Below are 72,089 nucleotides of genomic sequence, written 5' to 3'. Positions count from 1 at the left end.
GCTGCAATGCATCCTGTGAAAATACTTTCTTTTTGTTTACCCAAAATAGTTGTCATCAATTATTTACAAAAATTATATGTACAATACAAATCAATGCAAACAAGCCCACCACCATAATACAAAGTCAAACAAATGTTCTTAAATACTAAATAAACTATTATACAACTACATCACCATCTTTATTAAGGATGCATTCCACCCCTAGAGCCTGGGTAACGTTACCTCCAGGTTCAAGAACATCCTTCTCCCAATAAATCATCAGGCTCATGAACAACCATGCATAGCCCTAACTACAAGCTTATCTCAGAACCGAACCTATTACGATTCTGCCCTATTCTGGTTGGATGGTTTTTGTACTCCCATGATCCAGTTTAGTTAGAATAACTGATAATATATTGTATATTTATTTATTGTTGTTGTGACATCTAATGTCCCTGTAAAACTGCACAAAGCAAAACCTTCATTGTTCTGCTTCAATTTGCCGGGATAGCATGCATAGAGTCATAGACACAGAAACAGGCCCTTCAGCCCAACACGTCCATGCTGACAAAGATGCACCATCTAATCTAATCCCATTTGCCCCTGTTTGGCCCATATCACTCTGAACCTTTCAGTGCATATCATTTACAAATACTCTTAAATTAATTAATCTATCCATTTCAAACCAATGCATTTTAAATTATATTTTGATGTGGTGAATCCTGTATTTATAGATTCTGGAAGTTATTCTTTAATCCAGTTCAGGACATTTATTGCCCAGTGTTGAGTGAGCTTGGGAACCTGGTGATGATGGACTACTTTCATCAATCTCTGTGCTCCTTCTATTGAATGTTGTTCCACAGGGCTGTTGGATGAGAGGTTCCAGTATTTAGAATCAATATCGGTCAGGACAGAACGAGTGTACAGGTGATCGTTGAATAGCGTGGACTCGGTGGGCCGAAGGACCTGTTTCCACACTGTATCTCTAAACTAAACTAAACTAAACTAAACTAAAAAAAGTTAAACTATGCAATGGGCTTGTTTGCTCTAATGCTGTTGTGTTGCTTGTGTGTGTTTTGGACTTATCCTCACTTAGGTGGTAGATATTTCATCACACTCTTGACTTGTGCTTCAAGGGTGTTCATTGCTTAAAAGTGGTATCAACGTTTTTTTCAGCAATGTGAATTAGAAGCACATCTCTGGCCCGGATCCTACCAATGTTATCACTGGTTCATGCTTTAAGGCTCCATATATGATTTAAAGGGTCGTTAGGTACTTGCATTTTATACCCTACAGAAGCCCATCACAGAAACCTGCCTTATGGTTCATTCAAAAGCCTGACATTCGTACCGCAGCAGAGATGGCACTATGATTTACCTCTGTTGAGATGGTCCCTTTATCTGCCCAGCTCAACGCAAGTGTACGGTGGTGTGATGAGAAGGTGGGATTTTGAGATCAGATTGAAATAATCGCTAATTAGATCCTAAGTTCTTCCTGTCCGAAGGTGACGTGATCGAGGACTTTGATTAACTGCCAACAACATTTGTAAGTTAGTTGGGCACCCTTCTAGGAATGCAAGGGTTTGGAAAACAAAACTAAAGCCGGGCAAAATGATGACTTGTTAAAGGACAGTTTGGCGACTGAGTGGGTGATCCACCAGGGATGTGCGCCTGTGCCCAGCCTCGCTTTGCAGTCAGTGCAGACCACTCAGTGGCATAGCTGGTAGAGCTGCTGCCTCACAGTCCCGGGTTCGATCCCGACCTCTGATGCTGTCTGTGTGGAGTTTGGCAAATTCTCCCCATGACCGCCTGGGCTACCTCCGGGTGCTCCGGTTTCCCCTCACATCCCAAAGACATGTGGGTTTGTGGGTTAATTGGCCTCTGTAAATTATCCCGAATGTGTAGGGAGTGGATCGCTAGGGTGATAACATAGAACTTTGAAAGACATTTGGTCAGGCGCATTACAGGAAAGGTTTAGAGGGATGATGCGACAAACACAGGCAGGTGGGATTAGTGTAGATGGGACATTTTGGTTGGTGTGACCAAGTTGGGTTGAAGGAACTGTTTCCACACTGTATGACTATGACTCTATAACAGCTTCTTCCCCTCTGTTATCAGGCTTCTGAACGCTCCTTCCATAAGTGGGGGTACTGTCCGATTCACCTCTACCCCATTGTGTAGTCTGTATCTTCCCCCTTTGCTCCATCCAATGTACTTGTTGTCTGGTATACTGTATCATGATTCTATCGGTTAGCATGCACAACAAAGCTTTTCGCTGTACCTCAATACAATAATAAACACAAACCTGGAGAGGAAAGGGTTAAAGGCAGGCAGGTGGGACTAATGTTGATGGGGCATCTTTGTCAGTGTGGGCAAGTTGGGCTGGAGGGCCTGTTTCCATGCTGTGTCTCTACGACTCTAACTGGTGTGAACGGGTGATCGACGGTCGGCATGGACTCGGTGGGCCGAGCGGCCTGTTTGCGCACTGTATCTCTGAACTAAGCTAAAGATAAACGAAACATTGCTGTATAATGTTAGCGCAGCTGTGTTTTATCATCCAAACTTTAAAAATGTCAAGCAGAGCATGCTGTGGTCACAAAACATTCCGCATTTCTGATTAATATTGGTGGCATGCTGCTGTGTACTTCACAGCTGTTGTAGTGAGAATGAGTGATCTTGCGTGGTCTGTGTAGTATGATGTTGTTTCTCTCTTTCAATGCAGGCTTCAATGCTCCCTTTTCTCTTATCAGCAGCTGAATCGGTGAGACCAGAAAACCGCAACTTTACAGTTGCTCATGGAGGTACAACTAGGAAATAATGCTCTCTTTAAAAAAAAAAACAATTTACATTTTTGTTTGTTGCCATAAGCTGAAAGCTGTAACAAGAAAAAGTGCAAACGTTCAAGTGGGATGTTTGATTACATCTTAAAGATAAAAACCCCCCTTATGCCCTCATCATGGGGGTAGATCAGCCATGATTGAATGGCGGAGTGGACCTGATGGGCTGAATGGCCTAATTCTGCTCCTATAACGTATGAACTTATCATTCTTTTTGAGTTTAGTTTAGTTTAGTTTAGTTTAGAGATATATTGCGGAGATAGGTCTTTTAGCCCACTGAGTCCGTACCAACCAGCGATTCCTAACACTAACACTATCCTACTGACGAAAGGGGTGATTTACTAATCCATATAACAATTACAGCACAGAAACAGGCCATCTGGGCCCTTCTAGTCCGTGCCGAACACTTACTCTCACCTAGTCCAATTAGCCTACAAGCCTGAACGTCTTTGGAGTGTGAGAGGAAACTGGAGATCCCGGTGAAAATCCCACGCAGGTCACGGGGAGAAGGTACAAACTCCATACAGACAGCACCCGTGGTCAGAATCGAACCCGGGTCTCTGGGACTGTAAAAGGCAGCAACTCTGCTGCTGCGCCACCGTGCCGCCCATAAGTTTGTCTTTCGCATCCCAGGATTTTGCTGCCCATTTCCAATACCGCTGTTTAGTAAGGTAAATGCTATTACCGTTATTTAGTAAAGTAATGCTACGACTTATCCTTCCCTGGTCATTCCTTCTTCTCCCTGCTCCATTCCAGCAGAAGGTACAGAAGCTCTAATGCCCGCAACGATAGACTCAGGGATAAGTCCCTGCCCTCTGTCATCAGGCAAACCAATCTTGCTGCAATAGATTACCACGGTAGTTTCAATTCTGGGACACCGTCAGTCCTGATGGATAATTGAGAGAAAAGGGACACAAAGTGCTGGAGTAACTCGGCAGGTCAGGCAGCACCTCTGGTGAACATGGGTAGGTGACATTTTGGGTGGCTGATTCACTGAGTTACTCCAGCACTGTGGGCCATTTTTTGTAAACCGGCATCTGCAGTTTCTTATATCCACACTTGATACCTGAGAGTGTAGGGATAGTATGAGTCAACCCCGCAGAGCCCCACACTCCAAAGACGTGCAGGTTGTAATTGACATTGGCTTCTGTACATTGTAAATTGTCTCCCGTGTGTAGGATAGTGCTAGTGGTCTCGATGGGCCGAAGGGCCTGTTTCCACGCTGTATCTCTAAAGTCCAAAGAAAAGTCTAACTTTGTGTCTTTCTTTTTCTAAACCAGCATCTGCAGTTCCTTTTGCCTACAATTGGTTTATGTTGTTGATGACCCTGGAGCAGTCAATACGCAGTGTAAAGCCCCATTGATTTTTATGCAGTGCAAGCAACGCTGTCATCTGCCTGTCCATTTCCTCCACAGATGCTGCCTGACCCGCTAGGTTGCTCCAGCACTTTGTGTTTTGTTCATGACTCCCAAATCTGCTGTTTCTGTGTGTCTCCAGACCTGGCGCTGGTTTAAGGTTGAAACCCGCAATTTACGAACGCAGAAGCTGGAACGCCATAACAATGCAACACGCAAATCCCTGGGTTTACTCATTTGGATACAAGAAGATTAAGTCGCCAAGTGGACGTGAAGACAGAGTAAAAGCAGTTATTCCTCTGGTTATACAAGTACCAGAGTGGTACTTGTTCAATTGAAGACAATTGACGTTAAAAGGAAATGGGTTAATAGTGCAAAATAACATCCGCGGAGAGGATAATGCTGGGGGAATCAAGTGCCACAGCGGCCTGTTGGTTACATTCCTTGGACGTTAATTAAGCGCTTTAGACTAGTGATCCAGTGACATATATACAATTACCTATCTAGACTGCCGAGGAGTTTAATTAATTAGACTGAAATTACTGGTGTGAAAAATGAACTGACTTGTTAATTTTCTCAAGTAGAAGAAATTAAACATTCAGGTCTTCAATCTGAAATGATAACTTCTCTCTCCATAAATGCTGCCCGAACCTGAGGAATATCACCAGCATTTGCTTCTTTCATTTCTGATTTACAGCATCTGTCTTTGAGCTGAAACATTTACTCTGTTTCAATGGACAATAGGTGCAGGAGTAGGCCATTCGGCCCCTCGAGCCAGCACCGTCAATGCAGCAGTCAGTGCCCCCTCCACAGATCCTGCCTGCCCTGCTGAGTGTTTCCAGCAGTTTCATTTTTTTAATTTCAGCATCTACAATTTTTTTTTATTTACAGGGCAGCACAATGGCGTAGCTGGTAGAGCCACGGCCTCACTGAGCCAGAGACCCGGGTTCAATCCAGACCTCGACTGTGTTCTGACTGTGTGGAGTTTGCAAGTTCTCCCTGTGACCACGTGGGTTTCCTTTGGGAAGCACTGGATTTCCCCCCAACATCCCAAATGCATGCGGGTTTGTAGGTTAATTATCGAACAGGGCAGAACACCAACCCATAATGTCTGTACTAAACCTGATGGTTCAATGGTTACTTTATCGTGACATGTACCGAGGTACAGTGCAATTCCTTTGCTGCACACAGTTCAGTACAAGCATTATGGGGCTGTCCCACTGTACGAGTTAATTCAAGAGTTCTCCCGAGTTTCCTCTGATTCGAACTCGGAGAATTACGGTAATAGCCGCTCGTAGGTATTCAGGGCTCTCGTGGACATTTTACAACATGTTGAAAAGTCTTCCCGAGCTTACCGCGTTTCCCAAGTACCTGCCGTTAGCGTTACAAGCCGCTAAGAGACGCCCCGAGCTCCGACATACCTGCTACGTACATTCTAAGTGCCTGCCACGAGTTTGATTTTTTTTTAAACTCGGGAGAGCACTTGGGTGAACTCGTACAGTGGGACAGGCCCATTACTATACATAAGCACAATCTTAGTTAAGTAAAAGTGTACAGGAATAATCCACTGAGACAGTACACAAGAGTGGCCATGATGCCTGGTTAAACATGTGAGAGGGATCGGACAGAGGAGAGAAAGGCCACCAAAGGCATCGGACACCCTGGAAGTAGAATTGTCCACACCCAACATGGAGATATCTTTTCCATGGGCCCAGTTTGTGGGCCCTAATCTCCAGCCGGAAGGTCGTTCCATTGTTGCTTAATTTGTTTCGTTGTGACAAACAGCAAATTTCCAGAGATCGCTAGCGCAGTTTGTGACATAGGTAGAAACCATTGTTCGTCTACATCTCCACTCTCTAACAGTCCCATGCACAATGTTGGTGGTTTACCACAAGCAGGTGTGCAGTGCGTTATTCACCCTTGCTATCAGACTGCCACATTGTCCATATGCAGGGTTAACAATGGAAGCCAAGTGATCATTCTGGTCAGACGGGACAGACTGCAGATGCTGGAATCAAGAGCTAAAGACAAAGTCCTGGAAGAACTCAATGGGTCAGGCAGCATCTGTGGAGGGAAATGGACAGACGACATTTTGGGTTGGGACCCTCCCTCACACTATACATTGCCAGTACCATGAAGCCACGTAAATGAATTTAATTCATCGATGCCTGTCAAGAAAGTTACTTTGCCCCTTCATCCATAATATCTGAAGAAAGGTTGGGTCCCGACCTGAAACGTCATCTGTCCATTCTCGCCACAGATCTCCACAGGGCTTAGCTGTTGGAGCTGCTGCCTCACAGTACCAGAGAACCAGGTTCGATCCTGACAGTGGTCGCAGCCTGTGCGGAATTTACACGTTCACCCTGTGCCCGTGTGGGATTCCTCCGGGTGCTCCGGTTTCCTCCCACATCCCAAAGACATGCGGGTTTGTAGGTGAATTGCCCTCTGTAAAATTGCACCTAATGTGTAGGGACTGGATGAGAAAGTGAGATAACAGAGAACTGGTGTCAATGGGCGATCGATGGTCAGCATGGACTCGATAAAGGTCAAAGGTCCTATTTCTGCACTGTATCTCTAGAACTAAAACTAAATGCTGCCTGACCCATTGAGTCCCTCCAGCACTTTGGCCTTCGGTCATTCTGCCTGCTCCCAGGGACGAGAGAATGGTTCTCATCAATGGCTTTTACTCCATCAGCAAGACCACTAACACTATAACCAATTAACACAAGTTTCGTTAGCAAACACACTTGCACCAAGGAGAGCACCATTTACAGTCCCAAGTACCATCACCAAGAAGCAGCACGATCAGCCTTGGGGCACAGCTTGGCTGTTATATGGCCAATGAAGAACATTCCACTGCCACCCAGAATAAGGGGTAGGCCATTTAGGACTGAGATGAGGAAAAACTGTGGAATTCTCTGCAACAGAAGGCAGTGGATGCCAATTCGCTGGATGTGTACAGGAGAGAGTTAGATATAGCTCTTAGGGCTAACGGAATCAAGGGATATGGGGAGAAAGCAGGAACGGGGTACTGATTTTAGATGATCAGCCATGATCATATTGAATGGCGGTGCTTGTTCGGAGGGCCGAATGGCCTACTCCTGCACCTATATTTCTATGTTTCTATGACATCCACCACCATCATTAGTCAAGAGGGTCAAGTGTGTTTAATTGTCTCATGTACCAACAATGGAATTACTTGCACGAGGATAACAGGCCTGTAAATGCAATAAACACAGATAGATATATAAAGGGCCTGTCCCACTTAGGCGATTTTTCAGCAGACTGCCGGCGACTGTCAAGTTCCCGGCAGTCGCCTGAAAAACGGGGAACTGAAAAGGCGACTGAACACACAAACACATCGCAAAGGCGGGGGCCAGGGAAAGCGGGGGGAACGCTGACTGAAATTCACACGGTGCAAAGCCAAGATGATACAGACACACACTGCGATGAACAGGAAGGGTAAGACGGCTAGCATAGTGTACGGTAAGTCCTAACAGAGGGGGGAGGGGGGGAGAAAAGGGGAGAAAATGGGACAAGGGGGGACAAGGGGGGACAAGGGTGGAGAAGGAATGGAGACACCATTAAGAAGCCAGACCATTTTTAATAAGTCAGAGATACACAGCTGTGAAGTTCGGCAGGCATTTAACATTACCGATCGGTTATCCTTGGTTTTGAAAATTCGTGCTTACATTTTTTTCCCCAATGAGCCAAGGAAAATGGCCGGTCAGCAAAGGTGATGAACTAAAACTACCAACAGCTACCTCGACTACCTATAACTACCTATAACTACATAACACGTTGAAAAATTTGCGGCGACCTTTCTGAGGCTACGACTAGTTCCCAGAATGCGGGAACTCCTCGCGACCATGAAAGAGACTCACCAGAGACCACCAGCGAACATGTGGTGACCATGTGGCGATCATGTGGCGAGCGCAGAGTCTCCTGCACTCACCTAAAAAATCGTCTAAGTGGGACAGGCCCTTTACAAGCAAAGACATTTTAATAAATAAATAAACAAAGTACTAATACAAAAAAAACTTAATTCTTAGTGCGACTTATGACAGTCCATTGATGTTCGTAGTTGAGTTTAGCGTTGTGTAGTTTTCAAGAGCCTGATGGTTGTTGGGAAGAAGCTGTTCTTGAACCCGATGGTCACGTCTCTCAGGCTCCTGCACTTTCTTCCTGATGAAAGGAGTGAAATGAGAGCATGGCCAAGGTGGTGTGGGTCTTTTGTTGATGTTGGCTTCCTCTAGCTCGCTTCGATGGTGGGGAGATGAGTCAACTATGTTGGACTGGGTCGTGTCTGCCAGTCACTGTAACCTCCATTGTTCCTGGATGTTTGAGTTGCCAAAACCAGTCACTATGCACTCTACTACACAACTGAACAAGTTCAAGATCCGTTGGCGTACAAAATCTCATCAATTTTCTCAGGAATTAAAGGTGTTGATGGGCTTTCTTTGTGTTTGCAACAATGGCCTGGGCCCAGGACAGATCTTTGGAGATGGTGTACGCCAAGGAACTTGAATTTGTTAACTCTCTCCACCCCCGACCCGTCGACAAAGACAGGTTCACGGGTCTCTGGCTTTCCTTTTCTCAAGTCAACAATCAGGCTGATGTGGAGATCGGGCAAGATCATCTCTGATCCCTCTCATCCTGGCCACAAACTCTTTCAATCACTTTCCTCTGGAAGGCGACTCCGGACTGTCATAGCTGCCACAGCCAGACATAAAAACAGTTTTTTATCCACGAGTAGTTGCTCTACTCAACAACCAAAAATCTGTAGCCTCCCTTTGATCTGGTATTTTGTTGGTTCACATGCTTGATCAATGGTGTTTTATCGTTAATGTTTTATTATTATTAATGTTTAGTGTTTTCTGAGTCATTCGTAACCGTCACTGTATGTCATGTTGTTACTTGTGGGTGGAGCACCAAGGCAAATTCCTTGTATGTGAATACTTGGCCAATAAACTTACTTACTTACTTACTTACTTACTTACTTGCTGATGTGGCGATCAAGATTGTCATTCCGGCATCACTCCAATCAGACTTTCAACCTCCTGCTCTACTCGGACTCTTCACTACCTATAATTCGCTCAACGACAGTGAAAATTCGTGCTAACATTTTTTTCCCCAATGAGCCAAGGAAAATGGCCGGTCAGCAAAGGTGATGAACTAAAACTACCTACAGCTACCTCGACTACCTATAACTACCTATAACTACATAACACGTTGAAAAATTTGCGGCGACCTTTCTGAGGCTACGACTAGTTCCCAGAATGCGGGAACTCCTCGCGACCATGAAAGAGACTCACCAGAGACCACCAGCGAACATGTGGTGACCATGCGGCGATAATGTGGCGAGCGCAGAGTCTCCTGCACTCACCTAAAAAATCGCCTAAGTGGGACAGGCCCTTTGCAAGCAAAGAAATTTTGTTAAATAAATAAACAAAGTACTAATACAAAAAAAACGTAATTCTTAGTGCGACTTATGACAGTCCATTGATGTTCGTAGTTGAGTTTAGCGTTGTGTAGTTTTCAAGAGCCTGATGGTTGTTGGGAAGAAGCTGTTCTTGGAACAGAATGCGGGAACTCCTCGCGACCATGAAAGAGACTCACCAGAGACCACCAGCGAACATGTGGTGACCATCAGCAAATGTAGCGGCAGCGTTGGAACTGTGACTGGCAACACAGTCATGGGTGCAGAAAGAGCAGAGCAGGGAGCCGAGGTGTCCCACTGCTGATGGTCACAAGGTCCTCACCAAAGATCCTATAGGTCCACACACTCCACCAGCTTACTGCACCAGAGGTTTAACCACAAATAACAAACGGCCAATCGAAACTACAGCCAAGGTGGAGAATGGGTTAAGTCCAGAGTTAGACTGAATGCAGCCAATTACAGCTAATTAATGCAATTCCAATTACACCACAATATGACAATCTGCTCCGAATTAATAGGTTTGGCATAATCGGTATTATAAAAGATGGGAATGAAAGAACTGAATATAAAGGAAACTGCTCAGCTATCCAGCTGGGAATTGTTTCACCCTAGGCCAACCATGGATCTGGCGGAGTGGGCCTCGTGATTGTGACAATGCCACCCAGGAGACTGCCTCCCATGTTCTTTCCGATCTGTCTCTGCTTTCCTTCGGGGAATGCTGCCGACTGGCCCACTCCAGACTGCAGGAGTACGTGCTGAGGGATGCGCTGAAGCTCGGTGCAGCCAACGCCAAGGCTCTGTGGGGGAGGACCACAGTCTAGGGACCTTCCGCTGCTGGACATTGGGAGGGGTATGGTGCGGTGGGGTTACCCCTCAAACAAAGGGAGGGATATCACTCCAAGGGGTCACATAAATGGCAAGGGTGATAGGTATAATATTTCTGTGAACACTAAGACACTAATTAATGTACATATAGCCTTTGAGAATGTCAGAAGAATTTTTCCAGAGTTCTTGTTTTGTATATATTTTTTATTCTGAATAAAGTTTATTTTGATTTTTTAAAATATTCCACTGCTGTAAGGGACAGCCGACTCTATTCTGATCCATAACGTCATCAAGTAATTGACGCAGCACCTCATGTCCCACATGGTTGGCTCACAGCACAACGGTCTGACCATTGAACTCTCCAATTTCAGGTAGACAAAAATGCTGAAGAAATTCAGCGGATGAGGCAGCATCTATGGAGCGAAGGACATAAGCAACGTTTCGGGTCGAGACCCTTCTTCAGACTGATGTGAGGGTGGGGGAGGGAGGGGCGGGAAGAAGAAAGGAAGAGGCGGAGACAGTGGGCTGAGGAGAGCTGAGAAGTGGAGGAGAAACCAGCGACTACCTGAAATTACAGGTCAATGTTCATATCGCTGGGGTGGAAACTGCCCAGAAATATGAGGTGCTGCTCCTCAAATTTACGGTGGTCCTCACTCTGGCAATGGAGGAGGCCCAGGACAGAAAGGTCAGATTCGGAATGGGAGGGGGAGTTGAACTGCTGAGCCACCGGGTGATCAGGTAGGTTAATGCGAACCGAGCGGACGTGTTGGGCGAAGCGATCGCCAAGCCCATTGGTCTCACCGATGTAGAGCAGCTGACACCTAGAGCAGCGGATGTAATAGATGAGGTTGGAGGAGGTGCAGGTGAACCTCTGCCGCACCTGGAAAGACTGCTTGGGTCCTTGAATGGAGTCAATGGGGGAGGTAAAGCGACAAGTGTAGCATTTCCAGCGGTTGCAAGGGAACGTGCCAGGAGAGGGGGTGGATTGGGTGGGAAGGGAAGAATTGACCAGGGAGTTACGGAGGGAGCGGTCTCTGCGGAAAGCCAGGAGAGGGGGGTGGTTTGGGTGGGAAGGGACGATTTGACCAGGGAGTATGCAGGGAGAGGGGTATTTTACATGGTAACCTGTAACAAGAAGTATCCCGATCCGAAATGACACTTATCCATGCCCTCCCGACCTGCTGAGTTACTCCAGCACCTTGTGTTTTGCTCAAGATTCCAGCAACTGCAGTCTCTTGCATCTCCAAACAGAGTCAACATTTCAGGAATAATAATAATAATGGATGGGATTTATATAGCGCCTTTCTAATACTCAAGGCGCTTTACATCGCATTATTCATTCACTCCTCAGTCACACTCGGTGGTGGTAAGCTACTTCTGTAGCCACAGCTGCCCTGGGGCAGACTGACGGAAGCGTGGCTGCCAATCTGCGCCTACGGCCCCTCCGACCACCACCAATCACTCACACACATTCACACACATTCACACACAGGCAAAGGTGGGTGAAGTGTCTTGCCCAAGGACACAACGACAGTATGCACTCCAAGCGGGATTCGAACCGGCTACCTTCCGGTTGCCAGCCGAACACTTAGCCCATTGTGCCATCTGTCGTCCCATGGTGGAGTAACTCAGTGGGTCAGGCAGCATCTGTGGAGGACATGGATAGGCGTACTGTCAGGACGGGAGCCTTCAGCGGACTGATTGACTGTGGACGCCTGAAGAAATGTCCAACACAAAACTTATCCATGTCCTCCACAGATGCTGCCTGAGCCGCTGAGTTACTCCAGCACCGTGTTTGTTGCTCAAGATTCCAGCAAATGCAGTCTCTCATGTCTCCAAAAAAGAGTTGATGCTTCAGGTAGATAAAAATGCTGGAGAAACTCAGCGGGTGAGGCAGCATCTATGGAGCGAAGGAATAGGTGACGTTTCGGGTCGAGACCCTTCTTGAGACCAACCTTGGTGCTGACACCTTGAAAAGTATTTCACTGTACCTTGGTACATGTAATAATAAAGAAACCATTGAACCATTGAGGTCATGAGTTCTGATGAGCGATCTGTTTCTCCTTCCACAGATGCTGCCTGACCTGATGAATCCTTCTCCTTCCACAGATGCTGCCTGACCTGATGAACCCTTCTCCTTCCACAGATGCTGCCTGACCTGACCAGCATTTTCTGTTTTTATCTCAAATTTCCAGCATCTTCATTTTTAATTTCCAGCTCATTCATTTTACAGCCAGGATAAGAAAATGTTTAAAACTGTGGCTATAAAATTGTGTCCCGTTTGTAAAATACATTACATTCGTGTCCAAGAACTAGTCCTGTGGACATGTTTTGGTTCCATCAAGAGCAATTTAGTTAATATACCTCTAGCCGCTGGCACCAACACCAACTGTTGGAGTTCCTGAAAGGAATGAAAGGCTGAGGCATAATCTAGCTCTCCATTTCGCTCCAGCGATTACTCTGAGTGTAATGATTTAATTATCTGTTTCGAGACTTCAGCTATGTTAGTTATTATCTCGGCAACTGGCCAAGCCCCACACATATCCAGAGAGTACACAAATACAGCCTCCTCAATGTATCTTCATGACCGAGGCTTGTACCAGTCAAACAAATGTAATCGTGTTCGAAGTCCTGACAAGGAGGAGGAAGGACTAACATTCTTTGATATTTAACTCTGCTAAATATCTGGCCCCTTGCTAAAATTAGCAATGCTATTAGACTTTAGAATTAACTTTAGAGGTTCCGCCTGGAAACAGGCCCTACCAGTGATCACCCCGTACGCTAGTACTACCCTACACACTAGAGACAATTTATAATTTTACCAAATCCAATTAGCCTACAAACCTGTATGTCTTAGGAGTGTGGGAGGAATCCGGAGTACCCGTAATTGTAAACTTTTATCATGGCGGATGGTCATGAGGTGAATGCATAGTCTTTGTACGTGGGGGGGGGGATGAGTATGTCAAACAAGCTGCCAGATGTGGTAGTTGAGGCAGAAGCAATAACAACATTGAAAAGACTCTTGGATAGTTGGATGGATAGGAATGTTTTAGAGGGACATAGGCCAAGCTGGGGCAAATGGGATTATTTTAAAAGCGGCATCCTGGTCGGCATGGATGTTGGGCCGAATGGCCTGTTTCCATGCTGTCTGACTCTATGACTGGTTTTACAAGAGTGCAATGATATACCAACACAGTTTTATTGGGGTCTAGACCAGTGGGACCCGTTGGGGCCCGTTTCCCAACGCGGGGGGGGGGGGGGGGGGGGGGCACGTGAGATCACAGGGAAGGGCTGGTTCCCGAACGCAATATTCCACCACTCACCCATAGGTCCCCATACTCACCACTCCCTAGAGAGGGAGGGGTGTAGAGAGGGAGGGGGGGGGGGTAGAGAGGGGGGGGGGGGGGCGTAGAGCGAGGTGAGAGAGAGGGAGGGTGGTGTAGGGAGGGAGGAGTGGTAGAGAGGGAAGGAGGGTAGAGAGGGAAGGAGGGTAGAGAGGGAGGGGGATAGAGAGGGAGGGGGGTGGTAGAGGGGGAGAGTGAGGGAGGGTTGTAGAGAGGGAGGAGGAGGGATAGAGAGGGAGAGGGAGGTGGAGGGGGGTAGAGAGGGAGGGACAGTGAGGTGAGTAGAGGGAGGATAGAGGGAGGGTGTGGGGGGTAGAGAGGGAGAGGGGCAGAGAGGGAGGGGGTAGAGATCCCAACATTCCCCGCCCAGGACCTACCCAGGTCATAGAGCAGCGCCAGGGCCTGGACAGCTTGAGAGCCCATTGTGATTGGTGCACTGTGAGAGGCATTGTGACATCATCACTGGACGCTCTCTGAGAAAGCGGTTTTGGCTTTTTTTAAATCTTTAAATCATGAATAACTTCGGAAATTTAGGTCGGAATACGACGGGAAGATGTTTATCGCTTCGACGGGGAAAATGTGAGTAGAATATGTGAAATTGGGAAGTATGTGGCCTAGCGTTTGGAAGAAGATAGGAAAAAGCAGAGCAGTCTGACACATTGCCCGCACAAACAAAGAGCTTTAGTAATATAGATGACTCGTGCCATGCAAGCAAACACTTGGTCCAGGAAACACAGACAAACACCACGGTTCCTTTTGGCAGCAGGTGAAAAAAGCTACAAAAGTTGATTTTAACTGGAGAGACCAGAGACTGCAGATGCTGAAATCTGGAGGAAAAATACCAACTGCTGGAGGAGCTCAGCGGGTTAGGTAGTATCCGTGAAGGCTTGAGGAATAGTCAACGTTGAGACCCTGCTTTAGGATTGAGGGTGCAGAGCCAAGATGGCCAGTATAAAGAGGTGACGATAGTCCCTCTCAACGATCCAGTGGGCATTTCTTTCAGACTTTGACATGGAATGCAGAACAGTGGAGCACAGGAACAGACGCTTTGGCCCACAATGTCCATGCCCAACATGATGCCAACCTAGACTAATCTCCTCTGCCTGCACATGATCCATATCCCTACTTCTTTAGAAGGCTTAGGAAGTTTGGCATGTCGCCTTCAACTCTCACCAACTTCTACAGATGCACCATAGAATGCATTTTATCGGGATGCATCGCAGCTTGGTTTGGGAACAGCTCCATCCAAGACCACAAGAAATCGCAGCAAATTGTGGACGTAGCCCAGGCCATCAGACAAGCCAACCTCCCTTCTATTAACTCCGTTTATACCTCACGCTGCCTCGGCAAGGCCAGCAGCATAATCAAGGACAAGTTGCACATTGGCCACACCCTCTTCTCCCCTCTCCCATCGGGGAAAAGGTATAGAAGTGTGAAAACACACACCTCGAGATTCAGGGACAGTTTCTTCCCAGCTGTTATCAGGCAACTGAATCATCCTACCACAACCAGAGAGCAGTGCTGAACTACTATCTACATGTATGGTGACCCTCAGACTATCCTTGATCGGACTTTGCTGGCTTTACCTTGCACTAAATGCTATTCCCTTATCAGGTATCTATGCACTGTAAATGGATCGATTGTAATCATGTATTGTCTTTCTGTTGAATGGTTAGCACACAACAAAAGCTTTTCACTGTACCTAAATTGAACCATTCCCTGCATATCTACATGCTTATCTAAAGGCCTCTTAAACACCACTATTGCATCTGTGGTGTGGATATCTCAATGTTTTGTCCAGTATATGGGATAACTGGCCTTTTGCCTCCAGATATGTTTAACTGATAACCGTAAAATGTTAATGAATCTTACTGACAGATTTCTAAGGAATTATAGAGGAGATATTCCAGAGTGCTATGAGAATCCCCCAAGCAACTAGGAAGCATGCCAATTTCAAATGAAGTTAATCGAGCTCACATACTGAAGGTGAGTTTTGCCAAGATTGCCTGAGGACAGGGATAAAAGGCACGCATTAAGAAAAAAACAGAAATCCTCATGGAAACTCCAGTGCAAATCTGAATGTACTTATTTGGATAGATGGTACTAACAGTGGTGATTTGCTTGTTTCACCTGGAGTAGATTACACCAGAGAGAGGCACAACGTGCTGGAGTAACTCAGCGGCTCAGGCAGCATTCTGGAGAATGCTCATAGCATTCTGGAGAACATGGATTGGTGATGTTTCTAGGTTGGAACCCTTCTTCAGGCTGTTTAGTGGGAGGAGGGGTGCTAATCTCATGGAGATGTGTAAGAAGGAACTGCAGATGCTGGTTTAAACCGAAGATAGACACAAAAAGCTGGAGTATCTCGGGAGAGAAGGAATGGGTGACTTTTCGGGTCGAGACCCTTCTTCAGAGAGATGTTCAGTGATACAACATGAAGACTATGGGTGCTGTCTGTATGGAGTTGGTACGTTCTCCCCGTGACTTGCGTGGGTTTTCTCCACGAACTTCGGTTTCCTCCCCCACGCTCCAAAGACGTGCAGGTTTGTAGGTTAATTGGCGTGGTATAAGTGTAAAATTGTCCCTGGTGTGCGGAGAATGATGTTAATGTGCGGACTCGGTGGGCCGAAGGGCCTGTTTTTGTGCTGTATCTCTAAACTAAACTATTTGTGAATGGAGAATTGTGAAATGCGGAAAAGGTAGAGAAAAGCTACTCCAGCGGCATCGCCTCTATTACCTGAGAGTTGGCCTTCCGTGAGCTGGGATTCCTTCCATAATATCGGAAGTGGCGTTAACCTCCGCTGACGAACCCAAGCTCACCGATTAGCTTCATCTCAAAAGTGCTGAAGGAACACAACGGGTCAGGCAGCATCTGCGGAGGGAATGGACTGATGACATTTCAGGTCGAGACCCTTCTTCAGTCTGATTGAAGTGTGAGTGTGAAAGCTGGGAAAGAGAGACAGGGTTGGGACTTTAACATTTTTACAGTCAAGATTTTCACTGAATCCCCCTACACGTGCCAATACCAATTCCAATACAAACCACTGGGTTGATATTGAGCACAAAGGAAAGTGCTCGGGGAACTTGATGGGTCAGGCAGCATCTGTGGAGGGAATAGAGAGACGATGTTCCAGGTCACTACGAAGAAGGGTCCCGACCCGAAATGTCATCTGTCCATTCCCTCCACAGATGCTGCCTGACCCGCTGAGTTCCTCCAGCACTTTGTGTTTTTTTCCCAACATCTGCGGTTCCTTGTGTCTCCTCACCGTCAAGCAGAGACAGTTAGATACGGCTCTCAGGGCTAACGGAAACAAGGGATATGGGGAGAAAGTAGGAACGGGGAAACTGATTTTGGATGTTCAGCCACGTTTATGGCGGTGCTGGCTCGAAGGGCTGAATGGCCTACTCCTGCACCTATTTTCAATGTTTCTATGTTTCTAAGCCACGTGCGTTAGATTCAATAACTGCAGCAGCAGTTTAGTTCAACCGCAGAGAAAGATTAATGAGCGGGCCAGTGGGTGTAACAAAGGGCATTCTGTGGAGAATTGATGCAATTTTGGTTGTAGCTAGCACCCAAGTGAAGTAGCCTGAGGTCAGGTAATCTCAGTTTGTTTCCCAGATCCCATTACTGTGTACCAATTGTTTTGTATTTTTAATTTGAGGAGGGAGTGTTGCCAATTCATCCATTAGAACAGACATTAATGGTCTAAATTGAATTTCATCGGCCACTCAGCAGATAATACTGTTTTATCCCTCGTTACATCACGACGAGAGTCCTGGAAACTAATTCACTGTTCTTTTGATTATCCATTTGAAATTTGACCTCGGCTTTACTTCTAAGCAAAATACGACCAAATCTTCATCTCGAGGCAAAATGAAAGATATCGTAAAATTGGCGGTAATACTCAACGAATCAGCAGCAACCGCAGAGAAACAGCTGACATTCCAGGGCAAAAGAGGAGGGGGATAGATAGGATAAAGGGAGTATCTCTGATAGCACAAGACCACGTGAGCTAATGTGGCAATAGGAAGCACTAAACCTGTGGACCTAGCAGAGCGAGATGTCCATCGGGGAATGTGGCCGACTGGTCCGCTGCAGACTGCAGGAGTACGTGCTGAGGGACGCACTGAAGCTCAGTGCAGCTAACGCCAATGCTCTGAGGAGAAGCACCACAGTCTAGGGTCCTTCCACTGCTGGACATTGAGGGGGATGTAGGGTGTGGTGGAGACCCCCCCCCCCCCTCCCCCCAAATGAGGGAAGGGATATCACCTCAGGGGGCCACAAGGGTGCCGGGTATAATGATATTTCTGTGAACACTACACTTCGGCGCTAATTAATATCTATATCGCCCCCGTGAATGTTGGATGAATCTCTTTAGTTTAGTTTAGAGTTACAGCACAGAAGCAGGCCCTTCGTCCCCTTGAGTCCGCGCCTACCAGTGATCCCGCACACTAACACTATCCTACACACACCAGGGACAATTTATAATTTTACCAAAGCCAATTAACCGACAAACCTGTACGTCTTTGGAGTGTGGGAGGAAACCAGGGCTCCTGGAGAAAACGCAGGGCGGTCACCGGGAGAGCTTACAAACTCTGAAGGTGTAAGGCAGCAACTCTACCGATGCGTGACTATGTTGCCCTTGTTTTGGATATATTTTTTGTTCTGAATAAAGTTTTTTTTTTTAATTTTATTACACTCTTTGTCTGTTTCACCGTTGTGAACAGCAAGGCGGTGGGACATGTTTACAGGCCACACCGTACCGACAGAGGAAGAAATAACTGTAACGAAATCACAGGAGAGTAACTGACAGAACTAAGCAAGTAAAGGGCCTGTCCCACTTACGCGATTATTAAAGCGACTTGCTGGCACCCGTCATAGTCGCAGCTGGTCTCCGAAAATCTTCAACATGTTGAAAATCCAGCGGCGACCAGAACAAGGTACGACTCTTTGGGCGACTACTCACGACCATACAGGCTTCACCCCGCGACGTGTCGCCAGGGTGTCGCCTGTATGGTCGTGAGTAGTCTCCTCAGTTACCCAAAGAGTCGTAGCATCTTTCTGGTCGCCACTGAATTTTCAACGTGTTGAACATTTTCAGCGACCTATGACGGGTGCCGACAGTCGCCATAAAAGTCGCGTAAGTGGGACAGGCCCATTAGTCTAATACACGTCATTAAGATGGAAAGAGTGCAGAGAAGATTTATGTTGCCAGGACATGAGGCCCTGAGAGCAGGTGGGACTAAGGGAAAATAATTGTTCGGCACGGACTTGTAGGGCCGAGATGGCCTGTTTCCGTGCTGTAATTGTTATATGGTTATATGGTTATATCGGGAGAATTGGGCGGTCTAGGACTTTATTCCTTGGAGTGCAGGAAGCTGAGTTGTGATCTTATAGAGATGTATAAAATCATGAGGGGAATAGAGAGGATGAATACACAAAGTCATTTACACAGATTAGGGTTTCCTCCCACATCCCAAAGATGTCCGAGTTTGTAGGTTAATGTAAATTGCCCCTGGTGTGCAGGGAGCGGTTGAGAAAGTGGGATAATATAGAACAAGCGTGAATGAGCGATCGATTGTAGGCGTGGACTTGGTGGGCCGATGGACCTGTTTCCATGCTGTATCCTTTCACTAAATTAAACAATGATGAAAATTTGAAACTGTTTCCAAATCAGGATGTTGTATAACATGGAGGGTAGAAAGGTTTCCAAGTAAGTGTTGCCCCAGATAGACATCTTCCTAAATCTTTCTTGCCATTGCTAACTCAGCCCGTACTGTTAAATTTTGATGAGGGTAAACCCTCAGGATAAATTGTGTACATAGTCCCACTAATAAATTCTAAACATATAAAAATGATTTGCTGAGATTACTAATCAAACGATCTTGAGTTCCATCTCCAGGCTCAATTTGCCTAATTAACAATAAAACCTGATTTTTACTTTATTAATAATAAAAACAATTTTTCACTGAGGCCCACCATCTGCAGATTGATTATCAAATGATGTAAAATTTCAGCTGTACTCAAAGCTTATCTACTTAAAATTTTCATGATTATTCTGAATGGGTCAATCCATCTTACACCCAATATATGTCGCTCAAATTTATTGAAAGGTGTTATATTCAAAACGTCTGTACCTAAGAACAAAGTAATCAAAAGTGACAATACAAGGAACTGCAGATGCTGGAATCTCGAGCAAAAACACCAAGTGCTGGAGTAACTCAGAGGGTCAGGCAGCATCTGTGGCCCCAGGTAGTCAAGATGGGAGGGAATACATCGAAGTCCCTCACCCTGAGTACAGGATCGCCCCAGGGTTGCGTCCTCAGCCCCCTATTGTACTCCCTGTACACACATGACTGTGTGGCTAGGTTCAGCTCCAACTCATTAATTAAGTTTGCTGATGACACTGTGGTGGTGGGCCTGATCTCAGACAACGACGAGAAGGCCTACCGGGAGGAGGTGGCTGGTCTAGCACTCTGGTGCCAGGATAACAGCCTCCTCTTGAACATCAAAAAAACGAAGGAACTGATCATGGACTTTAGGAGGGCACATCATCCGAGGACGTACACTCCATTGAGGATAAATGGGGATCCTGTGGATAGGGTGAACTGTTTTAAATATCTGGGAGTCCACATCTCCGAGGATATGACATAGGCATCACACGCCTCAGCACGCCTCGTGAGTAAGGCAAGGCAGCGCCTTTACCACCTCAGGCAATTGAGGAAATTCAGAGTGTCTCCGAGGATCCTCCAGTGCTTCTACGCAGCGGCGGTGGAAAGCATCTTGTCCGGGAACATTACCATCTGGTTTGGGAATTGCTCTGCCAAGGACAAGAAGGCTCTGCAGAGAGTAGTGCGTTCGGCCGAACACACTATGGGAACTTCACTTGCCCCCCTGCAGGAACTATACATCAGGAGGTGCAACTCCAGAGCCAACAATATCATGAGAGACCCCTTCCACCCCTGCAACGGACTGTTCCAGCTGCTACGGTCAGGCAAACGCCTCCGTTGCCATGCGGTGAGAACGGAGAGGTTGAGAAGGAGTTTCTTCCCAGAGGCCATTCGGACTGTAAACGCCTATCTCACCAGGGACTAACTCTACTGAACGTTTTTCCTTCCATTATTTATTATGTAAAAGAATATGTGTGTTATGATTGTGTTTATAGTTTGTTTGGTTGTTTGGTTGTTTGTCTTTTGCACAAAAGTCCGCGAGCATTGCCACTTTCATTTCACTGCACATCCCGTATGTGTATGTGACAAATAAACGACTTGACTTGACTTGACTTGGAGGAAATGGACAGAGGACATGAAGAAGGATCCCGATGAAAAACGTTGCCTGCCCATTCCCTCCACATTCGTTTTAGTTTTAGAGATACAGCATGGACACAGGCCCTTCGGCCTACCAAGCCCACACTGACCATTGATTACCTGTTCACACTAGTTCTATGTTATCCCACTTTCTCATTCACTCCCTGTAATTTTACAGAAGCCAATTGCAAACCCGCAGACCTTTGGGATGTGGGAGCAAACCGGAGCACCTGGAGGAAACCCACGCGGTCACAGGGAGAACATGCTATATTCTGCATGGACGGAACCCGAGGTCAGGGTTGAACCCGTGTCCCAAGCGTAGTAAGGCAGCTGTGCCACTGTGCCGCCATGATGCTGCCTGACCCACTGAGTTACTCCAGCACTTTGCGTTTTAATCGAAAGTGAAATAAACCTGCCATTGTGTAAAGCCCACTAGGAGCCGGTGCAGATAGCACAGTGCTGTGAATCTGTGCCATCATGAAGTGAGTTCACGGCTGTCCCCAAATGCCCTCGACCCCCCCTTTTGTGCAAAGGTCTCTCTAGACAGACTCAAATCCTTTAATCCCTTTCCTTTTTATTTCGACCATCCCATTTGTTTTTACTTTCTTTAAAAGAGTCAAAAGCAGAACACATGCGACACACCTTCTGAAAATACACATATACTGAAATTCTGAGAGCCGTCAATTTATTTACCACTTCAATGAACTCCCGTAAATTTATGAGGCGTAACTTATTGCTTCTAAAACCATGCTAGCTTCCTCGTGGCTTTTATGTTCTAATGACAAACATTCATAGCACCTTGTAAAGACTGTCCAAACATTTTCCAACTACAAATGCCAAACTATCAGGGCTATAATTAGAAGATTCATGAGTCAGTCCTTTTGTGAATAACAAGGCACCCTGGACAATTTTCCAGTCATCGTGTATAAACCCTGTATTTATAGAATTGGAGGTATTATGCAAAGTCCTATCAATTTAATCGTTCTCCTCTGGAAAGGCAGAGTAACATCTGGTGCAGGTGGGTCACACATACACACCATTAGGGGCTCCTCCGCAACAAAACAAAATTATCTTTCACATTTGTGTTTCAGAATCATGCACCTCATAGGGCAATGTGGCTTTTGAGAAATGATCGGTGTGATTATAGTTTCGAACAAAGGGGACAATCTGTTGCTGAACTTGCTTTTACTGTTTCTTCCTGACTCAGGGAATCAAGTCTTGTTATATTTTTTCCCAGCCTCTTTGGCGGTTCGGTGGCACAGCGGATAGAGCTGCTGCCTCACCGCGCCAGAGACCCGGGTTCGATCCTGACCTCTGCCAGTGTGTGGAGTTTACATTTTCTCCCTGTGATGGCATATGTTTCATAAGTTCATAAGTTCTAGGAGCAGAATTAGGCCATTCGGCCCTTCAAGTCTACTCCACCATTCAATCGAGGGTCTCGACCCGAAACATCAACCTGCAGCAGCACAGAGCAGCGGAACAGTGATGGAGGATATCGACACGTCGCCTGGCCAGGATAGAACCCACAATTCTGACCCAGTGCTGGCACCAGGACAATGAGCTTTTATGGCCAAGTTAAGTCTCCAACACCTTTCAAAAACATTGGACTTAAAAGGTACAATATCACCCCTGAAACAAGTCAAGTCCTGAATCAAACATGGCAGGGCTAACTCAGTGTGGTCTACTGTCTTAAGGGCCTGTCCCACTTACGTGTCCTTGGCATGCAAATTACGTGACCTCATGGTCGCGTTGAGGCACACGGGCATCGTATGGCCGTGCGGGGCCTGTCCCACAGAGAAGCGTGGAGGGGTATGGAGTTGTGCGCGACATCGCGCGGGGCTCCGAAATGTTTGTAGTGAATGAAATCTTCGCGCGCCAACAGCCTGTCGCGGAACTGACGGCCAAAGTGGGACAGGCCCAAGACCCTGGCGCGACGCAACGTCTCACCTCTAACAGCAGCAGAAGCAGGCAAACGATCGCCGAGCTCGGCCTGGGGCTCACGGCCGTTGCGGTCCGGATCCGCCCCCACTTCTACTCCCAAAGCGGGGCCAAGAAAATTGAAGATAGACACAAAATGCTGGAGTAACTCAGCGGGACCGGCAGCATCTCTGGAGAGAAGCAATGGGTGATGTTTCGGGTGAAGACCCATCTTTCAGACTGAAGAAGTGTCTCGACACGAAACATCACCCATTGCTTTTCTCCAGAGATGCTGCCGGTCCCGCTGAGCTACTTCTGCATTTTGTGTCTATCTTCAAATTACCTCACGCGCTCCAGACAACTGTGCGGTCGAATGAAGTCGCGCGCGACCTTCGCGAGACCGTTGCGGCTCAACGCGACCACGAGGTCGCGTAAGTTGTGTGCCAAGGACACGTAAGTGGGACAGGCCCTTTACACTCTTGTGATGGACCGGGCTACATCCACAACTCTACGTCCTCAACATTCTTGTGGACTTGGGCAGAGCTGTAGCCAAAGCAAGCGGTGGTGCATCCTGATAGAATGCTTTCTGTGGGTGGCATTTGTAAAAATTGGTGAGCGTCATTGGAGAATTGCCAAATTTCCTTAGCCTTCTGAGTAAGTGCTCTATGGAACTTAAAAACATCTTTGATTTCTAACTTCTAGTTCTGATAAATCATCCTGAATTGTTTGTTCTACAAACCCTTTACTCCCCACAGGCGCTGCCTGACATTTTGAGAAATTTACAAAGCAAGGAATGCTGATGTCAGCACCTATCAAATCAAAGGCTTTCAAATTCTCTGATAAATTAGGTACTGATCTGACAAATCTTTTCTCACAGCAATATTTCAATAGCCAATGATTCATCCAACACTAGGCCTTGTCAGTAAAGTATCTGTTGAAAAGAAAACGCCCTAAATTAATTCATTAATCAAATAGTGGGGAAAATTGAGACATTGATGACAGAAATGTTGGTCACTGGATATCTCCTATGAGTTTTCAGTGAGACAAGCAGAGAAAAATAAAGGAATAGCCAAGAGGTGATGGAGCAAAAGAGTATGTAAAGCTGAGATTTATTGAGTGAAAATTCTTAACAAATGTGTGCAAATTAACAAATTAGTATTAGCTGTAAGGAGAGGTTGGGCAAACTTGAACTGTTTTCTCTGGAACATCAGTGGTTGAGGGGAGACCTGATAGAAGTATATAAAGTTATGAGAGGCATGGATAGGGAAGAGAGTCAGAACCTTTCTTCCCCAGGGTGAAAATGTGAAAGACTAAGGGGCCAGTCCCACTTGTATGCGATTGCGTGCGTTTGCAGCGACCAACTGGAAGCGGAGATCGCGCTAAGTTCACGTTAAGTTCACACTAAGTTCGCGCGTGACGTCATTTACTTCATGCTTACAAATCAGCTGAGCAGGAGGACTGAATTTGGGCATCGCACGGCGTCGGGCGGTGACGTCATCACGCAACGCCACGCGCTAGGCGTACGCCGTCAAGACGCTGCGTACGACATCAAGACGCTGCGTACGACATCACGCACTGCAATGGGCCTGTGTGCGTATGCGGGCCGACAGGCCGTTGGTGCGCGAAGATTTCGGTCACTGCAAGAATTTCAGAGCCCCGCGCGACGTCGGGACCAGCCCCGCACAACTCCATACCCCTCCGCGCTTCTAAGTGGGACCGGCCCCGCGCAGCCATACGGTGCACGTACGCCTGAAGCGGCCACGAGGTCGCGTAGTTTGCGAGCCAAGGTCGCGTAAGTGGGACAGGCCCTTAAGGGGCATAGCTCTAAGGTGAGAGGAGCAACGTTTAAAGGAGATATCGAGGGCAAGTATTTTACAGAGTGGATGGTCGGTGCCTGTTGTGGTAGTGGAGGCAGATGCAATAGTGGTGTTTAAGAGGCTTTTAGGTGGACACATGGATATGGAGGGAATGGAGGGGCACAGATCATGTCCAGGTAGCAGATGTGATTAGTTCATCTTGGCATCATGTTGGGCACAGACACTGGGCCACAGGGCTTGTTCCTAAGCTGTATTGTTCGCTGTTCTGTGCGAATAGTATTTATAAAATACCAATACCATACCAAAATGTGACACCTTTCCAAGTTAGGCCCATCCTTTACATTGAAAGGTCTTCCACTCCCATGTATATCTTGTGTAGGAAGGAACTGCAAATGCTGGTTTAAACCGAAAATAGACACAAAATGGATGAAGTTTCGGGTCGATACCCTTCTTCAGACTCAGGACTCGGGTCTGAAGAAGGGTCTCGACCCGAAACGTCACCCATTCCTTCTCTTCAGAGATGCTGCCTGTCCCGCTGAGTTACTGCAGCATTTTGTGTCAATCCCATGTAAAACTTCTTTGGTTTCTATATTCTAAATTAAAAATTCTATATGAGAAACTGAATCGCATTGAATAGCAGAACAGGTTTGAGGTCTTAGCTCCTGTTCCCACATTCCAAGCAATTACTGATAATTTATCAGTTTGTTTTGATGGGTTAAGTTGATTTATTATTGTCACGTGCGACAAGAAAACGTGTGCTATCCGTGTGAATCGTAATGTACATGAGTATGTGGGGTACAGCAAAAGAGGAAATAGAGTGCAGAATACACTGTTACCTCTACAGAGAAAGTGCAGATTTAAAAAAGTGCGAGGGCCATCATGAAGTAGATTGGAAGATTGGGAATTTACCCTGACCATAAGAGAGGTCTGCTCAGGTGTCTGAAACTGCGGGAAGGAGCCTGCCTTGAATCCGGTGCTTTCAAGCTTTTGTATCTTCTGCCCAATGGGAGAGAGGAGAAGAGAGAACCACAGGGGGTGCAAGTCATCCTTGATCATGTTGGCTGCTTTCTTGAGGCAATGTGGAGTGCTGATGAAGAGAGAGGCTAAGTTTGCACACGGCTCAATCTCGGTCTAGTCTTCCCAAGGTCCAATGGGGAACACACGTGTAGTTTTTATTTCAGACATCCAGCTCCGCAGGTTCTTCTGAATCTTTGTGTAGATAGAGATCTGAGTCCTATAATTGACATTATCATTCCAACTGTTTTGCCAATAGCCGTCAGCTATTTTGAAACTGCACTGCGACTGCCAATCTCATTTTCAACAGAAGCCTGGGGCACAGAAGAGGGAAGACACTTTCATCCTATTGGCTTGGCCTACATTTAAACTCCTGTGGTAGAAAAACAAACCTCATTCTAATTCATTGCTTTCCCGTGCCGTTTAAACCTTGAACAATCCATATCAGTATTCCGCGGCAGTGTTATTTAGCGGAGAGCAAACGGCCCAAAAGGCTGTCAGTAAAAATAATGAATTACTATTCCTTTTTGGATATTAAAGGATCAAATTATTGATCGCATTCAGAGATAAGGAGAAGACCTAAAAGAATTGTCTGATAATCTTAATAAAATACCATTTCAAAATATCAGTGTATTATACTGATTGAAAACAACATCGACAAATATGAAATAGAACATCAATTGAACCTGGAGCAGAACAGCAGAGGAGCAGACACCTTCGGCCCACAATCTTCATGCCGAACATGATGTTAAGTTAAACTAATCTCCTCTACCTGTGCATGATCCATATCCCTCCATTCCCTGCATATCCATGTGCCTGTCCAAACGCTTCTTAAACACCATTATTCTCCGAACAGCTGAGAAGGTTGTTGGCTGCAACCTCCCCCCCATTGACGAACTGTACACTGCAAGGGCCAGGAAGCGAGCGGGTAAGATCATCTATGACCCCTCTCACCCTCTGGAAGGCGACTCCGGACTGTCAAAGCCACTACAGCCAGACATAAAACCAGCTTTTTCCCTTGAGTAGTAGCTCTACTCAATAACCAAAAGTTTGTAGCTACCTTTTGCTCTGGTATTTCATTTAATTCATATGTTTAAACTATAATGTTTTATCCGAAGAAGGGTTTAGGCCTGAAACGTTGCCTATTTCCTTCGCTCCATAGATGCTGCCTCACCCGCTGAGTTTCTCCAGCACTTTTGTCTACCTAATGTTTTATTATTAATGTTTAAAGTTTTATGTGTCATTCTTAATTGTTACTGTATGTCGTGTTGTTACTTGCGAGTGGAGCACCAAGGCAAATTCCTTGTATGTGTACATACTTGGTCAATAAACTTATTCATTCATTCATTCATTCTTTCATTCATTCATTCATTCATAAGACCGTGGCCATTCAGCCCATCGAGTCTACTCCACCATTCGATCATGGCTGAGCTATTTTTATCTCCCAACCCCATTCTCCTGCCTTCTTCCCATAGCCTTTGACGCCCTTCCTGAAGAGGAAAAAATTAGTTAAGACAAATGTGGGTCTGTTGAAGACAGAAACAGGTGAATTTATTATGGAGAACAAGGAAATGGCAGATGAGTTAAACAAGTACTTCTGTCCTCACTAAGGAGAACACAAACAATCTCCCAGATGTACTAGGGGACAGTAGTAAAGTAGTAAATTTATTTATATAGCACGTTTAACTCAACTCGCGTTGAGACCAAAGTGCTTTACATAGAAAAAAATAATTAAGCTTCTGTACATCCATAGAAAAATTAAAATTAAGAAAAATGACACAACATATTGTATAATTCAACACAAACGTCCCCCCACAACAGAATAAAAAATTTCCACTGTGGGGAAAGGCATCAGAAAGTTCAGTCCTCTCCCTCTGTGATCACCCGAGGTCGGGGCCTATTTGTGGCCTCCGCAGCCAGTCTGATGTTTTCAGGCCCTCTTGCCAGAAAGCTGGAATGCCGGCATCGGGTGAACATTCCTCGGCGGCTTGGAAATGTTTACAGAGGGGTGTAAAATGAGGGTAGAAGCAATAGGTAGCAAGGTGAAAAGTAAAAGTGGCAGGCCGGCAAATCCAGGGCAAAAATCAAAAAGGGCCTCTTTTCAGCATAATAGTATAAGGGGTAAGAGTGTTGTAAAAACAAGCCTGAAGGCTTTGTGTCTCAATGCAAGGAGCATTCGTAATAAGGTGGATGAGTTGAATGTGCAGATAGCTATTAACGACTATCATATAGTTGGGATCACGGAGACATGGCTCCAGGGTGACCAAGGCTCAGAGCTCAACATCCAGGGATATTCAATATTCAGGAGGGATAGACAGAAAGGGAAAGGAGGTGGGGTAGCGTTGCTGGTTAGAGAGCAGATTAACGCAATAGAAAGGAAGGACATTAGCTTTGAGGATGTGGAATCGGTATGGGTAGAGCTGCGAAACACTAAGGGGCAGAAAACGCTGGTGGGTGTTGTGTACAGGCCACCTAACAGTAGTAGTGGAGTTGGGGATGGCATCAAACAGGAAATTAGAAATGCGTGCAACAAAGGTAAAACAGTTATAATGGGTGACTTCAATCTACATATAGATTGGGTGAATCAAATTGGCAAGGGTGCTGAGGAAGAGGATTTCTTGGAATGTATGCGGGATAGTTTTCTAAACCAACATGTAGAGGAACCAACGAGAGAGCAGGCTATTCTAGACTGGGTATTGAGTAATGAGGAAGGGTTAGTTAGCAGTCTTGTTGTGCGTGGCCCCTTGGGCAAGAGTGACCATAATATGGTTGAGTTCTTCATTAGGATGGAGAGTGACATCGTTAATTCAGAAACAAGGGTCCTGAACTTAAAGAAAGGTAACTTTGAGGGTATGAGACGTGAATTGGCCAAGATAGACTGGCGATTGATTCTTAATGGGTTGACGGTGGATATGCAATGGAAGGCATTTAAAGACTGCATGGATGAACTACAACAATTGTTCATCCCAGTTTGGCAAAAAAATAAATCAGGGAAGGTAGTGCATCCATGGATAACAAGGGAAATCAGGGATAGTATCAAAACAAAAGATGAAGCGTACAAATTAGCCAGAAAAAGCAGCCTACCAGAGGACTGGGAGAAATTCAGAGACCAGCAGAGGAGGACAAAGGGCTTAATTAGGAAAGGGAAAATAGATTATGAAAGAAAACTGGCAGGGAACATAAAAACTGACTGCAAAAGCTTTAATAGATATGTGAAGAGAAAAAGATTAGTTAAAACAAATGTAGGTCCTTTGCAGTCAGAAACGGGTGAACTGATCATGGGGAACAAGGACATGGCAGACCAATTGAATAACTACTTTGGTTCTGTCTTCACTAAGGAAGACATAAATAATCTGCCGGAAATAGCAGGGGACCGGGGGTCAAATGAGATGGAGGAACTGAGTGAAATCTTGGTTAGCCGGGAAGTGGTGTTAGGTAAATTGAATGGATTAAAGGTCGATAAATTCTTAGGGCCAGATAGGCTGCATCCTAGAGTACTTAAGGAAGTAGCCCCAGAAATAGTGGATGCATTAGTGATAATTTTTCAAAACTCTTTAGATTCTGGAGTAGTTCCTGAGGATTGGAGGGTAGCTAATGTAACACCACTTTTTAAAAAGGGAGGGAGAGAGAAAACGGGGAATTACAGACCAGTTAGTCTAACGTCGGTAGTGGGGAAACTGCTAGAATCAGTTATTAAAGATGGGATAGCAGCACATTTGGAAAGTGGTGAAATCATTGGACAAAGTCAGCATGGATTTATGAAGGGTAAATCATGTCTGACGAATCTTATAGAATTTTTCGAGGATGTAACTAGTAGAGTGGATAAGGGAGAACCAGTGGATGTGTTATATCTGGACTATCAGAAGGCTTTCGACAAGGTCCCACATAAGAGATTAGTATACAAACTTAAAGCACACGGTATTGGGGGTTCAGTATTGATGTGGATAGAGAACTGGCTGGCAGACAGGAAGCAAAGAGTAGGAGTAAACGGGTCCTTTTCACAATGGCAGGCAGTGGCTAGTGGGGTACCGCAAGGCTCAGTTCTGGGACCCCAGCTATTTACGATATATATTAATGATTTGGACGAGGGAATTGAATGCAACATCTCCAAGTTTGCGGATGACACGAAGTTGGGGGGGCAGTGTTAGCTGTGAGGAGGATGCTAGGAGGCTGCAAGGTGACTTGGATAGGCTGGGTGAGTGGGCAAATGCATGGCAGATGCAGTATAATGTGGATAAATGTGAGGTTATCCACTTTGGTGGCAAAAACAGGAAAGTAGATTATTATCTGAATGGTGGCCGATTAGGAAAGGGGGAGCTGCAACGAGACCTGGGTGTCATGGTACACCAGTCATTAAAAGTAGGCATGCAGGTGCAGCAGGCAGTGAAGAAGGCGAATGGTATGTTAGCATTCATAGCAAAAGGATTTGAGTATAGGAGCAGGGAGGTTCTACTGCAGTTGTACAGGGTCTTGGTGAGACCACACCTGGAGTATTGCGTACAGTTTTGGTCTCCTAATCTGAGGAAAGACATTCTTGCCATAGAGGGAGTACAGAGAAGGTTCACCAGACTGATTCCTGGGATGTCAGGACTTTCATATGAAGAAAGACTGGATAGACTCGGTTTGTACTCGCTAGAATTTAGAAGATTGAGGGGGGATCTTATAGAAACTTACAAAATTCTTAAGGGGTTGGACAGGCTAGATGCAGGAAGATTGTTCCCGATGTTGGGGAAGTCCAGAACAAGGGGTCACAGTTTAAGGATAAAGGGGAAATCTTTTAGGACTGAGATGAGGAAAACTTTTTTCACAGAGAGTGGTGAATCTGTGGAATTCTCTCCCGCAGAAGGTAGTTGAGGCCAGTTCATTGGCTATATTTAAGAGGGAGTTAGATGTGGCCCTTGTGGCTAAAGGGATCAGGGGGTATGGAGAGAAGGCAGGTACAGGATACTGAGTTGGATGATCAGCCATGATCATATTGAATGACGGTGCAGGCTCGAAGGGCCGAATGGCCTACTCCTGCACCTATTTTCTATGTTTCTATGTCTGGAGCGGCCGCTTCCTCCCCGGAGACCGCGGCACCCGAAGTCTTCAGACCGCGCTGGTTGGAGCTCCGACTCTGGTGATCTCGAATCCCAGGCTCCGCGGTGTTTAAATCCAGCGCCGCCTGCGACTGGACGCTCCGCGGCCACAGCTCCTCGGATGTTGGTCGGCGGTCACAGTACTCCGGAGCTTACCGCACGGTGACCCGGTAAGGCATCACCCACTCCGTGTTGGTGTCCCAGCGCTGCACCGCCGCCGAAGCTGTAGTCCCGGCCGATCCCGACAGGAAACGCTGCAACAGTCTGATGGTAGGCCGCGAGGAAGGGGCGAAGAAGCAGATCGGAGGGAAACCGCCTCTCCGACCAGGTAGGGACCAGGAAAAGTTTTCCCCTTCCCCTCCCCCCACCCACCACATAAAAGAAGACCTCCAACAAACATTTTGTAGTAACAGGACTAAAAATAAAAATAAAAAAGGGTGAAAGGACGGACTGCAGGCAGAGCAGCCATACACAACGGCGCCCCACTCCTGCAGTCCGCCAGAAAAGACAGAGGACCAAGGGTGATGGAGAAACTGAAGGAAATTCACATTGGTCAGGAAATAGTGTTGGGTAGACTGATGGGACTGAAGGCTGATAATCTTCAGGGGCTGATGGCCTGCAACCCAGGATACTCAAGAAGGTGGCTCTAAAAATCGTGGGCGCATTATTGATCATTTTCCAATGTTCTATAGATTAAGCGTATGTTTTAGTGTTCTTTAGCTTGTTTTGTGTGGGGTTGGGAGGAACTTTTAAAAATCTCTCGACAGAGATGCACTTTTTCTTTCCATATCATATCTCCGTCCGCACTGCGGCCTAAGATTGAGGAGTTGGCGGCCTCTGCTGGAGACTGACTTCGGGAGCTCCAACCGTGGGAGCCTGCGGACTTTAACATAGTGGAGCTCGCTGTCTCTGGTTAGAGACCAACTTCGGGAGTTCCAAGCCACAGGGGCTTCGACCGCCCCTACGCGGGAGCTTCGATCACCCCGACGGGGGGGTTTTGATCGCCGGCTGTGGGAGCTTCGATCACCCCGACTGTGGACGGTTCGACTGCCCCGACCACGGGAGAATAAAGAGGAAGAAGATTGGACTTTTGCCCCCACCACAGTGAGGAGGTGCTTGGAGGACTCACTGTGGTGGATGTTAATTTGTGTTTATTGTTGTTTATTATTGTATTATTGTATGTATGACTGCAGGCACGAAATTTCGTTCAGACCGTAAGGTCTAAATGACAATAAAGGTAATTCTATTCTATTCTATTCTACTTTATAGCCTTCCATCACAGTAAAGAATGTGGGGAATCCACAGTGGTGGATGTTTATTTTAACTTTTATGTAGTTGTGTAGTTATGGCTGTATGGTAAATCAAATTTCACTGTACCTTAATTGATACATGTGACAATAAACTGACCTTGAAACCTTGAAACCTTGAAATCCTTTGTGAACTTCAAAACCTGTATGTTGTATTGACCATAGTTTATCACTGTTGTGATGAGAATCTGTTAATGAGAATATAGATCAATATGGACTCATGTTGGGATAGCTCAGAATGAATGGTAGACAAATTATAACAAAAAGCAGACTCACACTTTACACCATGCTCTATGAAATACCCCATTCTCAACATCAGGACAGCATATCTCTTGCACAATAATCACACCATGGAAACTTCCTTAGTTCACCATAAAGATTGGTAAGATTAGAATTTTCTTACGTGCAGGACAAAATAATGTATTCCCGTCCCACAGAAGGAGATGCATTCTGCTGTCCCGATGGACAATGGATTAGTAGAGTGATACAGCAGGGAAACAGGCCCTTCGGCCCAACCCATTCATGCCGACCATACTGCCCCATCTAAGTTCATCCCATTTGCCAGCATTTGGCCCATATCCCTTTAAACCTTTCCAGTCCAAGCACCCGTCCAAGTGTCTTTTAGATGAGGGGATCGCTGGTCGGCGCGGACTCGGTGGGCACATGAGAGGCAACGTTTTCACTCAGAGGGTGGTGGGTATATGGAACGAACTGGGCCCATGGGCCGAAGGGGCTGTTTCCATGTCGTTTCACTAAACTAAACTAAACTAAACATGAACCCTATATTCACTAATCCCCTCTATATTTTTAAATCTAATTGCCTGTATCCTCAATACTCATTGACTGAGCAACCCTGGCCATTTATTCACCACATCAGTGTAATTCACTCAATGCGATAGGAATTTCTTCTATCTCACACCAGAATGGGTAATGGTTTAGTTTGAGACTGTAAATACTGGTTCCAGACATCCCAACCATAGGAACCATGAACTCCACATCAACCCTGCTAAGCTCCGCAACCACTCTGTACTCATTTCAAGGAAATCACCTCACATTCCTCTAAACTCAAGAGAATACTGGCCTGGTTTGTTTAATCTCCCCTAATACAATAACACTTGCCATCCCGAGAATCAATCTGTTGAAAGTCTGCGGAACTCCCACCATCAAAAATATATCATTCCTTAGATAGAGAGACCATGGTATTCCAGGTGCAGTCTCACCAGGACCTTATATCATTCAACTGAGACACTGCTATCTTTCCACTGAAATTCTCTTGCAGTAACAGCCAACAAACCTAATCACTTGATGAACCTGCTCATAAACAGTCTTGAAGAAGGGTCCCGTTCTGAAACGTTGCCTAACCATGCCCTCCAGAGATGCTGTCTGAACGGTTGAGTTATCCCGCACTTTGTATTTTACACAAGATTCTAGCATCTGCAGTTCCTTGTGTCTCTGTAGCCTTTCAGTGGATTATGTAAAAGGACATCCAGGTCTCACTGAATGGCAACCCTTTGCAACATCACACCAGTTCAAAAATATACTGCTTCTCTATGTTTATCTGGAAAAGTGGACAACCTGGGATTTTTTGATGGTCACATCTTACGCCTGGATCACCAATGATCTCTCGTCAGCCAACCGCATTGGTGCGGCAGCCAAGAAGGCAAACCAACGACTCTACTTCCTGAGGGAACTGAGGAAATTCAGCATGGCTCCAGTGACTCTTACAGACTTCTACAGATGCACCAAAGATACCATATTGTCAAGTTGCATTGCAGCCTGGTTTGGAAACAGCCCTGCCCAAGACCAGAAGAAGTTGCCGTGACTTGTCGATGTAGCCCAGTCCATCTCACTGACCAGATTTCCCTCCAATTACTATGTCCACACTTCAAGATGCCTCGGAAAAGCAACTAACATCATCAACGATTTGTCCCGCCCCGGTCATTCCTTCTTCTCCCTGCTCCCATCCGACGGAAAATACAGAAGCTTGAAACCGTAGACTACCAACAGCTTCTTCCCCTCTATTATCAAGCTTCTGAATGGTCCTTCCATAAGGTAGAGTACTATCCAATTCACCTCTACCGAAATGTAGATCACCTCTGCAATGGACTTTGTCTATGAAACTCATGCAGTACAATGCAGAGAACAATATTCTGCACTCTGTATCTTCCCCTTTGCTCTGTCTATTGTACTTGACTTTGGCTTAATTGTATATACGGTGTATCTGATCTGCTCAGACAGCGTGCAAAACAAAGCTTTACACTGTACCTTGGTGCACATGACAATAATAAACTTCAACCTAAACCTAGACCCAAAACCTCTGCATCCTCCCATCGGGCCACGCTTCCGTTGAGTTCATCGACATGTGTAGGAAGGAACTGCAGATGCTGGTTTACACCGAAGATAGACACAAAATACTGGAGTAACTCAGCAGGTCAGGCAGCATCTCTGGAGAAAAAATATGTCTGGGGTTATGGGGAGAAGGCAGGAAAATGGGGTGAGGAGGGAGAGATAGATCAGCCATGATTGAATGGCGGACTAGACTGGATGGGCCGAACGGCCTAATTCTGCTCCTAGCACTGATGAACTTATTAACTTATGACTTTTCTGGTCGAGACCCTTCTTCAGTCTATTCCTTTTCCTTTTCTCCAGGGATACTGCCTGACCCTTTTGAGTTCAGAGAGTGGTGAATCTCTGGAACTCTCTGCCACAGAGGGTAGTCGAGGCCAGTTCATTGGCTATATTTAAGAGGGAGTTAGATGTGGCCCTTGTGGCTAAGGGTATGGAGAGAAGGCAGGTACGGGATACTGAGTTGGATGATCAGCCATGATCATGTTGAATGGCGGTGCAGGCTCGAAGGGCCGAATGGCCTACTCCTGCACCTAATTTCTATGTTTCTATGTTTCTATGTTTTCCCAGTTCATCAGCATATTTCACCACAATGTTCATCATTAACTGTGCTTTGCCAATGTGTTCAAGGCACTGACCACCATAAGGAGTTAGTTCCCCAGAAATTCCAAAGAAACTCGGCTATCTTTTGAGTGTTATTTTTGTTCCGCAAAACTGCCGATCTAGCACTTTTATCAGCCCGAGAGATGGAATGAGGAAACAGTCGTCTCAGTTACATTAGGTTTCAAATGCCACGTTGGAAATAGCGCAAGCAGTATAGATGACCAAGCAATTACTCGCATCTATGTTTGAGTAGAGTTATTACACTTGGCAACTCAGCTTCCTCAAACTGGGAATCTTTCCATTTGATACTCGCTGGAGGGCATCGAGTGGAGAAAGTTTAATTTCTCCTCAGAGTATTCAAGCTAGTGTGGGTGTCAATGCAGTAGTTCAAAGCGCACATTTAGGAAACATTACCATTCAATATTAATATTCTATTATCCACACAAACTCCATTAATAGGCAGATAATGGTTGCTGCTTTCCTACCGTGAGGACCTGTTTCTACGGATTAGTAATTCACTACACCTGAGGCTGGTCAGCAGAATGTGGGCACTCCGTCTAACTTATTGAAACTATTAGTTTGTTCGCATAATCTCTAGCCCACGCATTGTTCATGGCTGTAGGCAAAGAGTAAACATAAAGGGAACTACAATACATGTTATGCAAGACATCAATGAGTTATTATGTTTTTAACTTCTGAATGTGTGTCATGTTCAATGCAGCCATGCGTTGCTGGGTGAAGTAATTTATAATATTAACCACCATTTCTGCGTTGTCGGCATTTAGATTCGTTCTAGACTCAAAATGCTGGAGTAACTTAGCAGGACAGGCAGCATCTCTGGAGAGAAGGAATGGGTGACGTTTCGGGTCAAGACCCTTCTTCACACTGATCATGGGTGACGTTTTGGGTCGAGACCCTTCGTCAGACTGATGTTTAGATTCAATTTAGATTCTTTCTATTGTTCTTGGAGAATATTACTTATTTAATATGCTGAGGAGTGTTTACCCGACGCCGGAGCTCCAGCTTTCCGGCAAAGAGGGCCTGAAAACATCGGACTGGCTGCGGAGGCCACAAATAGGCCCCGACCTCGGGTGTTTCACAGAGGAAGAGGACTTAACTTTCTGTTGCCTCTCCCCACAGTGGAAAATTTTGATTCTGTTGTGGGGGGGGGGGGGGGGGGGGGGGGGGGCGTTCTTGTTGAATTCTATAATGTGTTGTGTCATTTTGTGTCATTTTTCTGACTTTTAATTTTTCTATGGATGTACGGAAACTTTATTATTTCTTTTATTATTTCGTTTATGTAACATTTTCTTTTTTAAATTTTTCTATGGATGTACGGAAACGTAATTATTTATTTTAAGTAAAGCACGTTGGTTTCAACGTGAGTTGATTTAAACGTGCTATATAAATAAAACGTACTTACTTACTTACATAATAAAGGTTCAAAGGTTCAAAGGATCAAAGGTTCTTTATTAGTCACACACCAATTGGTGTAGTGTATTGCCATTGCATAATAATGTGTTATTCAAAATGTGCAATGCCTTAAATTAAACAATCTTAATGAAACTAATGAAACAAATAACACTAATGAAACTACGGAGTCATAGCCTTGGTGGTGTACAGCATAGAAATAGGCCCTTCGGTCTATCATGTCCGTTCCAAACTTGTCACCCACCTACATTGATCCCAATTGCGACAGAGTGGCACAGGTGGTAGAACTGGTGCTGTCACCCAAATGTGATCCTGATCTCGGGTGCTGTCTGTGCATAGTTTGTACGTTCACCCTGTGACTGGGTGGGCTTTCTCCAGGCACTCCGGTTTCCTCCCACATTGCAAAGACGTGCAGATTTGTAGGTTAATTTGCTTCTGTAAGTTGCCCCTTGTGTGTAGGGTGTGAATGTGGGATAACATGGAACTAGTGGGCGTGTGGTGAATGGTCGGCATGGACTAAATAGTGTCATCAGTAGTGTGATACAATCTTCTCTGTTCTCATTTCCCTCTGTCATGTTGGAAACTGCAGTACACCGGAATATTAATCTGCCAGTCCAGTTCTTCCCCCAACCCCAACTCCATGTTTGCAATAACATCATAATTCCAGGTGTTGACCTCCAAACACACCCGATCTACCTGCAAAGCTCCTTGCATTAAAGTAAATAGTAAGATTAAACGAGAACTTACCAGTTCGAAGTTTGATCGTTATTTTATGAGGAGTACGTTGAGGGAATACGTGAAGAACCCCGCCAGGACGCATGCGTGTCATTCTTCAAAGCAGCGGTGTGAAATCACAGATAACTGTAATGACTTAAACATAGTAAGATTAGAGAAGAAATACCAGTTAAGTATATGATCATGGGTGGGAGCGGAGGGCACGTATTCCCTCAACGTACTCCTCATAAAATAACGATCAAACTTCGAACTGGTAAGTTCTCGTTTAATCTTACTATTTTACTTAGGAGTCACATGAGTGACTACATGAAGATTTCAAAGCTCTGTGATTTCATGCCGTGGAAATGAGTCCATGCATCACATCTGCCTTAATGACTGTAGGAGGAATTGTGTCGACATATTTTATGGGGAGGGGGGGGGAATTGTTTATTTATGCATTCCCTCCTTTCTGCCTCATCAGTCGGGTATTAAGGAAAATACAGCAAGATTCTGCGTCTGGTATTTTGGTAGTACCCGATTGGCCTACTCAACCATGGTTCCCAGTGATAACTGGTGATTAAGCCTGGATGCGAATAGATTGATATCTGGTGTTCCATATCGTGTTGTAATATCAGCAAATACTTTTTATTCAACATCCATTCGGTGTTTTCATTAAATTTGCGTGACCTGGTGTCTGCCACTAAATTTAGTTTACCTGGTAGGTAAGTAGCTGATATCCAAATATCTCTCTGGATACACCACTGCCAAATTGTATTAGCCCGATTGTCACATGATGTCGATTTGTTTCCACCCATGTGGTTGATATATGCTACCACGGTGGTATTGTCAATCTGTAGTCTAACATGCTGGTGATATGACCCAGTACAATATGACTTTAGGCCATAGAATGCACCCAACATTTCCAGGTAGTTTATGCCCAGTGTTAGTAATAATGATGCCTCCTGAGCAGTCCATCTACCTCCACAGCTGGAGATGGAATTGGTGGCACCCCAACCAAGTGCCATCAGTTTGTAGCACCATAGAAGGGTTGCTGATAATGATTGGATTGAAACAAAGCCAAATGTTATCTATCCACCATTTTAGTTCCATTATAGATTTGATTGGTAGCTGCATTGGTCTGTCAAAATGACCAGCATTAATTTTGAGTGCTTGTATTTTTGCTCTCTGTAAATTTTGGTAATGTAAAGGTCCAAATTGTGTGGCTGGAAAAGCAGCCACCATTTTGCCAATTACTTTTGCTACCAATCTGATGGACGATTACTGATGTCAATGAGGTTATTGCAAGCCTCTATTAAGTCTATAGCCTTTCCCTTTGGCAAAGTCACCGACATGTGAACTGAGTCAATGGTGAACCCCAAATAGTCCATAGTAGTGGAAGGCGTTAATTTAGATTTAACTGGATGGATAATAAACCCCAGTTTTTCAAATAACTGTTTTGTGGCTGTTACAGTTTGTTTGGCCAATTCCAAAGTTTTGCCCACAATAAGTATGTCATCTAGATATGCCATGACCATGTGTTTTCGTTTCCGTAGAAACGCTAGGGCTGATTTCAAAATTTTAATGAACAGCCTGGGGGCTGATGTTAATACATTTGGCAGCGCTCTATACTGCCAACCCCTGTCCCATCCAGTTGAATTTAAGTAACATCTGTGGTCACCTCGTATAGGCACTGAATAGTAAGCATTTTTTAATCGATGCTAGCCATGAAGTAACCTTTGGAAATCAATTGTTTAGTAGTAACAAAGGTTTCCATTTTAAAATGAATATATTGTACAAATGTATTCAATTTGGTCAGATCTATGATGATGCGACAACCACCATCTTTTTTGTTTTTGGTAAAGATATTGGACACGAATTCTAGCGGTTCGTGTTGGGATTTTTCAATTACCCCTTTTGCATAAGGCCGCTCCAGTTCAGCATGAGCTTCTGATTTTTCTTTACCGGAAAGTACGAACATTCGGTTCGGTATATGTTGAACTGGAGGGCTGTACTTGTGTATAATTCTATTGTATATCCCTGGATACTGCTTAAAATATAAGTATCGGTAGTTAACATACTCCATGCATCCAGAAAGGAGAGTAATCTCCCCCCAACCTCCATGCTCCCTGCAATTTGTAGGGAACCAGACCCACCTACCTCCATAGTTACCAGTTGAGGCGTCGGTGTCTGGGTTTGTGGTTTGGTTGATGTAGGAGGTTTGCGTATCTTCCAAGCAGGCCGGTCTGGGCCATGGCTTAAGAAAGACTCATGTTTGGTGTACCGGACCTTCGAGCTTTCACCAGTCGGTCTTGTTCTACTGGTGGGTGCGTAAGGGTGCTGTCTATGGCCGTGTGTTGCAAAGCAGTGCCAGTGCATCCTGTTGGTCCTGCGACATGTCTTTCTCATCCACTGTGCTGGTGAAAACTGTTATCCCCGCTGTTTAGGAGTTTCCATATACAATTATTTATTACAGGAACATTCAGGGATATACAGTTACCCGGTGTCAGGTGTCCTCCAGGTTTTGGCCAGTCTGGTCTGGCTGTATGAAGTTGGACACCATGTCCAGTAGATTTTCACGTTCCTGCACCTCCTGCACACTTGATTTCTGTTCTGCAAACCCCTCTTCAGGATCAGCCCAGAACTGACCCCCAGTACTCCCCTCTGACGAGGGAGAAGCACTGTGCAGCCCTACAAGAGGTGCTGCTGTGGGTTTTACATAGAGCCCACAGTGACTCGACTCCATCTCCCGGAGCCTGTCACGTTGGAGCAAATGCTCCACACACTGCTCCATCCGGCTCCAGCGCTCACGATCGCTGGCCGCCCGCGGCTGCTCAAAGTCGGACTCATCTGAGTCCACGACTTTGATGGTTTTTTGTTTTGCCTTACCGCCCGGCCGCGGAGTGGATCTGGCCGGTGCGGAGGCGACATCGGGCACAGCTGATCCCATTATAGGTGATTCAAGTGCCGCTGGCCGCTGCTGGCCCACCAGCTTTGTCGCAGCCCTCGTTGGTTTCTTCGACTTTTCCATGCTCCCTACCTGTAATCAGTATGGGAAAACACAAAAAGACCGCAGCTCTTACCTGCAGGTCCTGGTTTAAATTGTTGCTACGGGGGAACGTCGTTCCACCCCGCCTCCTGCCGTTTTCGACTTGTCAAAGTCGACGGCCCCATTCTGAATAGACTCCCGCCCGGCCGTGGTGTTCTGGCCGGCGCGGGACCAAAAGTCGGCACAGCTGATCCCACTTACGGGGCTTGTGCCTTCAGCTGCTGCTGGCTCCCGCAACTTCGCGGTCCTCCCCAGCCAGCTTTACTTGCAGCACTTGTGGACACTATTTTGTCCAGCTTCCCCCCCCCCGTGTAAAAACAGCGCGGGGACAAAAACTACCGCAGAGTAAATCACTTACCTGCAGGTCGCGGTTTCAAACTTACCACTGCGGGGGAACGCTCCACCCCGCCTGTCGTTTCGCAAGCGTGAAAGCGATATGACACGCATGCGTCCTGGCGGGGTTCTTCACGTAGTCACTCACGTGACTCCGAAGTAAAATTGGGTTGATGCTCTCATCCCTTCCACACTCCCAAACATGCCTCTGCCTTCTCTACCCACTGCACTTGCTTGATTCATCCTCTACCTCCTTCCCCCCAGTGCTGCCCTGTTATGATGCTTCCCACACCACTGCCAATTGAGCTCAAACCTTCCAAGGTAGTGTGGGCTCCTCATCTTTGGACACCCTGTGCGTAGGGGAGAGGGTAGGGCTGAAGATGTCCTGGTTGGGTTGCTCCTGGGCCTGGCCAAGCTGGCCATCCGTGAGTCAAGGCACCAGACGTTGGAGGGCTCTACCCGAGCCGGCTGCCTGCCCCTTTTCCGGGGATACGTCCGTGCCCGGGTGCGGATGGAAAGGGAATACGCCCTGTCTACGGGCACCCTGAGGGAGTTCCGGGACCGCTGGGCACCGAGGGGGGTTGAATGTATCCTTGACAAGGATTGCAATATAATTGTTTAGCAGTTGCTTAGCATATTTGTTCGTCTTGTATTATGGTGGTGTTTTGTTTTATTGTATTGTCAATACTATTTTAATATTTGAATAAATATTTTTGATTAAAAAAAAAAAAAAAAATAAATAAATAAAAGGTAGTGTGGGCTTCCCTCTAGGCAAGGACATTGGCCCCCCTCCAGTTTTGATGCAACCCCGTCCATTTTGCACAGGTCCCATCTTTCACAGAAGAAGATCCCAATGGTCCAAACACCTAAAGCCCTCGCTCCTGCACCAGCTCTGTAGCCGCAACTTCATTTAGTTATAGATTTAGAGACACATCGTGGAAACAGGCCCTTCGGCCCACCGAGTCTGTGCCAACAAACGACCACCTGCACACTAGTTCTATGTTATCCCAGTTTCGCGTCCTGCAAACCTGGGGCAATTTACAGAAGCCAGTTAACCTACAAACCTGCAAGTCTTTGGCATGTGGGGGAAAACCGGAGCACCCGGAGAAAACACAGGCGGTCACAGGGAGAAAGTACAAATTCTGTACGGACAGCACCCAAGGTCAGGGTTGAACCTGGGCCTCTGCGTTGCAGGCTAGCAACTCTACCGCTGCACCACTGATACCCTGTTGTCATCTTTACCAGTGTGTGGCACAGCAATGAATCCTGAGATTACAACCCTGAAGAGCGGTACCGACCCAAAGCATCATCTATCCATGTTCTCCAGGGATGCTACCTGACCCACTGAGTCGCAACAAAGCTTGTCACTGCATCCCGATACACACGACAATAATAATGTAACAATAGCAACAACCGTCCGTCTTTCTACCTGTCCCGTTAGCACCAACGTGCTCCGTCCGTACTCCCCCATGAATCTCTTGTAACCCCATCTTATTCATTCATTTGAATTACTGCATAGAAAGTTTTCCCAAGCTCCGGCGTCTCCCCTTTGAAACTCCGACCACCCTTGTGCCTTGGGCGTGAGAGGGAATGCGAGACGCAGTGGGTGCACGAGTGCAAAGCGGGGCTGGCTACTCGGTGAAATGAAGCGACGTGCAGGTGTCTGAATTGCATTGCAGCCGTCCCCCTGTGGCCGGTCTCAGAGGGAAGTGGGGGCAGAGAAGAGCACAAACACAACTCTCTGTCTGACTGTTCGACCCAAAACAAGCTTGTTTTACATTATCAGAAACCCACCCACGCAAATCACTTTTTTTTTTGTTTCCCTTCACCCCCCCCCCCCCGGGTATTTAGCAGGTTGACTAAGCATCTCACAAAGTGCCCAGTTATCACATCCTTTTTTAAAAAAACAAATAATAGTGAATTTCAATGTAAACCTATACATATTGATAACCTGAGCTGGACAACGTCACGTGTAAGGAGGAACTGCAGATGCTGGTTTAAACCAAAGATAGACACAAAAATCTGGAGTAAGTCAGCATCTCTGGAGAGAAGGAATGGGTTACACCGTGGAAATAACAGTGCAATTTACAAGGAATTGGCTGTAACATACACTTATTTAAACTGCTGCTCAATGTAACCTGTGGCCACATCCAGGAATAACAGCCCAGAATGAAGTCTTAAAGCTGTCTTTCCAACAGTAACTCAGGGGGCATGCAATTAACTCGTTCCATTCTGTCATTTCCCACTGTTGCTTTTACTGAGTTCCCTGTTCAAAGGGGATTACACTATAGAATGTAGAAACAGTACAGCAAAAGGAAGGAGCCCTTCAGCCCACTATGTAACAGTTCTGTAACAGTAACAGTATGCCAAGTTAAACCGATCTTATCTGCCACAGACACAAATGCTGGAGTAACTCAGCGGGACAGGCAGCATCTCTGGAGAGAAGGAGTGGGTTACGTTTCAGGTCGGGGCCCTTCTTCAGACTGATCTTATCTGCCTGTACATGATCCACATCCCTCTGTTCCTTGCACCACCACCCCTGGCAAAACATTCCAGGCCACATTCACTCTCTCTGTAATAGACTTTCTCCGCACATCTCCACCAAGCTTTCCCCCTCTCACCTTATAGCTGTGCCCTCTAGTGTTGGACAATTCCACCCTGAGAAACAAGTTCTGACTGTCTACATTATCTATGCCTCTCTTATGTTTATATACTTCTATCAAATCTCCCCATCAACCTCTGATGTTCCACAGAAAGCAACCCAAGTCTACCCCCTGCAGCTGAAACCTTCGAATCCAGGCCACATTCTGGTAAACCTCTTCTGCACCCTCACCAAAGCCCCCACATATTGCCTGTAATGGGGTGGCCAGAACTGCACGTGATACTCCAAACATAACGTTTCATTGCAACAATCCTCTCACCATCAGGAGGAGACACAAGGAACTGCAGATGTTGGTTTACGAAAAAAGACACACAAAGTGCTGGAGAAATTCAACAGGTCAGGCAACATGGACAGGTGACATTTCGGATCGGAACTCTTCTACAGATTGATCATAGACAAGGTAGAGAGAAGAGAAAAGACTGTATGAATAAACAAGACATTGGTGCAAAATTCAATTGGAAAATAAGTCCATGGTTGTGCGAGAGGTGAATGGTGGTGTTTTGCTACTGAGGTAGGATTGGAGTTGTGCGAGGTCTGTTCAAGAACCTGATGCTTGTAGGAAAGGAGCTGCTCCTGTAGCTGGAGGTGTGGGACTTCAGGCTTCTGTACCTCATGCCCCAGGGTAGCAGCGAGAAGAGGGCATGGCCCAGATGGTGAGGATCCTTTGTGACAGATGCCGGCTTCTTGAGGCACTGCTTCGTGTAAATGCTTATGATGGAGAAGAGAGCTGATTCCCCGCTCTCTGCAGCCTCCTGCATTCCTATGTGTTGGAATTGTGTACTAGAACATAATGCCACTAGTCAGGAGACTTACAATGACTCTAGACCTTTAGACTTTAGAGATACAGCGTGGAAACAGGCCCTTTGCCCCACCGATCACCCTGTACACTAACACTATCCTACAACACTAAGCACAATTTACAATTTTACAGAAACCAATTAACCTACAAACCTGCACGCCTTTGGAGTGTAGGAGGAAACCGGAGTGTCCGGATAAAATGCACGTAGATACAAACTCCCTACAGACAGCAGGGAGGATCGAACTGGGGTCTCTGGCGTTGTAAGGCCGCAACTGTACCGCCATGCCACTAGAGTGGCCCTGAGTTGAGGGTTACAGGCCAGAGACATATGACACAATGGTGAACCTGCCAGCAATGTGAATTACAGATAAGGTCAGAGTGAAAACTTTGAAAGGTTTTCATAGATTCTTGTGAGCTACATGAGCAGAGGTGAAGTAGATTGGTCGTTGACACTCCTGAGTTTAGTGAACGAGGTAGTCTATCGAAAGATACAAAATGTTTATATGGTTCAAAAGGTTAGATGCAGGCATGATGATGGGCAATATACTATTTGGAATTTTCTACCCAAGAGCACAGTGGAGGCTGAAATGTCACCTATCCATGTTCTCCAGAGATGCTGCCTGACCCGCTAGGTTACTCCAGCACCTTGCATCTTTTTTTTTCCCCTCTCAGCGGATTTTCACTAGAATGTTTAGTTTAGTTTTAGTCTAGAGATACAGCATGGAAACAGGCCCTTCGGCCCACCGAGTCCACGCTGACCAGCGATCCTTGTACACTAGTACTATCCTACACACAGCAGGGGGTAATTTACAATTCTTACTGAAGCCAATTAACCTACAAACCTGTACGCCTTTGGAATGTGGGAGGAAACCGGAGCGCCTAGAGAAAACCGGAGAACGTACAAACTCCGTACAGACAGCGCCCGCAGTGGGGATCGAACCCGGGTCTCTGGTGCTGTAAGGCAGCAACTCTACCGCTGCCCCACCGTGCCGCCCCACTAAACACCACCGCACATCGCAATTTTCAGATTCTTCTAAAGCAGCTCGACAATGTGAAATTCACCACGGTTAATTGATGGTGTTCCTTCAAAACCCAGAAGACAGTCTCTAAAGTTATGTTAAAGTCCCATTCGTCGTTTTCTAAAGGGCCTCGTGGAGAATTCCACAAGACGGCTCCATCGGGGAAAGTATCATTTCACGGCAGCCAGAGAGGGAATGTGATGCTGTCAACACAACAGCCTTGGGTGTTGCCATGGCGATGTATCTGCATGACATCATGTGCAGCAATTAATTCTGGAGCTTCAGTGGTACAAATGATGGGGCTGGAAGTGCGCGCTTGACTTGGTTTCCACATTCATAATGGTTCTGAGCTCACACTCACGGAGGCACCGTGACATATTTGAGTGAAGCGGTTGATGGGAATCAAAGTGCAGAGAGTGAGTCATGAGGGCAGCAGGTCGGAAGCAACAACCTCATTTCGTGTCAAAAGAAAACTTTTTTTTTCAATCTATCTGTTCTTGATTTTAGTTCTTGGTCCTGTTTGCTGCAGCTCGCAGCCTCGCACACACACACACGCACGCACGCACACACACACACACACACACACACACACACACACACACACACACACACACACACACACACACACACACACACACACACACACACACACACACACACACACACACACACACACACACACACACACACACACACACACACACACACACACACACACACACACACACACACACACACACCAGAACGACAGTGCGCACAGCTCGAAGTGCAATCTGTCATGTTCCCATCTAATCTACATCAGCCTTTGAACTGCAGCCAAGTCTCAAGGCTCTGAACGTGGCTGAAAGGGACATGGTACAAAGCCCTCCCCTTCTTGGATTCTAATCAGGGTCTTCCAGTCAGGAAAATGGCCGCTTCTCAGAAAGCTGAAGAAGTTTGGCACGTCTCCAACAACCCTTACCAACTTCTGCAGATGCACCATAGGAAGCATCCTATTGAGATGCATCACAGCTTGGTTTGGCAACACCTCAGCCGCAAGACTGCAAGGAATTACAGAGTTGTGGATGTAGCCCTAGTCCTTCAAACAAGCCATTCACTCTCTCATCGACACATCACACTGCCTCGAGAAATCAAGGACCATTTTCACCCCCACTCAATCCCTCTTCGCCCCTCTCCTGCCGTGCAGAAGAAACAAAGGCTTGCAAAAGCAGGTTCCGCCAGATTCAGGAACACGTTAGCAGGAGAACACGGACAGGTGACGCTTGATTAAGGACCCTTCTTCAGACTGATATTGCGGGGAAGGGGAAGAAAGCTGGAAGAGAGGAGGGGCAGGAGATAGCACGGCAGGTAAAAGATGAAGATAGACACAAAAAGCTGGAATAGCTCAGCTGGAATAGCAGCCTATTGCACTTTATCTGTTTATTTATGTGCAGAAGGTGCGAGACAAAGGGATTAAATAGATGCAAATTGTGAAGCCAGAGGAAGGAATGTAGGTGGAGGGGGGGGGAGAAATAAGTGTGAGTCTAGGTAGGGCACAGGGGAGTGGGGGTGCGGGGGGGGGAGGGGGCAGAGGCTGGGAGGGTGGGAGGGGGGAGTGGGGGTAGGGGCGGAAGAAAGTGGAGGGGGGGTGAGGCTTTGGAGGTAGCCTAAAATTGGAGAATACACTGTCCATACCATTAGGTAACAAGCTATCCAAGTGGTACATATGGTGCTGTGGGCTGGAGGCCCTTTTCTGCACTGTATATTTCTATGATTGTATGAAATCTAAAAAAAAAAATGTTTCACAGGCTGCAATAATAAATGAAAGAAATAGTCAACCAAGAAAGAGAATTTCAGTCAATGGAAAGTACCAGTCGCATTCTTTAAAGCAATTGAAAGGTTGAAGCAACTTTCTTTGTATGTTGTATGAGAAATAACAGACCATGGCTAAACTAATTGCCAGGCCTCGGCCAATAGAACTCCCACCACTGAGTCATACATCTCTGGACTTTATGAGATTCCCCCAGCGCCCTAAGCTAAATGAGTAGGAAGGAACTGCAGATGCTGGTTTACACCAAAGCTAGGCAGAAAATGCCGGAGTAACTCAGCGGGACAGGCAGCATCTCTGGAGAGCAGGAATGGGTGACCCTTCTTCAGGCTCTCGACCTGGCACGTCACCCATTCCTTTTCCCCAGGGATGCTGCCTCTCCCGCTGAGTTACTGCAGCATTTTGGGTCTCCCCTGAACTAAATTGTTGATTCGATTGCTCAAAGCAAACTAAACTGTGGAGCGACAAAGGCCAGAAGGAATGTTGAAGTCAAGTGCTTTCAACAGATGTAGATTAAATATGTGAAGAATGTTTAGGTTTGGTTGTCGTGAATGGAACTAAAGAAAAGCTAAAGTTAAATGTGTAGAAAGGAGGGGGGGGGGGGCGGGGCCGAGGCAGGAGGTGCTGGTTGGTCTGACATTAGATAAGCTGATGCATGAGGATCCTCCTCTCCTCTCCACACATTTGGTTTTGGGTGGCACAGTGGCACAGCGGTAGAGTTGCTGCCTTACAGCGCCAGAGTCCCGGGTTCGATCCAGACTACGGGTGCTGTCTGTATGGAGTTTGTACGTTCTCCCTGTGGATTTGCTCCATGTGCTCCAATTTCCTCCCATTCTCCAAAGGCATACAGGTTGTATTTTAATTACCTTCGGTAAAAAGGGTATGGGTAGGGATTGCTGGTTGGTGAGGACTCGTTGGGCCGATGGGCCTGTTTCCGTGCTGTATCTCTAAAATCTCTAGAGTCGCTAAAGTCTAAAGTCCAATGTGAGCTGTCTTGGGTCTTAGAGGTTGAGGCTCAAACGCTTCCTGAGTACGAGGAGATGAACGATTTCCAAATCAGTGCTGGAGATGTTCGCGTAGAATCAAGGAACTGCTGATGCAGGTTGATTACAAAAAGAGGCACCAAGTCAGTGGGTCAGACAGCACCTCTGGCTGACAGAGATAGGTGACGTTTTGGGTTGGGACCCTCCTTCAGACTCCTCTCTCAGCCTCCTCCTTCTGGAGAAGTGCCCCCACCCGAAATGTCACCTCTCCATTTTCTCCAGATATGCTGCCTGACCTGCTGAGTTACTCCGGCACTTTGTGTCTGGAGAAGTTCATGATGCCTTGATGTGTCTGGAGAAGATGTAGAGATTCAATGTGGCAGCTGGCTACAAAATAAGTCCAAAGGGGCAAATTGCTTCCACTTCCCACTCCTCACCCATGTAGATCCAACATCTTTGAGAGGTTGATCATGGAGCAAATCAACTCCTACCTCGACAAAATCCTGGACCCACTGCAGTTTGCATACCGCCACAACAGATCAACGGTGGATGCGATCTCGCTGGCCCTCCACTCCGCACTGGACCACTTGGACAACAAAAACTCATATGTCAGGCTGTTATTCATTGATTACAGCTCGGCATTTAACACAATCATCCCCTCCAAACTGGTTACCAAACTCGCAGAACTGGGTCTCTGCGCATCCCTCTGCAACTGGATCCTCGACTTCCTCATCCACAGACCACAGTCTGTTTGTGTTGGTGGAAATGTGTCAGCCTCGATAACAATCAGCACGGGAGCACCTCAAGGCTGCGTGCTCAGCCCCCTGCTGTACTCACTCTATACCCATGACTGCGTAGCGAACCACAGTGCAAACTCCATCATCAAGTTCACTGACGACACCACTATTGTGGGGCGTATCACTGATGGGGATGAGTCAGAATACAGAAGAGAGATCGAGCAACTGTCCATATGGTGCCAGCGCAATAACCTGGCCCTCAACACCAGCAAAACCAAGGAACTGATTGTGGACTTTGGAAGGAGTAGGAGGGGGAGCCACAGCCCCATTTATATCAACGGGTCGATGGTTGAAAGGGTCAAGAACTTCAAATTCCTGGGCGTGCACATCTCTGAAGATCTTTCCTGGTCCGAGAACACTAACGCAATTATCAAAAAAGCTCATCAGCGCCTCTACTTCCTGAGAAGATTACGGAGAGTCGGATTGTCAAGGAAGACTCTCTCTAACTTCTACAGGTGCACAGTCAAGAGCATACTGATCGGTTGCATCGTGGCTTGGTTCGGCAATTTGAGCGCCCTGGAGAGGAAAAGACTACAAAAAGTAGTAAACACTGCCCAGTCCATCATCGGCTCTGACCTTCCTTCCATCGAGGGGATTTATCGCAGTCGCTGCCTCAAAAAGGCTTGCAGTATCATCAAAGACCCACACCATCCTGGCCACACACTCATCTCCCTGCTACCTTCAGGTAGAAGGTACAGGAGCCTGAAGACTGCAACAACCAGGTTCAGGAATAGCTACTTCCCCACAGCCATCAGGCTATTAAACCTGGCTCGGACAAAACTCTGATTATTAATAACCACTTTCTGTTATTTGCACTTTACCAGTTTATTTATTCATGTGTGTATATATTTATATCATGGTATATGGATACATTTATCTGTTTTGTAGTAAATGCCTACTATTTTCTGTGTGCTTAAGCAAAGCAAGAATTTCATTGTCCTATACAGGGACACATGACAATAAACTCACTTGAACACTTGAACTTGAGTGGCTGGGGCAGAATTTCCAATAAGGCCCGAGAGTAGCCCTGAGTAAGACCCTCCACTGCAGTCTCACTCAACTCAAGCATAACCAGTCACCAACTCACTTACTCTATGTATACTTTAGAGTTTAGAGATACAATGCAGAAACATGCCACTCAGCCCACCAAGTCCGCGCCGACCAGTGATCTCCCCGTACACTATCCTACACACAAAGGATATTTTACATTTTTACTGAAACCAATTAACCTACAAACTTGTACATCATTGGAGTGTGGGGAGTAAACCAGAGCATCAGGAGGAAACCTAGGCATTCACAGGGAGAATGTGTAAGCTCCGTACAGACAGCACCCGTGGACAGGATCGAACCGGGGTCGCTGGCTCTGTAAGGCAGCAACTCTACCGCTGCGCCACCGTGGTGCCCCATAATGCCTCTCCTTGCCACCACTCTCACCTTCCTTAATTTAAATGGCCATTTTTTTCTTTGTGAGTGAACCAGGAGGTTTTGGCCTCCTCCCCATCTTTCAGTATCATCTTTCAGTATCACGGTAGCTTTAATAGTTTGCATAAAGGCAGTACCTCTGTGCAAGCCTTTGTCTCCGCATGGCAGTAGGCGAGTGAAACTTCCAAAGTCAGAAACATGAGCATTTCCCCAGGGCTACCTGGGGTTAAAGCTCGACAAGCAGTTAAGTGTATAATAAGGTTGTGGAAAATCAATTATACACTTACAAGGAAGGCCCTGTTGTACTTGGTTCACTGAACTCCCCTGTCTATGCCATTCTCAGATCACACAGCACAACACTGCACTAATATGCCCCTGAGATATTGCATGGAAACAATGTTGAAACCCTCGAGAGCTGCTCGATGGAAATACTGACAGCCAATGTCAAGCAATTTTACATCCTAGACATTCGATGTGAAATTTCTTTCATCAAAAACTATGTTTGATGCAAACGTTAATCATAAGATCATAAGTGATAGGAGCAGAATTAGGCCATTCGGCCCATCAAGTCTACTCCGCCATTCAATCATGGCTGATCTATCTCTCCCTCCTGACCCCATTCTCCTGCCTTCTCCCCATAACTCCTGACACCTGTACTAATCAAGAATCTTCTATCTCTGCCTTAAAAATATCCACTGACTTTGCCTCCACAGCCTTCTGTGCAAAGAATTCCACAGATTCACCACCCTCTGACTGAAGAGATTCCTCTACATCTCCTTCCTCAAAGAACACCCTTTAATTCTGAGGCTATGCCTTCTAGTCCTAGACTCTCCCACTAGTGGAAACCTGCTCTCTACCTCCAATTGTAGAACAGTGAACAGTGGGGTTGTTAATGGTGCCTCTTGCATTGGAACTGGAGTCACACTGGAGATCGGACTTCATTCCTTGGAGCGTGAGAGGCTGTGGGATGTACAAAATTACAAGGAGAATCCAAAGACCTTTTTACCCAGAGCAGGGGAATCAAGAACCTGAGAGCAAGAACCTTAAGGTGAGAGGGGAAAGATTTCATAGGAACACAGATTTAACAGAGTTGCAGGCACCATCATGCCGTTTAAGACACATTTAGACAAGTACATGGATAGGATAGGCTTAGATGGATATAGGCCAAACACAGGTAGGTGGGACTAGTGTTGAAGGAGCATGTTGGTCAGCATGGGCAAGTTGTGCCTTAGGGCTGTATGAGTTGCCGTCTTACAGCGTCAGAGACCTGGGTTCAACCCTGACAATGGGTGCTGTCTGTACGGAGTTTGTACCTTCTCCCTGTGACCGCGTGGGTTTTCTCCGGGTGCTCCAATTTATTCTCACATTCTATAGATGTGCAGGTTTGTAGATACATTGGCTTCGGTAAGAATTGTAAATTGTCCCTGGTGTGTAGGACAGTGTTAGTGTACCGTGCTGGGTCGGCACAGATGTAGCGGGCCGAAGGGCCTGTTTCCACACCGTATCTCTGAACTGAACTAAATTAAACATTGGCCTCTATTACGACAGTGGCTTCACTTCAGAAGTCAGTCGCCTTGGGACACCTCGAGGTTCACCTGAGCATCGTAAAAATGCAGGACTTTCACCTCAGATCAAATTGCAAGGTCAATGCATTCATCTAAGAAATGGCTGCCATCTACAAGGCTCTGGCTGCTGGGAGGAAAATTGGAATGATGCCATATCATTCCCAGGATAGGCTGGTGCCCTGGGAAAGACCAAGGAATAACATTTGAAAAAGAGCTAATGGTCCTGTGGGCTTTTCGTGAAGGTGTTGTGTCCCTAGGCATTAATTACCTTTCCCTAGTCAAGTCCCAAGTGCTTTATTAAGGTCACAGTAGACCTCATGCCGCCCCTCAGTGGGCGAGAGTTGCAGTGAGGGTTCAGACGTGCAATTAGCAGAAATACAAGGATGCCTCCCAAGTTATAGAGTTGGGCCTTGAAGCAATGATCCAGCTCGCATGAGAAGCTAAGTTGTTCCACCCCACAGCTCAAAGTTAGTCACTGTTTCTCCCGGCAAATTATGGCTCAGTGCTCTTTAGCTCTTGTTTAATACCTGCAGAGTTTTCTGATTATCATCTCCTGTGCAAACTGCAAATTTTATTGAATAATGTTCCTGTAAAGTAGCTGGGGACATTTCACTAAATTGAATAAGTAATTACAAGTTCCTGCTGTTGCCATTGCGATTTTTGATTGGAACTAAGAGCGGTGCAGTGGCGCGGCTGAGAGAGCTGCTGCCTCGCTGTGTCAGAAACCCAGGTTCAATCCTGACCTCGGGTGCTGTCTGCGTAGAGTTTGCACGTTCTCCCTGAGAGCACATGTGATTCCTCCAGGTGCACGGGTTTCCCTCCACATCACAAAGACGAGTGGGTTAATAGAATAGTTGCCTTCTGTAAATTGCCCCTAGTGTGTAGGGAGTGAATGAGAAAGTGAGATAGGACTAGTGTGAATGGGTGATTGATGGCTGGCATGGATTTGATGGGCCAAAGGGCCGGTTTCTCTTCTGTATCTTTCAATCAAAAAACTTGGAGTCTTTTCTAGAGTTTTGTGGAAAAGCTGAGGCATTACAAAGGCTCTGTCACCAAGTTCTTTCAAAGATCGATGGGTTTCTGGACAATAAAGCAATTAAGGGTGTAAGAAAATTACAGTAGGCCAAAGGGCCTGTTTCAAGCTGCATCTTTCATATAGGTCAAGGGTGTCAGGGTTATGGGGAGAAGGCAGGAGAATGGGGTTAGGAGGGAGAGATAGATTAGCCATGATCGAATGGAGGACTTGATGGGCCGAAAGGCCTAATTCTGCTCCTATCACTTATGAACAGTAAATTCATACACTTACCATCAACATCCTCCCACTCAAATTTCTCAAACATACAAATAACTTGAAATACACGTAAGCCACGGCTTTTTCAAGAATGATTAAACTGCAAGAGTACCTTCCCTGAAGTAACGCCTGCCTCTGGATTACTGGTCTAGTGTGAGATGAATGAGCTAGAAAGTCCTGAGAAATAGATGTGCATGCTTTCAATTGAGTTTCAGGTGGCAGTGGCTTTCAATTGATAATCAAAGGTAACCTATCGACTCAAACAAGTCAAAAATACCACCCCCTCCATCAGCACTTGAATGAGTTTATCCAAAGATGATGACTCACACATGTCATAGTCATAGAGTCATACAGCAAAGAAACAGGCCCTTCAGCCCAACTTGCCCACGACAACCAAGATGCCCCATCTACACCAGCCCCAACTACCCGCGTCGGTCCTTATCCCACTAAACCTTTCCTGTCCATGTACCTGTCCAAATGTCTTTCTAATGCTGTTACAGTACCTGCCCCAACTACCTCCTCTGGCAATACACACTAAATGCTGGAGTAACTCAGCAGGACAGGATGTATTTCTGAAGCGAAGAAGTGGCTGACGTTTCGAGTCGAGACCATTCTTCAGACTGAATTCGCCCTATTGTCTGTCTTGCTTTGTCCTGCCCCTCCTCTCTTCCAGCTCTCTTCTCCCATCCCTACAATCAGTCTGAGAAGGGGAAGGGTCATAAGGAGTAGGAGTAGATTTAGGCCATTCGGCCCATCAATTCTACTCAGCCATTCAATCATGGCTGATCTATCTCTCCCCCCTAACTCCATTCACCTGCCTTCTCCCCATAACCTCTGACACCTGTACTAATCAAGGCTCTATCTATCTCTGCCTTAAAAATATCCACTGACTACAGGCCCAGTGCCAACAAACGCTCATCATGGGTTAACCTACTCATTCCTGGGATCATTCTTGTAAACCTCCTCTGGACCCTCTCCAGAGCCAGCACATCCTTCCTCAGATATGGTGCCCAAGATTGCTCACAATATTCCAAACGAGGCCTTACCAGCGCCTTGTAGAGCCTCAGCATTACATCCCTGTTTAGTCTGACATTCAGTCTGAAGAAGGGTCTCGACCCGAAACGTCGCACATTCCTCCTCTCCAGAGATGCTGCCTCACCCGCTGAGTTACTCCAGCATGTTGTGTCTACCTTCCATTACATCCCTGTCTTTGTAGACAAGGCCTCTCGAAATAAATGCTAGCATTGAGTTTGCTTTCTTTACCACCGATTCGGTCTGGACCCAAAACATCACCAGGGATGCTGCCTGACCCACTGAGTTATTCCAGCACTAAGTGTACTTTTGACCCATTATTAGTTGTATTATCTGAATGCTCACAATCATAACCTATGCCATCAGATCCTTTTAACTTTAGCCCTGAAGGCTACAGAACTTGGCAGTAAGTTGTCTTTGTCCATTGATCTGTGTCTGCAGGGGTGAAAAATAACCTGGGCATTACATAAAGAGTTAGTCTGACATATTTCCCAGTGTGGTTGATGCAATATGTAATATCACTGCCGTATTACCTTTGATGGTCATCAATCATTTCTAACATAATTATAGTGTGACGTTTCGATCGTGTAACATGATATTATTGTACTGGTGGAAGCAACAGCTGCCCGGTAAACATTGGCGAGGATTTTACCCACCCTGTCTTGTGGGAACGGCGTGCCCTTAGGATGGCAGGAGGAGGGTGAATAATGAAAGGCCTTGACCGAGGGGATGCCGAGACGATGTTTCCAGTAGTGGGAGAGTCCAGAGCCAGAGGGCACAGCATCAGAGTAAAAGGACGGACCATTCGAATGGAGATGAGAAGGAATTTGGGCTGCAGCTGCGTCATAGCGGCAGAGACCGGCTTCGATCCTGACTACGGGTACTCTCTGTATGGAGTTTGCACGTTCTCCCCATGACCACGTGGGCCCTCCGGGTGCTACGATTTCCTCCCACACTCCAAGGTAGTACTGGTTTGTTGGTTAATTGGCTTCAGTAATAATTGTAAGCCAGTGTACAATCCCGATTCACCTCTACCCCATTGAGGACATTGGGCTTTGCCTATGGAACTGATGCGCTGCAATTCTGAGAACTGCAGTTCTGCACTCTGTATCTTCCCATTGTTTGTGAGTTTGGCTTGATGGTATTTGCGTGCAGACGCCTCCATGACTTAAATAATGGTTACATCCTGTGTAAGTCAGTTGTTACTAAAGCACTACTGCACTACACGCACTTTTACTATTTGTACTGTACAGTACCAGCAGGAGTACCAGCATGGGAGCACCGACACGGGGCCCATGTGGGAGCTCCATCATGGAGACTATGTGGGAGCTCCGTCATGGAGACTATGTGGGAACTCCGTCGTGGAGACCACGTGGGACCTCTGTCGTGGAGACTAGGTGGTAACTCCGTCGTGGAGACCATGTGGAAGCTCCGTCGTAGAGACTAAGTGGTAACTCCGTCGTGGACTCCATGTGGGAGTTCCGTCGTGGAGACTATGTGGTAACTCCATCGTGGAGACCATGTGGGAGCTTCATCGTGGAGACTATGTGGGAACCGTCCTGGAGACCATGTGGGAGCTCCGTCGTGGAGACTGTGGGAGTTCCGTGGTGAAGACTATGTGTGAGCTCCGAAATAGAGACCATGTGGAAACATCAACAAGAACCACTGATTGACTTGCAAATACGGCCGCATGTGCAGTATTTATGCTACCGAGACTACACTGGCACGCAACTCGGAAATATACTCGGGTTTAAAGAATTGCTTTTGTAAGTGCGAGTTTATGTAAGTTGTCTATTATGCAATAGTATAGTAGGCATGCAAAACAAAGATTCTCACTGCTCCTCAGTACATGTGACATTAACAAAACTAAACCTGAACGTGTTGGAAGTCTTCTTCATGTGGTGAAAAGTTGTGCATTGATGATTGTATAAAGGTGGCAGAAGAGCAGAATGAGTGGGAAACGTTGGTTGCTACGTTATAGGTAACCTGATGGTTGGTGTGCCCTGAGGATTAACATTTCTTGGCTTTGTCCATCAATTGAGACAAAGGTTCAGGGCCGGGTGGAAATTATTAAAGTCGGTCTGTAAATACAAGGAACGCCAAATGCGGGTTTACAAAAAAACCGACCTCTTTTGGTTTACATAAGTGTTTTTTTGTGATTCTATGTGATCTATAGTCCCAAATATAATTAGTAATATTAGAGTCTAATTTAAAAAAAAAATATTTTGGTATATATACCGGTATAGATTGAAATAGGTATAGTAATTGTGGTAGGAAGATCATTTTTATTGCATTTATTCTACCTAATAATGATAAGGGAAGTGTTTTCCAAAATTTAATCAACGTATTAAGTTAACACAAAATACTAGAGTAACTCAGCGGGTCAGGCAGCAACTCTGGAGAACATCGACAGGTGCTCTTACTCGGGTCCCGACCTGAAACGTCACCTGTCCATGTTCTCCGGGGACGCTGCCGGCACCCGCGGAGTTACTCCAGCACTTTGCGTCAATTGAGGTCAGTCTATCGCAAGTAGTCTTGGGGATTCACGGGCCCAGCGATGCAAGTTTCGACACTCACTTCTTGCTGACAGAAATAGAAGCAACGAAAGAGAGAGTGCACTGGAGATGGGCTTGCACATGGCCCGGCACAGTCACTGTGGTTACTCACTAGGGCTTGCAATACAAATCCGTGGGCAGGTTAGACCTTTCAGTCCTGATCAGAAGTTAGAATATAGTTTCAAGCAGCTCGCTAACCCCACACAACCTCTCTATTTTCCAATGTAGTTGGTTTATTTACAGTCCAATGCTCTCCAAATGAGTAAGTGGAGGATCCAACCCCAATACTAGAGTCGGTAACATCCTGTTGTTGTTTGTCTTTCAGAAAGGGAAGCTGGCAAGTGGGTTTCTCAGTTCTGTTTTCAAAGCCAGCTTCTGGCTTTCTTCGGCTTGTGCTTTTGCTGAAGCTTTCTTTTATGCTGACTAAGATCGAGCCCGACCTCCCCCCCCCCCCCCCCCCCTCACTGTGAGTTTCGAGTGGTTCAGACACTCACCGTGCAGGTAACAGGGTATAAAAAAGTGAAAGAGCAGTAAAAGTGAAAAGTGACTCATCTGGTGAGTTCCATATTTTTAGCAACACTCTGAAACCTCTCTGAAAGCGAAAAAGTGCACTGAAAACTTCGATAAACTCTGCATTCCTTGGGTGCCTAGGCTTTCCTCCCATTACTTTGTGCTGCCCTGTGCACAAATATAAGACTTTATACCTTGGAGCACTGGAGGGTTGAGGGGGGGATCTTGTGGAGGTGTATGAAATCACGAGGGGGATAGATAAGGTGAATGCACAGTCTCTTACTCAGGGTCGTGGTGTCAAGAATCAGAGGAGATGGGATTAGGGTGAGAAGGGAAAGATATACTGTAGCACCCTGAGGGGCAACTTTTTCACTCAAGAGGGTGGTGGGTATATGCAACGAGTAGATAGTTGGGACAGGTACTATAACAACACTTAAAAAACACCTGGACAGGTAGATGGATAGGAAAGGTTTCGAGGGATATGGGCCAAACACAGGCAGGTACAGTAACAACATCTACCATAGAAACATAGAAACATAGAAATTAGGTGCAGGAGTAGGCCATTCGGCCCTTCGAGCCTGCACCGCCATTCAATATGATCATGGCTAATCATCCAACTCAGTATCCTGTACCTGCCTTCTCTCCATACCCCCTGATACCTTTAGCCACAAGGGCTACATCTAACTCCCTCTTAAATATAGCCAATGAACTGGCCTCAACTACCTTCTGTGGCAGAGAATTCCAGAGATTCACCATTCTCTGTGTGAAAAATGTTTTTCTCATCTCGGTCCTAAAAGATTTCCCCCTTATCCTTAAACTGTGACCCCTTATTCTGGACTTCCCCAACATCGGGAACAATCTTCCTGCATCTAGCCTGTCCAACCCCTTAAGAATTTTGTACGTTTCTATAAGTAGTATATAACAACATTTAAATAAACTCTTGGACAGGTAGTTGGACAGGAAGTGATAAGAGGGATATGGGCCAAACATTGGCAGGTGGGACGAGCATAGATGGGACATCTTGGCCAGCATTGGAAAGTTGGGCCGAATGGCCTGTTTCCGTGCTGTGTGACTCTATGACTCTAAATTTCTTTTGCGTGCTTGGGTGTTTTGCCCAGACTGGATACTCAAAAGGAAGGCTTGTCTTGATGCAGGGTCAAAGAGCTCTAATTGGAGTATTCAGTGAAATAGCCTCCGAATAACCTTCCACCCCATTTTCTTTTGCCGTGCTTTCCCTGAGTTCTTTTAAAGACGTCTGCTTCCCATCACCATGTTCACCATCCCAGCCACCAACCACTTAACCCCACAAACCGCTTGAAAGGCTCGACAGGCTGACATAATGGGAACCTTTTTTTTTTTAATTTCCAAAAATAAACTTGATTCAGAATTAAAAACATGTGCAAAACAAGAACTGTGCATGGGTCTCAACCCCAAAACGTCACCTATTCCTTTTCTCCAGAGAAGCTGCCTGGCCCGCCGAGTCACTCCAGCTTTTTGTGTCTATCTACAGTGCAAAATCTCTTCTGACATTCTCAGCGTCTATACATTCATTAGTGTCATGTTCAGTAGTGTTTGCAGACTACCCTTAAGCCAAACAGCCTTGCCACTTGTGTGTGTGGTCCCCTGGGTTGATATCCCTTCCTTTGTTTCAGGGATGTTCCCACCGGACTCTACCCCTCGACGTCCTGCTGTGGTGGGACCCTAGACTGTGGTCCTCCTCCACAGAGCCTTGGCGTTAGCTGCAGCGAGCTTCAGCGAGCCCCTCAGCGCGTACTCCTGCAGTCTGGAGCGGGCCAACCTTCCCTGTCGGACCTCTCGCTCTGCTGGGAGGCCATTCGTTGGTGCTAGGTTCTTTCAGCTACACTTTCCAAGAAGTTATTTTGACAGGTAACAGGGGCTGTTTCAAACTTTGCACCAAAAAAGAGTTTCTGGCAGACAATAGACAATAGACAATAGGTGCAGGAGTAGGCCATTCGGCCCTTCGAGCCAGGCAGGCAAGCTCTTGATTAATGCTTTCTCCAATTACCTCCAATGGTGTAGAAATAGTAACTGATTTACAGAACACTGGGGTGAAGTTGTCGCTGCCACTTTCGAAGCAATCACAAGTTATAATTGGCAAGTGTTATATCACCTCGATGACAATAATGTCACCAATCCACAGCATAAGGCAGAGCAGATATCAATTTACAGGCAGGTCTGATCCAAATGCCCAGAGTGTCAGGACAAGGTTTTGTAAACCTCAACTGAGGCACAGTGGTGTAGCAGGTAGAGGTTTTAAGTTTAGGTTCTAGATTTATGTTTAGGTTTATTCTTATCACATGTACTGAGGTAAACCCACATAGTGGGAGGGAGAATGTGCAAACTCCACACAGACAGCACCCCAGGTCAGGATCAAACCCGGGCGGGTCTCTGGCACCGTGAGGCAGCAGATGTGCGAAGGTGAGATAACATGGAACTGGCGTGAAAGGGGCGATCGATGGTCGGTGCGGACTCAGTTGGTCGAAGGGCCAGTTTCTATGCTCTATGTCTAAACAAAACTAAAGTACCACGCGGGTCCTGGCAAGAGTACGGTGAATAGTAACGAGAGTCAACATATTGTGACACAGACACAACAGACAATGGCAGCGCTTACTGTACACAATGTCAGTGCAATTCTAAAGAATTAAAGATTAGATTTGATTTATAAACGTGGTGATTTTATACTACTTGTAGTCATTAGTTTCTTCAATCAGAAGTTGATTGGTCACAAAATCAACACAGAATGGGAAGCTACTGCCTCACAGCGCCAGAGACCCGGGTTCGATCCTGACTACAGGTGCTTGTCTGGACAGAGTTTGTACGTTCTCCCCTTGACCTGCATGGGTTTTCTCCGGAACCCTTGGTTTCCTCCCACACTCAAAAAACATAGGTTGATTGTAGGTTAATTGGCTTGGTATCAATGTAAGAATTGTCCCCAGTGTGCGTAGGGTAGTGTTAATATGTGGGGATCGCGAGTTAATGTGCGGGGGTGCTGACTCGGTGGGCCGAAGGGCCTGCATCCGCATTGTATCGTTAAAAAAAAAAGTTGATTGGTCACAAAATCAAAAGAGAAGATAAGGGTACATTGATGGAAAAAGTTGTCAATAAATGTAGCTTAATTTTTAATTTATATGCATTCTGGCATCTTATTTTGTCTAGAAAAATACACTACACAATGTCAGTGGAATGGCACCACAGACCTGATGCCTTCAGGACTGACTTTGAGCCCCACCACGTGGACTTAACATCGGAGCCGATTCCTTGCATGGGATCGACGCTCCAACCGCAGCCTGCGGATTTCACCATCGAGGAGCTCGCAGTCTCGGGTAGAGGCCGAGTCGGGAAGCTCCAACGACGCAGAAGGTTCGACTAGCCCCAACCCCGGTGTCCGATCGCCAAGATCGTCCCGTCAACGGAGGGATCGAGGCCCCCGACTGCGGGAGAACAATGAAGGGAAGAGATCGAACTTTTCTTTTCGCCTTCCATCACGGTGAGGAATGTGGAGGAGTCACTGTGGTGGATGTTTATGTTAAAATGTATTTTGTGTGCCTTGTTGCTTTTTATTGGTATGACTGTATGGCAAATCAAATTCCTCATATGTTGCAAAACATACTTGACTAATAAAGTATGATTATGATTGTGATTACGATTATTCAGGTAGATACCGAGATGGAAACTGCTGCCACTGTGTCTAAATGCTGATCTTTTATTTCGACCAAGTGTTCGATGCAGAATGACTTATGTTAAATAGCAGGGCTTTTTTAATTTAATGCTTCAGTACATATTCAGTATTTTATTTGCTATCTTCGGCACATTTCACTGTTGCAGATCTGCTCCTTCGAATCATGTAAACAGGATAGAAATATAAGATTGCAGTGTAAGTGAGAAAATATAAAGGTCACTTTCCTGCTCTTACATTAGTGTTTATTGTGGGTGAGACTCAAATAATGTTTATTACAGACACCCCCAAAGTAAGGAAACTTTCAAAAACTTCCCCCGTTCAATGTAATACAAGCTCTGAGAAACAACCACCATCGCAAAGGATAAAATGATCTGACTTAAAGAGGAAATAACAAACAGCATTTAAGTGTTACAGATTGGGGAAGTATTAATTGATCAAAAGATTGATGCAGTGGGTTCATATAGAACTCCAGTGAATGAATGAATGATGGTCACTTTTACTTCACTCTTACTTTAGAGATACAGCACGGCAACAGGCCCTCCAGTCCACCGAGTCCGCGCCGACCAGTGGTCGCTGCGTACACTAACGCTATCCTACACACCAGGGTCAATTCACAATTTTACCGAAGCCAATTAACCTACAAACCTGAAGGGTTATGGAATGTTTCGACCCGAAACGTCGCCTATTTCCTTCGCTCCATAGATGCTGCTGCACCCGCTGAGTTTCCCCAGCAATTTTGTGTACCTGGGTTATGGAATGAACTGCTCGGGGATGTAGTTGAGGCAAGTACTATAACAATATTTAAAAGACATTTGGACAGGTACATGTATAGGAAAGGTTAGAGGTTAATGGGCCAAATGCAGGCAGGTGGGGCCAGCATAGATGGGAAATCTTGGTCGGCATGGGCAAGTAGGGCCGAAGGGCTTATTTCTATGCTGTATGACTCCATGACTATGTGTTTCTATACGAAAGTAGCTGCTGTCCTTGCTCAAGAGGAGTTTGTAAGTTCTCCCTGGGACTGCACTTGTTTCTTTAAGGTTCCTCTGGTTTCCTCCCACATCCCAAACACATGCGGGTTTGCCGGTTCATTTTATTTTCCCACACAACTCAATTTCAACCACTTTTGGAAGATAAAATGGTCCCCAGGTGTGTAAGTTCCGAGTAATGGCTCATCAGTCCACAGTGTGAACCTTTAGCGGTAAATAAAGTACTGGAGTAACTCAGCGAGTCAGGCAGTATCTGCGGAGGGGATGAACAGGCGATATTTCGGGTCGGGACCCTTCTTCCACACGCTATAGTATTTATGTAGATCTCCAGTCCCAAGGAAAATAGGCAAGTCAGAAAAGTTTGGACCTTTTCAATGAAATAATTTGGATTCGGCTTAGCAATGTTCAAAACCTCAGGATCTGCCAAAGTGCAATTCAGTCAGCGATTTCATTTTGAAACTCAGTTGTTGTTGTTGTAATCATGCACCTAATTTATACATAGCCATCTCCCACAGTGAAATAAAATCCATAATTATCCACAATTTTCCTGCAGGAAGAAAAGCTATTTGCAGGTTATATATGTGAGTTTTCAACCTCTCAGCAGCACCTCACAGTACCAGGTTTGATCCTGACCCCGGTTGCTGGCTGTGTGGAGTTTGCACGTTCTCCCTATGACCGCATGGTTTCTTCCGGGTGCTCCGCTTCCTCCCACATCACAAAGACATGCGGGTTTGGAGGTTAATTGGCCTCTGTAAAATTTCCCCTTGTATATCAGGAGTGGATGAGAATGTGGGATAACAGTACTAATGTGAATGGGTTGGCATGGATTCAATGGCGTTAGGACCTGTTTCCATGCTGTATCTTTCAATCAATCAATTATCTCTTGCACGGCATTAAATTGAACAAGAGTCAAGAGTCAGGAGTGTTTAATTGACATATGTACTGACAATGGAACAACAACATCTTTACTTGCATAAACCCAATATAAATGAGTGATCAACATTCGGCATGAACTAGTTGGGCCGAAGGGCCTGTTTTCATGCTGTATCTATAAACTAGACTACACTCTCAGGACAGAACGAGGTCAGAGTCTGAAGAAGGGTCTCAACCCTGCCTGTCCCGCTGAGTTACTCCAGCATTTTGTGTCTACCTTTGGTTTAAACCAGCATCTGCAGTTCCTTCGTACACGCGAGGTCAGAGTGATTGGCGAGACAGCATCCCCTCCACTTCACTGAGATGAAAATATCTGCCATTAGAGGTTTTCTGTTGACAATAAAATGTCCATTAAAAAAAACCCCAGTGATTTGCTGCTTTAACGCAGCAAAGTGTCACTAGAATAGCAGATAAGTGGCTCGGCGGATGATGAATCTGGAAATCTATATTCAGGCTGTGGCGAGAAATAAATGGGAACGCAGGACATCATAAATCATGACAAAATCTTGCAATGGCAGCATCGCAAACATTCATAAACACAAACACAGACCGAGAGTAATTCCATCAATAAACTGGGAGAGCTGTGACAGCGGCAATCACAGGTGGACTCACTAACAGTCGCGCCAACACCCTCCGAACCTCACAGATAACAAAGCACAGCATGGAGCTACAATCACGCTCACAGCCTGAAATTACGCTTCATTTGGTACGAAGACAAAAAAAATTCTAGGTTGGTAGTTAGCGAGTCAAATAATAGACTAAACAAGGCATGACTGGAAAACAAACCAAAATACTGCCTATGCTGGTAATCTAAGGGTGGAAATGCTCAACAGATCAGGCTGCATCAGTGGCACATGTGTGGCACATTGGGCAAAGGGGCAACACACTGGTGCAGCTGGTGGAGCTGATGCCTCAGAGCGCTAGAGACCCAGGTTCGATCCTGACCTCCAGTGCTGTCGGTGTGGAGTTTGCACGTGTTTCCCGTGACCGTGTGGGTTTGTAGGCTAATTAGCCTCCTGTAAAATGATCCCATTGTGTGTCAGGAGTGGATGAGAAAATGGGATAACATGGAACTAGTGTGAACGGATGGTCGATGGTCGATGTGGACTCGGTGGGCCCGAAGGTCCTGTTTCCGTGCTGTCTCTTTCAATCAATCAGTCTTTAAACCTTAGACGTCAACATAAGGCGCGAAAGATCGTCCAAAGTCCAGGAGTGAAGATGGCAGAGTGAATGGTAAAACTAACAGAGCAGAACAGCAGTGGAGGAAGCATTATCCCAGCATATTCACTCTTCGATTCCCATCACATTTCCTGTGGCTGTACGGCTCATGGTGTCAACAGCTGTGCCACATTTCTTGACAGAAGTCACAGGGCCGGTGCAAAGGAAATATCAGTTTTCGCCCAGCAACCAGCTGCAACCTGGCACCGTGACAAGGAATTGAAAAGGAAAGGCAAAGAATATCAGAATAATCTCAGCAACAGAACAGGAAAACATGAAGGTTTCCATAGATTTGTTACATGGACAAAGTTGGCACCACACGCATGGGTCACGTATAGACTTAGTTTGCCTTGGCATCTTGTTCAATATGAACATTGCGGGCTGAAGTCCCTGTTCCTGAGCTACAATGTTCTAATGTTCTACAATGTTCCCGATGTTTGGGGGAGCCCAGAACCAGGGGTCACAGTTTAAGAATAAGGGGTAAGCCATTTAGAACTGAGATGAGGAAAAACCTTTTCACCCAGAGAGTTGTGAATCTGTGGAATTCTCTGTCACAGAAGGTAGTGGAGGCCAATTCACTGGATGTATTCAAGAGAGAGTTAGATATGGCTCTTAATCATGGCTTACGGAATCAAAGGTTATGGGGAGAAAGCAGGAACGGGTTATTGATTTTGGTTGATAAGCCATGATCATATTGAATGGTGGTGCTAGCTCGAAGGGCCGACTGGCCTACTCCTGCACCAATTTTCTATGTTTCTATGTTAATACACAATACACTGTATTATCTTTCCACTGACTGGTTAGCAGGCAACAAGGGCTTTTCACTGTCCCTCGGTACACGTGACAATAAACTAAACTCAAACTAATAATCCATAGGAATCAGCTATTCTAGGCAGAGATGTGAAGGGGTTTCTTTTCCCTGAGGGTGATGAGTCTTTGGAACTCACTACCCAAGTGGACTGTGGATCTGAGGCTCTGAGTATAACCAGGAAAGGAATCAACAGAGTTCTATATATTAAGCAAATCAAGGGATAAGGATTAGTGAGGGAAAGTCCACAGAATTAAAAGATCAGCAATGTTCTTGGATCTGGCACATGGATCATAATAAACGGCTCCATCAGGATGGGCAATGTATCAGGTCTGAAGAATAGTTTAATAGTTCAATTGTGCTTTATCTGTCTCATCTGTAACTGCACAATGAAATATTTTCGCAAATACGACACATGCGAGCGCCACCATTTTGGGCACCATTATTCAAAGTCCAAAGTCCCCGTGCTCGATGTACTGGTGCATTACCCTCAAATCTATGCCCCCCTGCAAGGTTCCCGAACCGTAACGTCACCTATCGATTTTCTCCAGAGATGCTGCCTGTCCCGCTGAGTTACTCCAGCATTTTATGTCTATCTTGAACATGCAAGTGTTCCCCAGGCACAAGCAGAGGGAAATCGGTTTGATTTGTCATCGAGAGGAAGGCATCTCAGACAGTGCCGAGTTACCTCAAGGTATCCTGTGTTGGTGCAGCACCCTAGGTTATGTACTTACTCCTGTGGTTAGAGGTTCCACCACAACCTGTTAACTCAGAAGCAGTTTATACCCAAACAAGTCGAGATAACACGTCGGTGAAAAAAAAAACACACAGTAATATTTCGGAGTGTTGTAAATTTCTGACAGCACAGCTTTGCTCAGTTTTACCTTTGCTGAGAAATGTAAAGAATTAGTTCGGCATTAACTTGAACATTGTTGGGAATGTGCAGGAATGTCGAAGTGAAAGACTAAAAAGCAAAATGTACTGGAAGGTCTGGCCTGCACAGCGTCCTACAGTGTGAACATATCGTGTGACAGGAAGGTGCTGTTGCCAGCGCTGTTGTTTTTAAAGTCCTTTGACCTCGCAGAAAAGTGAACCCAAAGATCACAACAAGATCCATTGGAATGGAGTCAGTGTTGCTGCCTTACAGCGCCAGAGATCCTAGTTCGATCCTGACTCAGGGTGCTGTCAGTACGCAGTTTTTACTTTCTCTCTGTGACCGCGTGGATTTTCTCTGGGTGCTTCAGTTTCCTCCCTTACTCCAAAGACTTACAGATTATTAGGTTAATTGGCTTCGGTAAAAATTGTAAATTGTCCCCAGTGTGTAGGATGGAACGAGTGTACGGGGATTGCTGGTCGGCACGGACTCAGTGGGCCGAAGGGCCTGTTTCTGCACTGTATCTCTGAACCGAAACAAAAAAAAACTAAAAGTAGATGGAATCAGGGGCGGAAAACCCGGGGGGGGGCCAGAGGGGACACGTCCCCCCCATGTTTTGAGAAATGGAGGACATCCCCCCCAAGTTTTTGTGATCCCGATTTTAAAACCTCCGCTTTTAGCGCTGGATTGAGTCTCCGAAGCCTCGCGCGTGTGTGTGAGTGTGCGCATGCGCGCGTGGCCGCCAAAGAACGGTGTCCCCCGTCCCCTCCATGTTTTGATAGCGAGTTCCTCTCTTGGATGGAATGGTAAAGAAAGTGTTTGGTATGCTTGCCTTTATTAGCGGGGCATTGAGTATAAGAATCGGTGGCTGGTTAGCACGCAACAAAAGCTTTTCACTGTACCTCGGTAAACGTGGTAATAAACTAAACTAAACTAAACTGAACTAAAGAATCAGGAAGCCATGTCACAGCTTTATAGGACTTGGTTTAGGTGACTTTTGAAGCATTGTGTGCCATTTTGGTCACCCCACTACAGGAAGGATGTGAAGACTTTGGAGGGGTTGCTGAAGAGGTTACTAGAACGCTGCCTGGGTTAGATGGTATTAGCAATAAAGAGAGGTTGGACAAACTTGGATTAGTTTCTCCAGAATGTTAGAAGTTGAAGGGGGACCCGATAGAAGCATATCAAATACAAGAGGCATAGATAGTGTAGACATCTTTTTCCCAGGATGGAAATCTTAAGGACTCTTAAACATAGCTTTAAGATGAGAGGGGCAAAGCTGAAAGGGGATGTGCGGGGCAAGTTTTTAAACACAGAGACCGGCGGGTATCTCTAACACGCTGCCAGGGGTGGTGGTGGAGGCAGATACCATAGTGGTATCTGAGAGCCTTTTAGATATGAATATGGATATGCAGGGAATGGAGGGGTATGGATCAAGTACAGGCAGAGGTTGGTTTAACTTGACATTAAGTTCGGCAGAGACATTGAGGGCCGACGTGCCCGTTCCTTTGCAGTACTGTTCTATGTTTTGTCTTTGCAGCCCATGAGTTAACGGATGAAGATACTTATCCCCTGTTTCCAGCACAGTGCTCGGCTCCTCCCAGCAACACCAGATCCTTTGTGATTCAGCAATGCTATGGACCTCTTGTCTTGGACTCAAACAGGCACTGGCAGCTGTTGTGGGTTAATTCAGCCACACATGACTGACTGAAGCCAGAGGATCAGACAGAGCCTGGAAGTAGGCAGTGGCATAGACGTTGAATTGGTATTTGTGCTCTTCCTGCTAAGACTGAAGCCATGTAAGATGCCGTCTGCCTATTAGCATTACTACATTTCATTGCCGGCATCTGTAATGTGATCTGTTGAGCTCAGAATGCCTGAGGCACCAGTTGTCAAAAGCAACAACTAGTGCACAATAACATCTACAACATTTACGCTTCTCTGTCTCTGGTGAATATAACTAAGGCTCCTTCCATCACTCTAGTGGCCGGTGCTAAGCAAATGTTTATTATTGGTGGCGCCGCTGTCAGCAAGCAAACTACAAACGGGAGCAAGACCGTTTAACACTGTTGTAACTCCGAGCGGCATAGGGCGACATAGGGCGGCACAGCGGTAGAGTTACTGCCGTACAACGCCAGAGACCCGGGTTCGATCCTGACCGCAGGCGCTGTTTGCACAGAGTTTGTACGTTCTCCCTGTGACCGCGTGGGTTTTCTCAGGGTGCTCTGGCTTCCTCCCACATTCCAAAGACGTGCAGGTTTGTGGGTTAATTTGCTTATGTAAATTGTCCTAGTGTGTCGGATGGAACCAGTGTACAGGTGATCGATGGTCGGCATGAACTCGTTGGGCCGAAGGGCCTGTTTCCACGCTCTATCTCTAAACTAAACTAAACTACAGCCCATCTATAAAAGAATGAAAGGGATTGGTACAAGACTCCTCTGCCATTCAATAAGTTGATGTTCAATCAGCTGACCTGAACTCTTGCCTGACCTCATAAACCCTTGTTTCCCCTGTAGCCCAACATTTATCTTGGTCTTGAACACACTTAATGAGTCATTCAGGATGAACCATATGGGATTAGTGAAGGATTAGTATAGATGGAACCTGATCATTGGCATGGATTCAGTTTGTTGAAGAATCTGTTTCCACGCTGTCTATATCTTTGATTTTATATATTTAGGTTTGTGAAGTTTCCAGTTATACAGATCGCAAGAAACCTCCTAATTAATTGCACATATCACAGTTTATGTTCAATTGTCATGTTGGAAACAATAGCTACTATTCTTTACAGGGCTGGACACCACATGTACCTATGAATGGAATAGTCAGTAACTGACACAGAACAGCATAGGAACAGGCCATTCCACCCCACAATGTCCATGCTGAACATGATGCCAAATAAACTAATCTCCTCTGCCTGCACCTGACCCATATCCCTCCATTCCTGTCATATCCATCAAAAGGCCACTAAAACTCCACTATCGTATCACCAACATTCCAGCCTGGCTTTGTCTCAGAGTACAAATTCAACCTTAACTTTTCAGTCAGTCTTAGTTGCAGAATTAACCCAATATCCATGGCCACAGATAGACACAAAATGCTGGAGTAACTCAGTGGGACAGGCAGCATCGCTGGATAGAAGGAATGGGTGCCGTTTTGGGTCGAGAACCTTCCTCAGACTGGGTCAGGAGAGAGGGAGGTATAGCGGATAAGAAGTGTAAGGTGTGAAATCGGGACAAAGGGAATGGAGATTAAGGAAAATGTGGAATAGATCATTGGTTCGCTAGGAGAAGGTAACATCAAAGCAAACAGAGATAAAATGTAAAGGAGGACAGTCAGACTGGTGGGAGAACTGGAAGGGGGGAAGAGGGAGTGGAGAGAGAGGGCTATTTGAAGTTAGAGAAGTCAATGTTTATACCGCTGGGGTGTAAGCTGCCCAAGCGAAATATGACGTGTGTTCCTCCAAGTTGCGCTGGGCCTCATTCTGACATTGGAGGAGGCCCAGGACAGAAAGGACAGTGTGGGGATGGGAGGGGGAGTTTAAATGTTTAGCAACCAGGAGATCAGGTAGGTTTAGGCGGACTAAGCAAAGGCGTTCAGCAAAACGATCGCCGAGCTTGCGCTTGGTCTCGTCAATATATAGGAGGCCACAGACGGCCACAGAATTGTCTCCACATGTATTCGCTTGATTCTCAACCAGAAGAGGAGCTGTTTTCAAATGGAAAATCAACCAACATAATCAAGAATCATTTACACCCCACTCATTCTCTCCTCTCCCATCAGGCTGAAGATACAAAAGTATGAAAATGTGTACGGCAGATTCACGATCGGCTTCTTCCTGACTGTTATCAAACTCATATCGGATCTCTCATATACCTAAGGATGCATTCACAATCTCCCAACCTACCTCGTTATGGCCCCTGCACCTTTTTAAAATCTGCACTTTCTCTGTAGCTGTAACATTGTATTCTGCACTCTGTTTTCTTTCTCTATTTGCACTGTCAATTGTACCGAGTATGGTATAATTTAACGGAATAGCATGCAAAGCAAAGTTTCTCACAGTATCTCGGTACACGTAAGACTAAATCCAATAGTAACGCTAAGCTGGTTTGCTTTCCATTTTTGAAACATGGTCATTGAGCTCAATTTCCAGAAACAGTACAGCCACTAAGTACTGAACTACACTAATATCGTAATTCAATCATGGGTTGTAATCAATCTGCACGATATTTGAGCTGCCTCAGAGCTCCAGGAACCAGGTTTAATCTTGACATTAGATGCTATCTGCACAAAGTTTGTACATTCTCTCTGTGAATCTGTGGGATTCCATCAGGTGCTCCAGTTCTCCTCCCACATGCCACTGTGGTGCAGCGGTAAAATTGCTGCCTTACAGCGCTTGCAGCGCCAGAGACCCGGGATCGATCCCGACTACGGGTGCTGACTGTACGGAGTTTGTACGTTCTCCCCGTGATCTGCGTGGGTTCTCTCTCCGAGATCTTTTGTTTCCTCCCACACTTCAAAGACGTACGGGTATGTAGGTTAATTGGCTTGGTGTACGTGTAAAATTGTCCCTAGTGTGTGTAGGGTAACGTTAATGTGCGGGGATCGCTGGTCGGTGCGGACTCGGTGGGCCGAAGGGCCTGTTTCCGCGCTGTACCTCTAAACTAAACTAAGCTATGTTGATTAGTTAAATAGCTACTGTAAATGGCCCCTTATTGTAGGCATGTGGCCAACAAAATTCAAAAGTGAGAGTTGATGGCACATGGCAAAGAATATACTCAGAGAACGAGAGAGACAGGAATGACACCGATCAGATCCTTCTGCGGGAAGCCAAAATGGACCCAATAGATTAATTGGCCTCCTTCTGTTTCATTGTACGTAGAAAATAAAAATAAAGTAGTTATCAAACCCTGATAGCAGTATACATAATTATGTGAGGCATAGATGGGGTAGACAGTCAGACCCTTTTATCTAAGGATGGCAATGTCAAAGTCTACACAGATTGGCTGCACGGTGATGCAGCGGTAGAGTTGCTGCCCTCCAGCGCCAGAGACCTGAGTTCGATCCTGACTACGGCTGCTGTCTGCACGGAGTTTGTACGTTCTCCCTGTGACCTGCGTGGGTTTTCTCCAGGAGCTCTGGTTTCCTCCCACTTTCCAACGACGTGCAGGTTTGTAGGTTAATTGGCTTCTGTAAATTGTCCATAGTGTGTTGGATCGAACTAGTGTACGGGTGATCGCTGGTCGGCTCGGGCTCGGGGCGAAGTGCCTGTTTTCACAATGTATCTCTAAACTAAAACTAAACTACAGCCTGTCAATAAGGGACTGAAGGCATGGCTCTACGGTGAGAGGGGCAATGTGAAAAAAAGGTGCGTGGAAAGATCTTTACATGGAATAGTAGGTGCTGGAGCGCGCTGACAGGGATATTGTTGGAGTGGCAATCAAGGGGCTTTTAGATGGGTACGTGGCATTGAAAGATATGGATCACATGCAGGGAGAGATTAGTTTAACTTGGCATTATGTATGTAACGGACATTGCGGGCCAAATATACTGTTCCTGCGCTGTCCTGTTCTATGTTCCCCCAGCATTCCTCCCCCTGTTATCAACAAAGGCTTTAACTTATATAAAGCAAATCAACTAATACCAGATAAAGGAATTTATGTATTACTACTTTTACTAACAGCAATATACAGAAGGCATTAAAATTTCATTCCGTATAAGAATTTTAAAGCTGACATCCCACATTCTTGCTTCGATAGAGAAAAAAAAACACATTATTAGCTCCCCTTCAGCCAGTGTCATTGCCTGTGTGAATTTTGTTAGTATTTGAATATTGCTGTATTGTAACACTATGACAGATTATTCCAAATATGGATATTTATTACATTCTGTTTAGCTTGGGGAAATTTCATATGCATTGTGTTCCAGGCTGTTATCCTTCATAATTATGGTCTCAGCAAATGTTACTAATCATGACAGGCAGATTTTATTTCGCCCCAAATGAAAAGCTTATTTTGTCACAGACAGAAACCCAGGATCAAATGGGCTAAATATAATCGCTTCACCATAAGTGTCCAGCATAAAGAGTGGAGTAGTGGTGGACTCTACCCGGTCCTGTCACATGTACTGACCTCCCCACACCATCGAAGAGATCTCTAGGACGCGCTCCCTCAAAAACGGCACCAGTATCATCAAAGACCTACACCACCCTGGCCACATGCTACCAATGGGAGGAAGGTACAGGAGTCTGAATATCATGACCACCAGGTTCAAGAACTGCTTCTTTCCAACAACCATCAGGCTCTTGAACACACTACACATCACTAACCTCAACTATGAAATATGTAGGAAGATGCTGGTTTATTTCAACTGAAGGTAGACACAAAATGCTGGAGTAATGCCCCTGTCCCACTTAGGAAACCTAAACGGAAACCT

Source organism: Amblyraja radiata, chromosome 29, assembly GCF_010909765.2.
Source record: "Amblyraja radiata isolate CabotCenter1 chromosome 29, sAmbRad1.1.pri, whole genome shotgun sequence".
Taxonomy (NCBI): domain Eukaryota; kingdom Metazoa; phylum Chordata; class Chondrichthyes; order Rajiformes; family Rajidae; genus Amblyraja; species Amblyraja radiata.
The sequence above is the reverse complement of the archived record's forward strand: the minus strand, read 5'-3'. Positions refer to the sequence as shown.